This window comes from Sesamum indicum, linkage group LG10 (assembly GCF_000512975.1).
Source record: "Sesamum indicum cultivar Zhongzhi No. 13 linkage group LG10, S_indicum_v1.0, whole genome shotgun sequence".
Taxonomy (NCBI): domain Eukaryota; kingdom Viridiplantae; phylum Streptophyta; class Magnoliopsida; order Lamiales; family Pedaliaceae; genus Sesamum; species Sesamum indicum.
In genome coordinates this window covers 548371-614820 of record NC_026154.1, presented here as the reverse complement: position 1 = coordinate 614820, position 66450 = coordinate 548371, and the positions used below count along the sequence as shown (strand labels likewise).

The 66450-nt window shown below is 34.2% G+C and overlaps 8 protein-coding genes and 1 non-coding gene across 19 annotated transcripts; 6 read left to right on the top strand and 3 right to left on the bottom strand.

Annotated features, from left to right (window-relative positions):
* Positions 7453-17685, top strand: LOC105171369 (probable ATP-dependent DNA helicase CHR12). The gene is made up of 12 exons (XM_011092456.2): positions 7453-7868; positions 9086-9242; positions 10882-10946; positions 11480-11668; positions 11869-12018; positions 12512-12907; positions 13622-13881; positions 13964-14182; positions 14502-14709; positions 14800-14953; positions 15885-16487; positions 16816-17685. The coding sequence occupies exons 1-12, from the start codon at positions 7584-7586 to the stop codon at positions 17472-17474; spliced, it is 3345 nt and encodes a 1114-aa protein (XP_011090758.1). The 5' UTR covers positions 7453-7583; the 3' UTR covers positions 17475-17685.
* LOC105171368 (RAN GTPase-activating protein 2-like) lies at positions 18143-22047 on the bottom strand. 3 transcript variants are annotated; one of them, XM_011092452.2, is made up of 2 exons: positions 21909-22047; positions 18143-20223 (listed from the first exon to the last, which is right to left on the bottom strand). In XM_011092452.2, the coding sequence occupies exon 2, from the start codon at positions 20211-20213 to the stop codon at positions 18588-18590; it is 1626 nt and encodes a 541-aa protein (XP_011090754.1). In that variant the 5' UTR covers positions 20214-20223; positions 21909-22047; the 3' UTR covers positions 18143-18587. The 3 variants fall into 3 exon arrangements, with proteins under 3 accessions (XP_011090754.1, XP_011090757.1, XP_011090756.1); XM_011092455.2 differs by lacking the exon at positions 21909-22047 and adding an exon at positions 21775-21851; XM_011092454.2 differs by lacking the exon at positions 21909-22047 and adding an exon at positions 21325-21460.
* TRNAN-GUU lies at positions 22929-23002 on the top strand. The gene has a single exon. It is a non-coding gene; the product is annotated as a tRNA-Asn (tRNA).
* LOC105171367 lies at positions 24502-25572 on the bottom strand. The gene has a single exon (XM_011092450.2). It carries the CDS (start codon positions 25354-25356, stop codon positions 24625-24627), a length of 732 nt encoding a protein of 243 aa, XP_011090752.1. The 5' UTR covers positions 25357-25572; the 3' UTR covers positions 24502-24624.
* LOC105171366 (probable membrane-associated kinase regulator 1) lies at positions 33474-34743 on the bottom strand. Its single transcript, XM_011092449.2, has one exon. It carries the CDS (start codon positions 34637-34639, stop codon positions 33587-33589), a length of 1053 nt encoding a protein of 350 aa, XP_011090751.1. The 5' UTR covers positions 34640-34743; the 3' UTR covers positions 33474-33586.
* Positions 37912-45673, top strand: LOC105171365 (cyclin-T1-4). 6 transcript variants are annotated; one of them, XR_002287876.1, is made up of 8 exons: positions 37912-38107; positions 38975-39602; positions 39771-39852; positions 40034-40168; positions 40851-41026; positions 44267-44543; positions 44778-44923; positions 45345-45673. XR_002287876.1 is itself a non-coding variant. In XM_011092446.2 (7 exons), exons 2-7 carry the CDS (start codon positions 38983-38985, stop codon positions 45374-45376), a joined length of 1191 nt encoding a protein of 396 aa, XP_011090748.1. In that variant the 5' UTR covers positions 37915-38107; positions 38975-38982; the 3' UTR covers positions 45377-45673. The 6 variants fall into 6 exon arrangements, 3 of the variants coding, with proteins under 3 accessions (XP_020552808.1, XP_011090749.1, XP_011090748.1); XR_848575.2 differs by lacking the exons at positions 44267-44543; positions 44778-44923; positions 45345-45673 and adding exons at positions 41380-41826; positions 41917-44212; XR_848576.2 differs by lacking the exons at positions 44267-44543; positions 44778-44923; positions 45345-45673 and adding exons at positions 41184-41298; positions 41380-44212 and having other exon boundaries at positions 37913-38107.
* LOC105171364 (long chain acyl-CoA synthetase 6, peroxisomal) lies at positions 46763-54833 on the top strand. Of its 4 annotated transcripts, XM_011092444.2 has the most exons (24): positions 46763-46910; positions 47036-47168; positions 48020-48083; positions 48162-48239; positions 48351-48422; positions 48496-48577; positions 48767-48872; positions 48957-49033; positions 49433-49477; positions 49587-49673; positions 49844-49933; positions 50032-50111; positions 50237-50330; positions 51519-51607; positions 51685-51773; positions 52022-52151; positions 52294-52412; positions 52498-52621; positions 52719-52805; positions 53751-53854; positions 53980-54065; positions 54179-54265; positions 54354-54440; positions 54527-54833. In XM_011092444.2, the coding sequence occupies exons 2-24, from the start codon at positions 47051-47053 to the stop codon at positions 54623-54625; spliced, it is 2094 nt and encodes a 697-aa protein (XP_011090746.1). In that variant the 5' UTR covers positions 46763-46910; positions 47036-47050; the 3' UTR covers positions 54626-54833. The 4 variants fall into 4 exon arrangements, with proteins under 4 accessions (XP_011090746.1, XP_011090747.1, XP_011090745.1 ...); XM_011092445.2 differs by lacking the exon at positions 46763-46910 and having other exon boundaries at positions 46922-47168; positions 48023-48083; XM_011092443.2 differs by lacking the exon at positions 46763-46910 and having other exon boundaries at positions 46922-47168.
* LOC105171363 (sugar transport protein 8-like) lies at positions 56661-58610 on the top strand. Its single transcript, XM_011092442.2, has 4 exons — positions 56661-56850; positions 56941-57260; positions 57354-57977; positions 58060-58610. Exons 1-4 carry the CDS (start codon positions 56736-56738, stop codon positions 58492-58494), a joined length of 1494 nt encoding a protein of 497 aa, XP_011090744.1. The 5' UTR covers positions 56661-56735; the 3' UTR covers positions 58495-58610.
* Positions 62407-64576, top strand: LOC105171362 (sugar transport protein 8-like). The gene is made up of 4 exons (XM_011092441.2): positions 62407-62753; positions 62850-63169; positions 63268-63894; positions 63983-64576. Exons 1-4 carry the CDS (start codon positions 62639-62641, stop codon positions 64415-64417), a joined length of 1497 nt encoding a protein of 498 aa, XP_011090743.1. The 5' UTR covers positions 62407-62638; the 3' UTR covers positions 64418-64576.

Below are 66450 nucleotides of genomic sequence, written 5' to 3'. Positions count from 1 at the left end.
AATTTTGCAGATTTTTTTTTTTAAAAAAAAAAACAAGGAATTATGGAGGTGAACAACATGCAAAATTATCCGTTGCAGAATAAGTAATATTAAGTGCTTTGATAAAAGCATAAGTTTGGTGGTACTATGAGCAAGTTGAGGGGAAGGGAGGGGCGGCCCTTAGAGATAAGGCAACTCACTGTCACCTAAATCATCTCATCTCTCTCTCATACAGCTTTCAGCTTATGGATTATAAGACTGCTGCTGCTGCTATTTTTTTTTTTTTATAATTATTATTATGATTTGTTGATTCATAGAATATTAGATTTTATTTTAAAATAAATTATTGTTTTAGGTAAAAAAATTTTATGAAATGTATAATTTTTAAGTATTTCCATGCATATTTTCTTACTCCCTTTCAAATATCTTAGTTATACCCAAGACATTAGACTCTATTTAAAACAAAAATCCTGTCAATTGTTCGCAGGAAATTCTCTTTCTCGCACGTTAAGCTTAGTTATACCCAAGACATTAGACTCTATTTATTCGTGTAATCTTGAAATAAATAATTAGATAATTACAAGTAAAATATCGGCTTATTAAGTTTGATCGAATCAGTTACAAAAATAATTTTATTTTCAATTATGGCATAATAGCTCTACAAAACAAAAAAAAAAAAAAAGGAGAAAAAGTCAACGATCGAAAAATAGCAAGTGACAATTTTAATATTTTCACTAACTAGTAACAAGAATTTTATTTTGTCACAATAATTACTTTCGTATTTTTATTAGTAATTATTATTTCCATAAAAATGTTATTAGCGAGAATTAACAATAATTTTTTTCATAAAGTTGTTATTGAAAATAATTAGTGACAATAATTATCACTGTAGACATATCACTAATTATCTATAATAACACTTTATGCATAATTATTATCACTAATAATAATATAGCGACAAGATCAAAATTATCGTCACTTAATATTTATTTTTATTGATTACTTTGAAATTATGACTTAATATTAAATTATGTAGTAGCTTGGGGATGTAATGAAAAGGTGGATGGGAGAGTGAAAGTTGCATACCCAAAAAGCTTTGAAAAAGTATAGAGTACAGTACAAAAGATGAGAAGGACCAACACTCACAAATTTAAGCTTTCATTGCAGCCTCGTATTAGAATAGCAATATTGTGGTCCTAACAACATCCCATTAAGACTTAATTAAAATTAAACAATCGAGAATTAACCTTTGGTGACTCTAAACGAGCTTGCCTTTTAGTTCATTTATTATGCAAAGTACAAGGAAAGCTACTTCATTAGCAAGCCTAAGCATCAATTAGGTCAGCCCACTAATTTTAGAGCTAGAGGACAATTGTTTAGCATCAAATACCATCTGTCTTTTGCTTCAATTATATATATATATATATATGTTTGTTATAATTATAATTAGACCACTTAATTAAAGATGCTTACATCATGCAATTCTTGTTTTTTTATTTCTATTTTTTTTTTCTAAATTCATTTGTTTCTTGATTTGAATGAGATTCGAGATATATTTTGAGTAAGAAAAAAAAATAATTAATGAGAACTAATATTGATGTGCGTAATTTAATCTCAAATTGTTTTTACATTACTTTATGGAATATGATTCTCAAATGGTATGAATACGTTTAGATTACTCTCAACGGAAAATCTACACAGCAGAATACTATAAGAACCACACGGGCGGGGGAAGGGTCTAGTTATAATCCCCTGATGCTTAAGTTAGACATGTTGTAATGGGAAAATGCTTAAGGTTGAAAGAAATATTATGGTACCAAAAATTGACTTGAAACATGAAGGGCTCGTATTTATAGACTTTTTCTACTTGTACAATTTTACGTGAACCAAAACAACTTGAATAAAAAAAAATGTATCTTAACCTATTTCAATATATTTAATTTGAACCATAATTATTGAGGAGGAAAAGGTGATCGACACAGTACTTCAGACATACAAAATCAACCCTAATTATAGCACCCAAATTAAATCAAACCCCTTCACTTGGAAAGATTTAGAACAATTAACAACCTAATTAACAATATGAGATTAGGTAATTATGGGGTGTACATATATAAGAATTAAGAGGGTGTGGATGGACATGAATCCATCTCTCTCTATTCCTTTAATTAATTTGTAATTATTTAATTAGTTAAAGGCAGATGGAGCATGTAAGAATATTTAATTAGAGTACGTCATGTTTGAGAGAATTGAGATTTTTTGTGCCCTTAATTATATTTTATTAGGGTGATTAACAGAATCCAGTTGATGCATATGCATGGGCATGGGCATGGGCATGGGCTTAGCCTTTTTGACCACCATGTTACTACCACTGCCGCCTTTTGCTTTCTATTATTAGTAACTTATTCACATTATTTTATTCGAATTTCGGAAAGTCTACGGAACCCTACCCGATAAATATTTATTTGCAATTCCTATTCTTAGTATTATGATGCACTTTTTATTATTTTTTCCATAATTTTGTTGTTTAGTAACTAATTCTCCATTTAAATTTCAACGTCATTTGTATTTTTTATTCTAATTAATTTATATACATCCATGTATAAAATTTGTATTATTTATTTAATTTAAAATGTAAATTTAATTATACGTGCAACTTGTATATGATACATAAAATTAATTTTGTAATAAAATTTAAAATAAAAAATTCAATTCATGCTTTATATGGGTTTTCTATGAACTTGTGGTGCCTCTTAACTTACAAGTTACAACGTTTGATCAATATAGTTTGGGCTTAATGTGTAGTGCATTCGTGGGGTTAGGGTGATCAATTTGGATTATGTGTCGGCAAGCTTTAATGAAAAGAATGGATAACTAAATTTTGTTTTTCCTAAAATTTGATGTAACTATATGTAAAAAAATTTTAATTTGAAAAATTACATCTAGCCCCTTGAGATTTTTTTTTTTTGAACAAATAAGTTTCTTTGTTAGTCAAAATTTATCAAATTTATTGATATTAATACAAAAATCATAAAAAGTCTGTATTAACTCATAATTGACTTATTATTGATTTATTGTAGGTCGAATAAATCTTTTTATAATCAAATTACAAAAATCATATATATTCACAGTTATAAGGGTAGTTTAGTTCGAAAAAAATTATTTGGACCTGCAAAAAGTCGGTAATCAGTCAATCAAGTGTAAATATCAATTCTGATTCAATTTTTTGTTAATATCAACAAATTCAGTGAATTTTGACTAATTGAGGGATTTATTTGTTAGATTGAAACAAACATTTGGGGTGTTAAATATAATTTCTCAAACCACAGGACTGACAAATGATGGAATTCCGGGTAGTCGTAGATTCTGGATCATCTTTTAGCAGCTAACCAAAGCAAAGACAATCAATAAGAGAAATAGTATAAAGAGATTGGGGCCGAACAGGAAACTGTGTGTTCTAAATTGGTAAAGTGAATCCTGCAGTGGAGTAAACCTGATTCATTCAAATCAGATCTATTCGAGCTAAGTGACCTGTAGCCAGCCCACAAAAAAAAGTGTATAATTACACCAAACTTCAATAAATGAGAGTGTAATTATCCCTAAAAAGAATACTTTTTAAGGTTTTTCTTTTTTTTTTGCTGGAGGTTGAGATTCCATTAACAAATATGAAGCTGCAGATCCCAATGCAGCAAATGAGTGTATTGTTTTATTATTAGTTGTGATTTTAATATAATTGAAGAATATATGGTGATTGTTATCTTCACCAATTATAGTTATTGCTTCTAACCAAAAAAATTATTCTTAATTGAGGTGGACATAATTTCTAGGTATTGAGGGCTAGTATTTATATATTTATATAGTTGTGTGATTTCATATTAATCACATATCTAATATCAGATGGTTATCATGAATCTATACATACTCGATTGCATCATGTTCAGACGAGCAGAATAACCTAAATAAAAAGAGTGCGGATCTTGATCTATTTACGACCTTGCAGTAATATCGCTCGTCAATCTATGTACTTTTTAAATTATGATTCAGAAAAAAAATTTATTATTATTTTTAATTTAATTTGTCTGTTCCAACAGTGTTTTTTCTTTTGTCAAATCAGTTAATATTATGATATATAAATAAACAGAAAAGAATTGCAAAGTTTTTCTTCTTATTATTATTTATTTAATACGAACTAACTCTTGGGAATATTAGGTGATTAACAAGTTGTTCTCGATAAATGCAAAAAGATTGAGTTAATTAATAGTAATTAATAATATTTCTCGAGCCCATGAAAGCATTAATTAGAACAAGTTGATGTCCAAGTACTAGGTTATAGCTTTCCAGAAAGACACACAATGCATCATGTACACATTGTACAGCTACTTTGCATCGCATCTCAACACAGGGAAAGATTCTCAATCATCATTACAAATCCATCCATCGGACATAACATAACTCTGTCATTTTCATCCCACTAATTAATACCCTAATTAATACTTTCTTCCTTTCTCTTTCAGTACCTTCTTCACAACATAAATTTATCATAAATTTTACCGAAAGTGTACAGACAAACAGAATCTCAACACACAAATACACTTCAACATTTTTCCTAGTATAGCAAATCCGGAGTTTACTTTTTCTTCTCAAGTTTCCAAATCAAAACTATTCTAAATAAAAACTTATTCTCCTATGTTATTTAATTCGAAAGAACTTTAAATTATACGTCCATTTGCAGTCAGACGCCACTCTATTGTAGTCAAAACAGAGATTCGTATCCCTTTACAGCAACGCGCAAGGATAAAATATATTGATATTCGAGTCACATCTCACTCAAATATCCACAAAACTCAAATCGTTGAAAAAAATAGAGACTAATTTATATGAGTATGAATCGAAACATTCAAAAAAAATAAAATAAAAAATAAAAAAGAGTAAAATCCCATTATATTTTATTTGGGATAAAATTTATTGTGATTGGAAAGTGACAAAATCTTGAAACTTGGAACTCTGCAGGTTAAGTCCCACTAGTAATGTATGAGGTCTAATAATTCCTTAATTGGGTGCTTTCACCCCACCTTGTCTGCATACCCTTTGTGGTTAACAACACTTAACACCAAAAATGTACATGAAAATTTCATCTTTTCGGGGGGAAAATGTTAATTAATTTCAAATCATTGCACGAAAAAGAGTGGAATTGGGAGAATCACTTGCAGTCTAGCTAGGGAATATATTAGTACACATTTTCCATCATTGTGTAATATGCCAACATGTTAGATGGATCGATATGCAATCTTTTGAAAATTTTATTTTAATGAAATATGCGTTGATAAAAAATATTATTATTTTATAAATTTTGATTTTGAACTGTTTAAACTAAATTGATTAAACAAAAGTTATACGTAACTCTATCAATTTCTGCAGTTCATTAGTAAAATTGTAAATATTAAATTATTTTTTTCTACACGTTTTAACTTCAACTTTTTTCTTTTCACTTTAATTTTTATTTTCAAACCCTCAACTCGTACCACTAACTTACAACTTATTTCTGACACGAAAGCAAAAACTATTACCAACATTTCTAAAATCTTCCCATCGAATCCAAATTCAGTTGATTTTTTATTTTTCCTAATGCAATGCAACGGGGATGAAGTCGGACAAATCTGAATTGGAACATGTCCAACAGTTTCTCCCATACATTAAACAAAGAAATAGGAACAATGATTTGGGGATCGACCATACAGATGATATATATAGAGGGCAATATTGTTTGTTCATATCCAAATATATTTTCTGTAGTTCGTTAAATTTCAGATTGTGTTTGCAGATTGCAAATACCAATGAATTTGTATGGTTAGGATTATTTATATTTTGTTCCATCTTTCACCAGAAAACACTGAAGACAGTGTCCCGGACTTTGAGGTGCAGATTTCATATGTGCATCCAATTACAGTACATGTTTGGTAGCAATTTTGCGGCTAATGCACTATATATTTGATGTATCTATTTCCTACCCTGTTCAGCACACAAATGATGGCTTACTTATGTTAATAAATAAAAGAAAATTACAAAAATAAAATAATTTTAATTCTATTAATAATTTTAAAGCAAGTTGTGGATGTCATCCATGCATGACTTTTTTTTTTTTATTTTCAAATTATATATATTATAATTATAATCAATAATAAATTTGAAAATTTATTATTTTAAAAAAGTTATAGTGAACTATTACAAATATTATTTATTGCGTGCGATCATGCACTGGCACACATTAGGAAAAGAATGACTATTGGCTATACTTTTAATAGCTATGTACTAAAATCGTGGTAAATACTTTTTATTGACCAACATTAAAAAAATCGATGCAAAAACATAGATGTTTCACCAAGAAAAAATTATTTGTCATGGCTAAGAGTCATGGTAAAAAAAATTTAGCCATCATCGCAGATACCACTGTCAAAAATCGTTGCATGGCTGTGGTCAATGACTATTTGCTACGGTTATTTTGTTATTAATCACGGCTATTACCTATGGTTAAATGTTGCATTTTTTGTAGTGACATTAGGTTATCTTGAAGGATCTTCGCTTTGTTGGTATTGTTGTCTTTCACGCATTTTTTGTTGTCAATTCATCTCATTTTGAATTCGTGTTGTTTGGCTTTGACCAGGACTAATAGAGACACGAAAAATAGTATTATGAACCAACTCAAATTTCGAAACATCCCAATAATCATCCGTCATCAAAAGTTGGAAGACTTGGAATATTGTCTTTTTGTAAGCTGTTAAATCATAATAATCCTTAATTATTGATAATGCGATAATCATATATGTAGTGTATATCTTTTGAACGTGAAAACAAAAGATCTCAAATTGACTCTATTTATTATATGAACATTCTCGTGTGATAATTTTAATTTGGGTATTAAGTCTATGAAGTTCATAGTGATACAGGAATAAGTATTGCAAATTTTAAGTAAAAGTTTCGTACATTTTATTTTATTGGGTTGGACATCTAGCTTATTCCATCTCCGGGTGTTGAGAAAATTAGTAAGCCCAAGTCACTTCCTATACAAATAAAATAAAGATGGCCTAAGAGTATATAAAGTGGGTAAATGGATCATTGGACTATTTGGTTAGAGTGGTGAATAGAAGGAAAATGGTATGGGTCTTAGCAGTCCGGGTCGGACCAAGTTACTTGATATGGGCTATGAATTGGGTCCAACATTGTTATTAATTATTTCAGTTTTGGTCCTCACATTTTGTATTAATGACTTAAATGTGAACTGAGTGGTCAAAGTGAAATACCATTTGAGAACAGGTCCAACTCACATTAAAGTTAGGGGTATGTTGGTAATTGTACAACAACAACAGTATCGCTGAGCAGAGGACATTATCGTAATTGGGCTATAAGAACCCTTCCGATAAGTGAAAAACCTAACTCCCCCGAACCCAAAAAGAGAAAAATAAAACTAAAATTAAATCCTTTTCTTTTCCAATTTTTTCTTTTTCTTTTTCTTTTTTCCCCTTTCCGATTTACGGATTTTGGAGGAGGTGCAGTATCATTTTCAAAATACTCTCGCACGACGCCGTATTTTGCTCTCCCTTCCCGCCATGGTTGCACAGGTGGCGGAGCCACAGCCCTCTGCTTCCCAGCAGTTGGGCATCCCTCCGGTGGAACACGACCCCCAGTCCGAAAACCCGCTAGCCAGTGCCAAGACCTTAATTTGCGCCCTCAATTTCATCTCCCGCAATTTGCCCTTGCCCCAACATGTTTACGACGCCGTTTCCTCCATTTACCAGGACCCCTCTTCTGATACCGGTCATGAAGCCCCATCTGATGCTGATGAGGAGGTGGAGGGTGACGTCAGAGACGGGGAAACTCCGCCGTTGCGGACGGTTGGTGCTTTTGTTGTTTCTTTAATTTTATCTTTTTTTTTTCTTTCTGGAATTTAGAGGTGGTGCTTTTTCCGTGGCGGATTAATTTGGATGATTGAGTGGGATTTGAGCTTTTGGGTTTTCGTCTTTTCTTTTCTTGATTTTTTTTTGTTGGAGTCCTTGTATTAGTATAATTGTTGTAAGAGAAAGATCACGATTTTTAGGTTTTGTATAGTTCCTGTTGTGTTTTTTGTTTATTAGTTTTGAAGAATTAGTTCACTTTTGCTTACATTATTAAGTTTAACTTGCATTAGTTGTTACACTTCTCTGAATGTTTGTTTGATAGTGGTTATTAGGAGAAAAATTGCAATTTATGTTGTCTGGGCCTTTTTTATTTTAGTGTAATTGTTTCAAGTGAAAGATCACATTTTTTGTTTGAACGAGAAGAAGTTCTCGTTTTCTGTGGTTTAAATTTTTATTGAATTTGGTATTGATAGTGGGGTTGCTAATGGTTGAGGCTACTCAGATTGGTGTTAATTTGTTTTATTTTTTAGAATTCTAGCTGTCATTATTTTGATGAGAAAATATTATGGTTTAGTTTTCATTTTATTTCTCGTTTATTTTTTCAAGAATTTGTTGATTGGTTGGAAATTAGGGTATTTGATACTGGCAGTTTGTTTAATATCCGAGCATGCGCAGGTTTGAGCTTGCTAATTGTGAAATTCTTTGGGATTTTCATTTATTCTTGTTTTTTTCCCCCCAGAGAGAAAGACTGCAGCTTTCGGTTTGCAGTTGTTGCATTGTTGCTTTTTTCCCTTAATTTTGAGAATTTGGTGATTATTTGAATACTAATTTCTGGAAACAAAAATCTCTTTTCAAGACTAGTCTCTAAATAGTTGAAATATGATTCGGCTACCGCTCAACCATTACCTTTTTGCACAATGGTGCGTAGGTGCATGAGACTTACATTTTCGATCCTCATCTAAAACTCTGTTATAGGTCAAAAACTAGCCCCATTAATTTTTGAGACGGTGGGACTGTTCTTTTAAATTGACCACTGCCTTTGGCTTACATTGCTACTGTATCAGTAAATGGGATTTGATATTGATGAGAAATAATTTGGTTGTGCACTAGTTCTGCAACTCTGTGCAGCATTCTTTTCTGTTATAACCTCCTTAGATGTTTGCTTTGCTTCGCTTCTTGTAAGACATTAATGTTGATCTACTTTAATGATGCAGGATGGTCATGGTGTTTCAAGTTATGATGAGTTAATGTTGGACTTTGAGGACGCTGTTTTGAAGCAGAGATCACTATGTCTGCCTGGCTCTAGATTGTCAGACTTAAAGGAAAACAGGTCTCAGAGCCGTATCAAGCATCGGTTAGCTGAACTTGAGGGTAAGTATCTCCAAGTAAAATTATTTCGTTCACATGTCAATCATTTTGCAGAATTATTTATGGCTGATCTGATGTGGCTTCTGTTCAACATGTGGATGTTGTAGTCCTAATCCTCTCTTCTTCTCTATCTGCTACTGAAATTGTAAAAGATTTCCGGATAAAGCATTAACCATGATTTACCTTGTATTTGGTTTTGCTTTGATCTTTCTTGGGTGGTGTTTGGCTTTTTTTTTTGGCTTTTAATTGGTGTTGCCCTAGTTAACTCTCTTTAGCTTATTTTGTTTCCTTTGTTAAAGTTTATTTTGTTTTTATGGTACCTTACTCTGGTTTCTATATCTCATGTGGCCCTTCCAAGCTCATCCTTTCTGTTTATTTCCTTGCATGTAAAACATATTACTGTCGTCTTTTATATCCAAAATTCTAATTGGATTTTGTACCTATTATTATTTCCTGCTCCTAGTTTATATGCAAATAGTTTGTCTGATGTAGCATGGTGTTTGGAATGGCAAGACAGTTGGGATTTGGATATCAAGACTTTAAAAGATCCTAAATCTATTCCACTAATTGGGAAAATGATGTGAAAGATATGAAATTTATATTTACATATCCGTGCTCATAAGTTATGCTGTAAATAGAGATCATTCTATTAGCTAACTGAGGGGATTATCTAAGTTCCCACATAGTGAAACATTTTTATGTACGCGATCTCCTGAAGGAAATCAAGCAAAATCTTAATTACTATGTCCAATAGAACATGAGATCCTCAAATATTGGTCAGATAGTGCTAAGAAAATATCTGCTATACAGCCTTACAACAATGCACAAGCTCATTAAAGTTCGTTTGGGTCAAATATCAACTCCAGCCCAAGATTGTATCTAATTGAACTCTAATTGTGATTCATGACAATAAATACACGGGATGTATCTAATATTTCCACATAGTGTACAAAAACCTTATCGTAGGAGAAAGATGGGATATCTTTTAAAATAAAAATTTTGGAACCCACTGTAGTTGGTACCACAATTTGTTCTCTTCAAGAGTGTTAAGACATTTCCTGGATAACACCCCTAACTGCTACCTGATGTTTGTAAACTAAAAAAAGAGAAAGAGAGAGCACCAGAGGAAGCATGGGAAGTCTTCTGATTTGTGCTCCCTGACTATATGTTGGAAGAAGTTAGGCCCCTCAAGTTTCAACCATCAGCACATGTAATACTGAGACTTTAGGTTTGAAGAGCATTGTGATATAAGGAGCTGTATAGGGTTAAAATATGGAAACTGGTGTTCTATTAAATTCAAAATCTTTTTAATTGCAAATCCAGTGAGGACAAGCATTTTTTTAAAGGATTTGAGTAGCTTGTCTATAATTGTGTCAGAACCCTCCAAAGACCTACCTTATCTTATAACTTATTAATTGCAACCAACACAACATGGGATTTGCAAAACCAACTCTAACTAGATCCTCAGCGGCCAACAACCCTGTTAATGTATACATATATGTATGTATACGGACATCCATGTATATAGGATTTTGCTAAAAAAACTGCTTTTCCTTAATGAATCACTTTTACTTTGTCGTTCACAAAAATACAGTACATGCTTGCCAATGATGTTCTATGCTCTTTTTTCTTTGTTAAACAGAATTGCCCACAAGTAGAGGCGAGGACCTACAGTCAAGATGCTTGCTCGAACTCTATGGACTTAAGGTACAGTTGATTAAGGAATTGTCCAAGATATCTATTGAAATTAGGTTTAAAATCATGGCATTTTAAGTGGAGGTTTAAGGTGGTTGGTTTTCTGGATTAATTGCCATCTTAAGATGACGTGGAGTGGAGCTGTGTTTATTAATTCTTCTGCTGTTCGTAACAAATTCCCCTGCATAAGCATCTTCTGCTTGTAGAGTGGATTTCGACCTTTTTTTTCCTTGAACAAATTGTTTATGTGAAACTCTTGATGTGATTTGAATGGGAAACCAGGGCGAATAGTTCATTGATACTCCTGGTATTTGTCTTGCATATCATGGGGAATACACCTTAAATGAGTGAGAATGCGATTGGTGCAGGGATAAACTAGTTATATGCTCTGTCAATTTATCCAGTTATACTTTTGTTCCGAGAAGCGTATCGAAATTTTCTTTTTACGATGCATGGCTGCAAGCATCTTGTGTGTGTTCTGTGCCTAAATTTGAGATTATAATGATTTATGTCTTGTTTGTTAATGAATTTCATGTTCCTATCAGTTAGCCGAGCTCCAGAGTAAAGTGCGGTCTGAAGTGAGTTCGGAATATTGGCTTCGTCTACATTGTGCAAATCCTGACAAGCAGCTTTTTGATTGGGGCATGATGCGACTACGTCGTCCTTTATATGGAATTGGGGATGCTTTTGCTTTGGAAACTGATGATCCTCTTAAGAAGAAACGAGAGGCTGAGGTAAGGGCTATTATTGTTGACTTTTAAAATATTTTATGTTTCATGAGTGGTTCCTAACGGTTCATGTAAAATGCCACCTCAAAGTTTCATCTTATTGTCAATTCTTGCAGAGCATATTATATATATATGTATGTATCTTATTTGTCTGTTGGAAGGATTTTGATTGAATAAGAGAAATAAACTGACCGTCTTTGCTGCAGAGGTTGTCAAGATTTGAGGAAGAAGAAAGAAACCGCATAGAGACTAGGAAAAGGAAATTTTTCGCTGACTTACTTAATGGTGCACGTGAACTCCAATTGCAAGTACAGGCTGCCCAGAAACGGAGGAAGCAAAGAAATGATGGTGTTCAGGTACGACCTTCTTTCTACAATTTCCTTCCAATCTTTCTTTGCATTAGCAGTATGGCATGGGAACAAGCTCCTTTTATATGCAAGCAGATATGTCAAAAAGGAGGAAAACATTGAACTTAATACATGATGTCAGGCCCTTTTTCTGGTTGAATTATGGGATTTTTTTCTCTGGTTTCAAATTTTAGAAGGCAAGCTAATTGATATCTCATGATTTTTGGAAAACAAGTATTATGATAGCAAACAAATATCTTTTTCTTCAAATTGACACTGTTGAGAACAATTACTAGAAGAAATGGCAATGTACGTGTGATTTTTGAAAGTCCCCATTATGATTATGCTACTCTGTGAGTTGTATGCATGGGATCTACCAGATGCTTAATCCCCATATCCAATAAGACACAATTCTTTATTCTTTTGGCATACTATCCCCTTTGGATATCTTATTGATAATAGAAGCTGTATTGTATTCACTGAAGTATTTCCATTTGGGCAGGCTTGGCATGGTAGGCTGCGACAACGAGCGACACGAGCTGAAAAATTGAGGTTCCAAGCTTTGAAAGCGGATGATCAAGAAGCTTACATGAAAATGGTTGAGGAGAGCAAGAATGAAAGATTGACTATGCTCCTTGGAAAAACTAATGATCTCTTAGTTCGTCTGGGAGCTGCAGTTCAACGTGAAAAAGATGCTGCACATGACAGCATAGAGCCCCTGCAAGGTTCAGACACTGACTTGCCTGAGTTATCTGCCTCAAGGACTGATACACCAGCACAATCAGTTCCAGAAGAAGATGAAGAGGTTGATGATGAATCTGATGATAAAGTCAAGACAGGTGATTTACTAGAAGGGCAGCGAAAGTATAACTCTGTTGTACACTCAATCCAGGAGAAGGTATAATACGACTCTCTGACCTTCCCTTGTAACTTATACCTTCAAATTATCTTTTGGATCAAATTCATTTGGAAGGTTTCAGATATTTTCCTCCAGGAATTTGGGGTTTTCATTGATATCTAACAACTGAAATCCTTCTAAAAAGTTTGTTTAATTTCTAGGTATCTCATATATCTCTTCACCTTAGCTATTCTGCTTTATAGCACTTGGGGGAATGGGGTCTGAAAAGTGACAAGACATTGTTGGATGGAAGAGAAAACGAAAAAAAAAAAAAAAGTAGTTATTGTTATCTCTAATTTTGTCCTTGCTCTTGCCGGCGTTGAAGTAGGGATACTTCCTTGGGACAAAATTAGTCCCAGGTTATCGTGCAAGTCTTTCACCAAATTGAGTGAAATTTCAGGAAAGGTTTTTCTCTTATTGTCACTCTTTTTCTTTATGTCAATTTGTGTACATTCACACACATTAAAGAAATTATTATAGCCTTTCCTTCACTTACAATTCTGGGTAAATACATATTTCATTCCTTCGTAATAAACTCTTGAGGAGTGATGAGAGTTTTCCTTCTACAGTAGATGGATTGCGGACTAGATGTTTTCCCTTTTTTGTGTTTGCATGCTATAGTCTGAAAATTTCAGACCCTTGAATATTAATTTTGTAGTAACTAGCTCCTCAATTATTTGGAAATGTTGATCTAACATGAAAGAACTCTTGTAGGTGACTGAGCAACCAACTATGCTTCAGGGTGGAGAGTTAAGACCATACCAATTAGAGGGGCTTCAATGGATGCTCTCTCTATTCAATAACAATTTAAATGGGATTTTAGCTGATGAAATGGGGTTGGGAAAAACAATTCAGACCATCTCTTTGATTGCGTATCTCATGGAAAACAAAGGCGTGAGTGGGCCCCACTTGATTGTGGCCCCAAAAGCTGTCCTGCCAAATTGGATTAATGAATTTACAACTTGGGCTCCTGGGTATGCCTTGCTATCTCTTCTTTGCAAGTAGTTTGTGAATAAATAAATGCTTCAGCACTTATGGATGCTCTCTATGTTTCAGTATTTCAGCTGTTCTTTATGATGGTCGTCTAGATGAAAGAAAGGCCATGAGAGAAGAGTATTCAGGCGAAGGGAAATTCAATGTGTTGATTACCCATTATGATCTTATTATTAGAGACAAAGCATTTCTGAAGAAAATTCACTGGCACTACTTGATTGTTGATGAAGGACATCGACTTAAAAATTATGATTGTGTTCTTGCACGGACTCTGGTCTCAGGGTATTTCCTCTAATAACTTCTGGTTTTTTTTTTTTTTTTTGGCTTTTAGTTTGGAACTAACACTAACAAATTTTTAAGCGGATGCTTCAATTCTTATTTCTGCTTGTGTGTTCAACTCCACTTCTGCTTCTCATTCTTAATAGCCATTTGATATCTGAAAATTTTGCAAATTCTTTTATTATGCTGTATGACTATGAAGTCATTTCTTATCATGGGTTTGGCCCGGTCCATCTATTATTAGCATTTATTGCATAACAGCTTCTGTATCAAGATTATTTTCAGATGAAATGATTCACTAATTGATTACCAAACTTGACAGTTACCGAATTCGGCGGAGACTCCTTTTGACTGGTACCCCTATACAGAATAGCTTGCAGGAGCTATGGTCCCTGCTTAACTTTCTCCTTCCTAACATCTTTAATTCGGTTGAAAACTTCGAGGAGTGGTTTAATGCTCCCTTTGCCGACAAATGTGATGTCAGCTTAACAGATGAAGAACAGTTGTTAATCATTCGCCGGTTGCACCATGTATGTCTTTGTTCTTTATGTACCTTCCGTTATGAGTTAGCAATCCACCTTCTGAGTTCTTTTCATTTTGTGTTTGCAATATGTTCTCAGGTAATAAGGCCATTTATATTGAGGAGGAAGAAAGATGAGGTCGAGAAATTCCTGCCTGGTAAAACTCAGGTCATACTAAAATGTGACATGTCTGCATGGCAGAAAGTATATTACCAGCAAGTGACAGAAATAGGGAGGGTTGGACTGGGTCACGGTGAGTATTTTCTTATATTAGCATCTCACCTCTCTTTCTCTTTTCCAAGGATGTGGCTACTCTCAGTTAATTTTAGCATTTCTGACGTCTTGTTTCCCATGAAATCCCCTGTGTTCTCTGTTCTAAGTTAATTTTATGACGGGCTAAAAGGTTTGTCATCTGTTTAACTTTGTTAATTTTTTTTAAAGAAACAAACATATTAGAACCTGAAATATGATTCCAACAGCTGAAGTGAGAAGAATTTCCTTTTTGGCAACATCTTCTGCATCTTGATTAATATAGTGCAGTTGTCTGCCAGTGCCTGCAACTTGCATGAGGGGTCAGAGAGGTGTGTCCCTTATTGTGAATCATGCCATATCATATCTGTATGGCATGGAAGCTCAAATGCCAAAGTAAGAGAGGCAACCTGTCTCGTAGTCCTGGATATAATATGTTAGTTCTGATAGTCTACGCTTCAATAGTTCCATAATGAAAATGAGTGTTTTAACCAACACGACCATAGGACCAAGAATATGCTTAGCTGTCTATCTTTGTTTCAGTTTCTGCAAGAATCAAACAACTAAAATGTTCATTCTTGGTTGACATTTATCTTCTGTCAACATCCACTGATGTTTCAACATTTTACCATGTGAGCAACTTATTGAGACTTTTATATTCTGAGTCCGACTTTGCTTCATTCTGGTGTGTCTTTTCATACCCCACAAACATTGTCCCTCAGCAAACAGAAACACAAAAGAGTTCTTAGATGTGGGGTATTCTGCCACCAAATCAATGGCACCATAACAGGGATGGGTCTATAGCAACTTCCTGTCATGGCGCCATTAGATCTTCCTGTTAATCTGTCTTGGAGATGCCGACAGGGAATAGTCTCTCTTTCTTATGGTATGTATTTGCAGGCTTATCTTACAATATGACTATATGATGTTTGCAGGTAGTGGCAAACCCAAAAGTCTGCAGAACCTGACAATGCAGCTCCGGAAATGTTGTAACCACCCGTACCTGTTTCTAGGCGACTATTTTATGCAGCGAAGTGAGGAGATGATCAGGGCATCAGGAAAATTCGAGCTTCTTGATCGCTTACTTCCCAAACTTCATAGGGCTGGACACAGAGTCCTCCTTTTCTCCCAAATGACTAAGCTCATGACCATTCTTGGAGATTATTTGCTGTTAAAAGGTTATCAGTTTCTTAGACTTGATGGCAATACTAGCACTGACGACAGAGGCAAATTACTCAGACAGTTTAATGCCCCCGACTCTCCTTACTTCATATTTCTTCTAAGCACGCGTGCTGGTGGACTTGGTCTGAATTTACAGACTGCAGATACCGTGATTATATTTGACAGTGATTGGAACCCTCAAATGGACCAGCAGGCAGAAGATCGGGCGCATCGCATTGGGCAGAAGAAGGAGGTCAGGGTTTTTGTACTTGTCAGTGTTGGATCAATTGAAGAGGTTATTTTGGAAAGAGCTAAACAGAAAATGGGCATTGATGCAAAGGTCATCCAGGCAGGATTATTCAACACAACTTCAACAGGTCTGTCAATAAATAAAAATCTTGCACTGTTTTAGGCAATGCAAAATTTTAGGCGAGAACATAAATAAGGTTTGAAACTGTTTTTCTGGTTCGCCTGCAAATCAAGTATATGACTTTCTTAGGTAACTAACACTCCACTGGAGAGACGTTTTCTCTTAATCTTTTGCATCTACATCAAAACAACAATTAAAAGCGATTCTCGTGGACGTGCCTACTTGACTATCACGTATTGCATGAAAAACTTGCTTGAGCTCATATCTTAGTCAACAATCCTTCTTTCAGTTTTTTGGTTGGTTGGACGAAGAAATAATTGTTCATTTTATTACAGCTCAAGACAGGAGGGAGATGTTGGAGGAAATCATGCGTAAAGGTACAAGCTCACTTGGAACAGATGTGCCAAGTGAAAGAGAAATCAATCGTTTGGCAGCCCGGTCAGATGAGGAGTTTTGGTTGTTTGAGAAAATGGATGAAGAAAGAAGGCAGAGAGAAAACTACAGATCCCGGCTTATGGAAGAGCATGAGGTGCCAGATTGGGTTTATACTGTACCTGAAATAAAGGCGGGCAAGGGTAAAGGATCGATATTCGATGATGTCCCTGTCACTGGGAAGAGACGCAGAAAAGAGGTAGTTCGTGAGGATACAATTAGTGATTCACAGTGGATGAAGGCCGTGGAGAATGGAGACGATGTATCCAACTCCAAGCATCCCGCCAAAAGAAGAAGAGAGAATCCATCCATCGTAAATAATGAATTGCCTAAGAGTAATGTTACCAACAACATTTTAGGGGAGAAGAAAATCACGGACTTGAAGAGTGAAACGCTTTCAATGGTGAGTGAAACGAAGAGTGAAGACACCTTCGGCTGGACCTCCCAAAGGCCCAAGTCTGAAGCTGAAAGTTCACAAAGAAGCAGCTTAGATGGCCTGGAAGGTGGGCTGAATGGCTTAACATGGAGAGCACATAAGAAGAAGAGGTCAAGCTTGATGTGATTTAATTATATACAGACTATTTTCTGAAGCCTGAGGATTTAGAAATGAAGTAAAACTAGGTTACTTACATTGGTAAGCAGTAGTTATATGATAACCCATTGATGCGTTGTAGCAGATTTGTTTTGGACCTGAAGTTGTATTTTTTACTCTCTTTAGCAGCTCTCTGCAACATATTTATTTGCAATTGCAACTCAGATTAGTTACCTCTTTATTCATTCTCATGTCAATTGTCTAGACTTCTTCTCAAATCGATTTGTGGTTTCCTAATCCCTTTAACCAAAAGAACAAAATTCAAACTAAAATAATATTTGTTTCTGCATGGACCTTATTGTGACTGGAGTTGTTTACTTGAATGCGATTTAGGAACACTTGTAACTCCAACCAAAGTGGGGAAAATAAGATTGTTAAGCTTTTCTATTTGTCAGATTTGTCGGAGGTCATGCTGTTGTGCCTCATATTCTTTTTTCACGTTTCCCGAACATCTCCTTACCCACCTCGCCAAAAATATAAGATTTTTCATATAATGTCTTTTTAAAAATGAAAGCAATAAGCAAAGAACCTTTATAATTTTTTGAAGTATAATTGAATCAAATTTTGGTACGAGAATTAAGAGTAAGTAGGTAAAGTATGAGAATTTCATTTTGTAGGTAAAGGGTGGAGAATACAAAGAAAAAGAACAAAAGGCTAACATTATAACACAACGATCAGAGCATTTTCCAGCTAGTACTGGTGCAGCGTCCCAGATCAAACACCAAGACAGAAATAACTCAATTTTGCATAGCTGCAGGTGAACAGCATTAGTTTGGGAGGGCAAGTAGACATTTGTGAAAAAGCAGAAAAGAATCCTACTTTGGTCCCAAACATGGGGAACCAAAAATTACAAGTCTACATGCATAGCATCCGCCAAAAGTACTTTCCGATCAGCTGATACAAGATGCTAACAGACAAAGCAGATTAAGGGCAAAAATTCCCATAGAACAGAAACCTTTGATGACAAGCAGTTAGCTTCAGCTAGAGTTACAGCACCATCCCCTGCTCGAATCAACCAGACCCACAAAAGCTATCAACTAAAAGTAATGATTGCTACTCCCACTGAGGATGCCAAAACAATATTTATTCTTTTTGATTGACATCAAGACTTTTCAGTTTCGATTCCAACTCGTGCTGACTAGCGTCATCTTCATCCCCAGATTCCTTGTCATCAAAATCCTCTCCGTCAGGGTCATTCTCATCCAGGGGGGCAAGTTTATCAGGACACTCTTTAAAGATATCCTTCAACTCATCAATACCTTCCTCAGAAATGAAGTTTCCATTAACATTAAGGAACTTGAACCCAGGCAAATGCAACAAAGCCTGAGCCAAAGATCTAGCGGCAACCCTTCTTAGAGAGTTCTGGCTCATATCCACTTCCTTCAACTGGTCATGGCCTTCTCCCAGTGCTTGGCTTATCGTAATTGCACCATCATCCTTAAGATCATTCTCTGACAAGTTCAACTTGACAAGAGACTTCTTTGTAGCAATGCAAGCAGCTAAGCTGGGAGCTGCTTCAGCAGTGATATCATTTCCAGCCATCTCCAATACTGCAAGTGCTGGTGCTGACTCCTTGAGAGCATTGGCTATTGCAATTGCTCCATCATCTTCCAGATTTAGATAGCTCAAATAAATCTCTCTGAGACACTCATGTTTACGGAGAGCATCACTAAGCTTGACGCCAGCCTCTACACCAAACATGTTGTCCCGAAGATCAAGTTTCTTCAGATTCCTACACTGTGTAAGTGCCTCAGTCAATGCAATCCCCCCTTCAGAGCCAACTCGGGTAGATGAGCATCGAAAATCCTCCAATAACGGACAACGCTTCAGAATCTCAGAAATCGCAAGAGCCCCTTCATCTCCTGTCATATTGTTATGAAACTGGAGAACTCTAAGCTTCTCTGTGGAAGGAACCAACTCACAAACAGCTTCTGCAGCTTCCTTTGAAATCCCATCATTCATAAGATATAGTTCCTCCAAGCTAGTCTGAGACTGCAAAAGCTTCCCAAATGCTCTAACTCCTTTCTCACCTAAGGCATTGTCAGATATATTCAGACTCTTCAAATGAGAACCTTCCAGGGCTTCAGAGAAAATATTCATGACATCAAGAGCTTCCGCCTCCGGTCTTCCTGCAACAAAATCTGACAGATCCACTTCCTTGAGTTGGTTCTTAATGGATGCTAAGATGGGTCCAGCAACATGAGCTGCACCTAGACCAAAACTTCGATTGCTAAAACATATTTTAGTGCAAGAATTTCCAGGGGCCTTTAAGGGACTCAAAAGTGTTTGAGCCTCATCTTCTTCAATAAATGCCCGCTGACCTTTGGAAATATCGAAAAACATCTCACAGGAAGCAGAATCAACCTCAGATTGCAGTGCCTCCTTTTCCTCTATCCTGGAGCCTCCCTTGAGAACGTCTAATATTAGCTTACTGCATTCCCTGGCATACAACTGCACAGCAGAACTGCCATCTCCATCAGGTTCTTGTTCGTAATGTTGATTTGCACTAGCAAAAGCTAATTCCTCAATTTGTTTGGCATGTTTTGAAGCCTCAACATTGCCGAGACTGCCATACTTGCGGGTGAAAATTGTTGGAGTAGAGAGATTATTAGTCATTCGTTCAACCAGCATCTGGCGTGTGTTCTGGCTAGGGGGCCAGAGTTTAATGGTAATGTGCCGGCGTTCTCCATTTGTTGTTTTGGCATCCATCGGACAAAACCTAAATTCCAAAATGTTGCAAAATATTTGTCAATATAGCATGTTAATTATTAGGCGACGAATGGGAGAAATTAACAAATTGAACAGTAGAGTAGCAGCACCAGCAGCAAGATAACACCAAAAAGGTCCAACAATAATCAAGTTCAGATACCAAATCAATGTGGATCATCTAAGAAAACATTTATCTGAAATGGGGAATAGCCAAGAATATCAGCCATGCCAACTAAACACTAAGATAATTTTCCAACACACAACTGCAATGTTTCAAAATCCTGAGCCATACTTACATTTGGGATCAATAAGAGATACATCATTCACAAACATCACAAATGCAGAAAACTTGTGCTCAACCATTGATCGAAGTCTAACACTAGTTTATGCAAACTTGTGAACAGTTCTAAGCATTTGGTGGCCCAGGAGATGGAGTGTGATACACTACTAATATAATTAATCATGTTATGAAAGCATACAGAAGGTGAACTCTTTGGATCCTCATAACTAGGAGGTCCAAAAGATCCTTATTTCAGTAATGAATCACCATCCACCAGGCATAAGGTAGATTAGGTCATTCAGGCTAAATGGAGTTACAAATGGAGGGAAATGGTAAACTATTTATGAATATAAATGATGCATCCACGTTAATGATTACTCTACAATGTTTTTCATTTATTTTTACTTCACAAAGCCATTTACCATTTAACATTGATTTCTTGAACTGTTTTAAAATTTCACCTCTTCCCCGTGTAAGTGTATCCTGCAGCTCTCTACCTATTTATATTATGTTATTTTCAGATTTGAACATTGTTGCCTTATTTCTTCTAAATTCTTAAGGTCGCTTCCATATATGAGTTCCCTTTTCAAGATACTAGTGTTCACACACACAAACTGCAACATCATAATATAAGTATCTGTTCCTCCCCCCAACATTTTACGTAGGAACCTGAAAGAACAGAATAAACATTTAAAATAATATTCATATGAACAAATACAGTACACAAACATATGCCCATGCTCGAACTTGTTTTCTCTGAGATAAAGCTCAAGATCTGAAAGTAAGCACAAATAACAAATAGAAACATTGCAGAGAGAAATAACCCATCACCATCAACACGCAAAGCAAACTTGGATTAGGCCAACAAAACATAAAGGAAAACGTTTTCCTTAGTTGTTACGGAAGTAAAGGGACGAAGGCAAATGCTTGTAGAAATAAAGAGAAGACGACTAGCACTTAATGACCTAATACTTATTCATTTATTTCGTCACAGTACTTAACTACATTTCCAACAAAAAAAGAATCTAAAAATTACTTAGTTCCTCCGATAGGATACCGTAAAGAAATCCATTTTTCATTAATTTGACTTTCCCTTGCCACTTCCCTTGGCTGAATGCTACATCCAAACGAACCATTACCCCCAATTACGACAGATCCACGACAAAAATCAAACCTTTCAAATATGATAAAATACTGAAAACAACACCTCGACTGCTCAAAAAACTAAAAATAAAAGCAAACCCACGAATGCATTTGCTTGTTTAGGTGAGTTTTACTTACAGAAAGTGAAGCAAGAAACAGAAACCCTAAAAACCCTAAAATGGAAAAGAACATCGGAGGAAAACTTTTACCGAAAAAGAAAAAGAAATTGATAGATAAAAAGAAAAAGAAAAAACAGGAATAAATGGCAATACCTGTGTCGTCGAGGTTTGTGGATTTTCTGACAGTAGCGGGTGCGGCTTCTTGAATGTGTTCGCCTCTGTGTTACTATGTATGTATTGTATGGATAGATGAGGGGTAGAAATAAAAGGAACTCAAAACCAAAATGAAAAATGTTTTGGGGGGAACTGAAAATAAACAAACTTTATGGTAAATTTTTGGGTAAATTACAATGAGCTCCCACTAGGTTTGTTATAATTACGAAAACTCTTTATTATTTTTAAAAATTTATAAATGTCCCTCTTATATTTAATAAAATTATGTAATCATTTGATGGATGTACGAAATTGTCAATTTTACTTTTATTATATTTTTTATTTTTTAAAAAAAATTAAAAACTTATAGAAAAATGAATGGGATGGATGAAAATTTTTTAAATATTATAAAAAATTTATCTACTTAGTCCATAAAAAATAAACAAAATTAAAAATATATAAATTATAGTATTTAATCCACAATAGCTTTTTGGTAAGTTTAACATAAAAATAGAATGAAACCTAACGAATTGAATTAATAAACGACTATTAAAATTAAGAGGGTATTGATAATTTTTCAAATAATGATGAGATATTTGTAATTATGTCAAATCTAAAAAATTATGGTAATTTATCCTAAATCTTTTGATGTCCTACTTTCATGTCTTTCTTATATGAATATATATATATATATATATTGTGAATGTGTCTATTTCTTCTTTTAGTACCCTTACAAATACTTTCTCTTTTATAGTTACGTCTAGTTTATTTTGTGATAGAATTAAAAAATACCTTATATTATTTATATTAGTGGGTTGAATTATTTAATATAAATAATAATTAATAACAAACTTTTAAATTAGAAATGGGCTTCCATAATATAAAATAAACACCTTATTTTGATGTATATAACTACTTATACAGTTTAATAATAAAAAATAAAGAGCAATACTATATTATTTATTTTCTTTTTTTCTGTTTCATTTTAGAAATAAAAAAACATGCCAACAACAGCATAGTGCTGGAGTAGCTCAGTTGGTTAGAGCGTGTGGCTGTTAACCACAAGGTCGAAGGTTCAAGCCCTTCCTCTAGCGGCCCCAGCTGCCCCCCTTCTGGCTAGTTTCTCCTACTTTTTGAATTTAGTCGGAAATCTAGTTAAAAGTAAATAAAGCATAGCTCTCTTCTCTATATGGGTAAGGTTATCGATCATACGAGGGAGCATTGCTGGAAGCCTTAAATTATCTGTTGCTTCCTCTATAACTATTTGTGCTGCATATCTCTCTCACCACTTGATCAACTGCATCTGTTGCACATTTTTCGTCGTGTCCACAGAAACCTGAGGATCCATGCATGACTAGATATGCTTCTTTAAATGTGACTTAGTTTCCAAAGGAAATGGCTGACTTGTCATTATTTGCTCTACAGTACTTCCTATTGTCTCTATTTCTTCGTTGGGTATCAAGATATGGGATTTCTGTTGCACTTGTGAAATGACGACTGAATCAGCTGCGCGCATGACATTCTCTTCATGTGTTGATCAGCTTCCTGCAGACACCCCAAATTAAGGTACCTGCTCCACCCAACCTTCCTGGATTTGGAACGAAGTTAATGTTTTCTATATACTCATGATCTTAACTTTAAAGAAATATGTAATAATGAGCGTACAACATGATCAAAATAATTGCAATGTAATATTTTCATTTTTAACATATTATTCAAACTTCAAGGAGCTATAATTAGCGTACGTTTTTATATCCATTAAGTCTAATTACATGTAAATTATACACCTTATATATATATATATATAGCTCGAATCATGCAATATTTAAGTGTGTGTGTGTGTGTGTGTGTTGGCTTCATGTTCATCCATGTCCAGTGGGGGCTCATTGATGTGCTAGCTAGAGGCATGTTTCCTTAAATCCTGTTGAACAACACTTCTGGGAGGGGTCCAAAGACAGAGACCTTTAGTTTAATGTTACAAGCCCACATCTAGGCATATTTATATTTTAAGAAAATTTGGTATAATTACATAAAATTGATCAGATATAAATTATTGTATCTACTTTTCTTGCAATTGCTTGCCAGAAAATATGGCGATTTTGATGAAATGGCTCTTTTACCTTTCATAGAAAATTAGGAGACCCTTCCTAAAGTTTTACAAGAATTATATATATACAATATCCCTAATGCAGATATTAATATATGTAAAGGAGCTTTGTAGTTAGTGCTTTAATGCTGTACCACATTGGTAATAGCAATAAATGTAAAACAATATTCAAACCAAGAATTATATGCTCCGACACTCGTTAATTTACATAGTAATCTCAACAGATTCCCATGTTCTATTTTTATGTGTATGTTAATCTTACTTAACTCAAAAAAATTCATAGGGTTTCCACATTCTCTGGATCATGTTTCCCACTAGCTATTCTCTTCCTGGAAACTAATTAAACCACATAATGAAGATGATTTTTTTTAAAATAGGATATTATATAGTTTAATAATTAGTTTCTGATGATAACATTCAAGAAAAGAAGTCAGTCAGCATCTAAAATGTCAGTGCATGCAGCAGAATCGGCTGATATCACATCAATTAATCTACAGAAAATAGTAATACACCAAAAACATGCATGAAATTAATCATCAATACAACCATAAACAAATCAAAAAACAACATTTCTACATCAGTAAATATCGACATACATTCCTGCCTTCATCATCTCACCTCTCTCATCTTGCTATCCTTCCTAGACGAAAATAGCGGAGGCAATGCGCTGTTCTTGGCCTGCGTGCAAATAGGCACATTAACCATAGGCCTTATCCTTATACTGCCTGTTCTTGTTCTCTCCTCTCCCTTCTTGATCCTCTTCACAGCTTTCTCAGCTTTACTCCTCACCCCTTCTTTGGTCTCCTCCGGTGGCGGGATTTCAGCCAGTGAACTCCTAGAAGAGGAGGACGAAGAAGAAGACGACGACGCAGACGGAGATAAAGTCGACGAAGCACGCTGTTTTCTCAACCTCAGCAACTCCTTCCATAAAACTGTGCATTTGGGAGGCCTGGGGGAGGGATCATCGTCGAGAAACCAGCTTATTCTGCTCTCCTCCTTGATTTCCTCAGGCCCATCTTCAGCATTCTCCGTTTTCAAGCTGATCTTGTCAAGTTTCTCCGCCTGCGTTTGCCAGAAGGGAAGCAACTTGCCCTCAGAGAACACTTCATCAGCTGTAATCATGGTGTTTGTTAAATTTCCTAAGAGAAACTCGAACTCCGCGTTTCGTCCAGGTTTAGGTCTTTCCTCCTCATCGTCTCGCACTTGCTCTACTTGGGGGTTCGGACATATGGAAATGAAGTTGCTTTCGTCGAGAAACTCGGAGGAGAAGGATATCCGGCCGGGGCTGGAGCTCGGCTCGACGGTGTCGGGTGTGGGTTGAAAGGATTGGAGAGAGACCATTTGTGATGGAAAGGAGAGAAGAAGTTTGTGGGAGTAGTAGGTTAATTGGGTGGCGAGCAGTTTATGTGGTAGAAAGTAGAAGATGCGTGCATGAGTTTATAAAGAGCGGGAGGTAGTAAGCGCGTTTTTACTCATCCATATTCCATCATGCCTGCCTTAGTTTCTTTTCTACTTTTTTATCTAAGGATGGTTTGAAAAATACTCTTATGTCTACTATCACTTAAATCTATATATTTTACCAGGTAGACCATATGTGTATAATTTTGTAAATATAGTAAATGACCACCATTATTAGATTACTTGTCCAAGTATTTGTAAATTAATTTATACTTTACTCGTGATGTGTACAATTTAATTAAATCAGATCAGTTGAATACGTTCTCATATAATGTAGGTATGTACGCTTATATTTCTTCTGGTATATATATAAAACCTATAAGGTAGAAAATCATAAGAACCACATTAGGAAGATTCGAGTTATATAGCTCTCAATGTCTAGGTAGCGAAAGTTGCACTTGGGGCACGAAGAAATGATACTTATTTATAAATTTTTTTAGTCATAGATGTCACGTAAACCATATCTAAAAATGATCAAGAGTCACCATGAACCTATATATATTCAAGTTTTGATCGAGCCAGTTGGAATGACCCGAATAAAAATATGCAAATCTTGGTATGTTTCATAATTAAAGATAGAACTAGATGTATCTAATTTTTGTACGGCCTTTAAGAGATTGCGCTCATATCCTACCAGTAAAGTAGGATATATATACATTAATGAATCAAAAATCAAATTTCAATAATATAATTATAATATATATATATATATATAGTGCATGAAAAATCCTAGTGTACAAAGGAGGTACGTACGATTTATTCTATTTGATTGAATGTCGTAACATTGATTCTTGTTCTTATAATTTGGGCGGTGGTGAGAATATTAAGAGTAAGAAAGTGGTCCGGTGAAGCTGAAACAACGTTGTATATGGAGTTTGGGGACAGCACATGGATCGGACACACACCGTGGGTGGGAGGTGGGAGGTCATCAAGCACAAAAAGCTTCCAACCATGTATACATTATGGAGTTGTCGTACGTTGCCCAAAACTTGCAAGCCTATGAGTAATAAATAGACAATTGAGAAGCTTGCAAGACTCTCTGTGTCTCTCCACTCGAACACTACCTCATGATGAATATAGGAGACTCACATCCATGCATGCATCTCTTCAATTCAAATTCACTACCTCCACCCTCAGTTTTCTAGTTTGAATTTGAATTTGAATTTTAGCTCAGCTCATATGAAATGCAAACTCTACATAAATTAATATCAAATTTTATTGTGTAATAAGTTAATTCAAATCCCACATTCTATTTGATGATACTAGATAGCAAGACTATATTAGTATTTTAGAACGTGCTTATTAAGATAATTTGAAAAGTCGGAATTATAAGTTATACAACAATGAATTAAACAAACTCGACATAATTAAAAATGAAATGAAAATAAATTAATTGGTATCTAGTCTATATTTTCATCCAACATCTAAAAATTGGATTATTCAGTTATGAAGCCATTAGATGAACTATATTTTATAGAATATAATTTTTTTTATTTTTCTAGGTGGGCTTTCTTGAATTTTGGTCTCAAGATTATTTAAGAAAAGACAAAAAAGGGGATAATTAATATTTTAGTTGATGGGAGATGAATGATTAGACATGGATTAGTCAAAGAGAGAAAAGGGTGTAGTATTCTGACCTTTCATGTAACACACATAGATCATACTAACATGGGAGGAGTAGTCCTAGGCATGTGTCATCACATGATTCTAATTACATCCCATGTGAAACTGTGTATTTCCCCACTAAATCAAGAAAAAAATTATATGTTCTTTTACATCTCTACCCCTTCGAGCACTTCGTTTTCTTACCCTACTTTCCCATCGCGCGGGAGGGTATTTTTGTCTTTTGTCGTGTTCTCAAGTTGAAGATATGTTTGTTCAAGTCTTAATTATGATTTGAACACTCTAATTATATCTCCTCTAGACAGCTAATCAAACATTGGGTAAACCTTTTTTTGTATTTTTATGTTTTGGGGAAAATACACTTTGCTCCTTAAACTATTCGTCATGTAATATTTATTCCCTTAAGCTAACAAATATAACAGTACTTACTCCCATGGTTGAATAAAAATACCCCTCATATATTGAACAATTATATTATTTTTAATATATTTTAGTATTTAACGCATTAAATCTATTATTTTGTTTAGGAGAATAATTGTTACATGACGAATAGTTCAGGAGAACAAAATATATTTTATTCATTTTTTTTTAAGTATAAATATGTTGTAAAAATTAGTTTTCAATTACTTCATACAGCTAATCAGAATTATTGTATCGAAATTACTCTAGCGCAACTTAGGTTGGACTTCTAGAAGCCTGCAATGTATTCAATTTTTTACTTTTAAAAAAAAATAATTTTATATAGATAGTATCGATAATTTATTTATAATATTACTCGTTGATCCCAATTTATAGTATCTATTTCTGCCAGATATGATTTTAAATAAAAATTAAAAAAAAGTAAAATTTTTGTATGGATTTACCTATATTACTGCTAGTTCTTAAATGGTGATTGTGATTTAATAATAATCTCAAATGAAAGGATACATTCGAATGTTACGAGATTGAATTTTACTCGTGACGTTTTAATGAAAAAATTAATATTATTATTTATTTTTTTAAGAAAAAAAGACACAATATAAAGTATTTTGAAATAAATTCAAAAAAAAAAACAAAAGAGTCGGGAAGAGGCATTAAAGACAGAATTTATGATGAGAAGCTGCAAACCCGGGAAAAGGCCCCGAAAGCAAGCAATGTGGTTTGAATTGAGGGACCCCTTTGTGCGGGTAAATTAAATTATTGTTCGTCTTAAAAAATTAATAAGGGTAGTGGAGAGATTTTTATTGTTTGGACAGGTGGATGAGCCAATTTATTATTGTGAAATGATTACAATTATAAGGTGAATTTTAATCGTCAGCAATTAATATATATTAAGTATTCATATCAAGTTAATATGTTAATTACTGTCCATGTGGTACATCTCAATTGGCGAAGTTGAGGCCCATAATTTTAGAGATTATGGATTCGAATCCCGCCTTATGCGTAGGATGTTGTGTTGTTTCTATCGAATAGTAAATATTAATTAGATTGATTGTTGTAATTGATAATAATAATTCATCACTCATAACTTTAAAAAATAAATAACTATTATTAAACTTTGATGGGGTCCTCAGTTGTATTAATAGCTGCTTTTTTGCATGTCCGGAAATATTAGTCCTATTGCATTCTTTTATTTATTTATTTTTTCGATAGGCTAGTGCATTGAATTCCATGTTAAATAATTCATGAATCTATACCTATTTATGTCACTTTTTTATACTTTGAAAGATGTCCCAAATATCACGAGTTTTATACATGGAAAGTAAGTGTGTGTGTGTGTGTGTGTTCTTTTGGTGTTTAATTTGGTTGAGGTTGGATTATTTGCATGTGGATTTATGTAAAATACAATTTAAAATAGGTATTATAATAAATAGATGGTATTTGGCTGATTTTGAGTATATTTCGAGTTATGTTTTAAAAAATCACACAAGATTGACGTTAAATATACGATATAGTATGTCTCATGATGAGTTTGAAATCAAATTAAAACCTCGACATCAAGACTATCACAAAATTTGCTTTACTACTCTACTTATTTTATTTATATAATAAACACATAAAATATTCAGTATGAATCCGTGATTATTGATTCTTGATAGTTGAGACCCATCAAATAATTTCAAATTTGTGTAGGCCCCATTATAATAAATTAATGACAAATTCAAAATTGAAATCCCTGGACGCAACGTATAGTTGGCAGGCTGGGTTTCAGTAGAACGCCAGACTGACTTGTAATGACAAGTGTCATACGTACTTGATGCATTCAACCTGTAAATTAAATGCATTTTGAGAAATGAGAGCTTAGTCTGTATTGCAGTGCAATCGAGTTTGACTTGTCCTTTTTCATCTTTTCATTGCAACATAAGACGTCATGGCTTTTTCTCTTCTTTTACAGGTTGGTTTGGTTCATGTGCAATGTTGGTTTGGTGTAAATTGAAGTTATTGTATGATTATGAATTCTATTACCGTATATAGGTTCTAATTTGTTTTAGCAGTAATTATGGATGGATTATAATTTATTATTTTGGTTGTACGAAATATAATTCGTGTTCGTTGTATGAGGTGTTGTCAGTTCTAATTTTATTAACAATACAAATTTTCTCTTAAAACGACAAATTCTTATGGTGAAAGGATTTGAAATACATGACAGCAACAATTACAAGTAATTGAATCCTAAACAAAGAAAGTGCACTTTCGATGGTGCAAAATTTCTTAACATTGTCTTCATTCAGCTGCACTGTCCTTATGTATGGGCTCCGGGCCTTGAGTAAATCTTGATTGGACCGGACTCTTATTTCATTTTAAAATGCTGATTTCTAATCCAGGTAGGATAGAGACAATTCAATGGGCCGAAATTCAAACCTTTATAGTCCAATCGGGTCGTACCAAGTCTCGTTCGGGTTCGGGCCATACCTTATGGCCCATATAACATATATTAATTATAAAATAAAATCCTTTGATGGTACTGAAAGACTATAGCTTGCGTAATAAACCCCTTTAATTGTGCATGCGTCACTCCTTACCTATCTATGCTCGTCATGGGGATTTTTTTATTTTTTTATCAAGATAACTTTTGGGAAATCGAATTTTTTTTTCTTTCCATTTTTCAATTTTTTAAAATTTTATTTTCCCTTATCTTTAAGGAAGAAGGAAGAAAGAGTGAAAGGCTTAGAGGTGGTCCTATGCCTGAAGTTAGGTTGGTAGTTGGCATTGCACTTTTCAACTAATCGCAATTATGCGTTAGGCTTTTCCAATTCATGCCGGTTGCTTATCATCTACAAATTTTTTTTTTCAAATTAATAATTTTCATAGGGTATCTTTTTAATTTATCACAATTAAAAATAATAATTCATCGATCATTCATAAAATGTCATATTATTTATTATTTTAAACTCGTCTAAAACAAAAAGCCCACCATCTTTTTTCCTTATATCACCAAAAATAAAAAATCAAGAAAATTTTGCAATTGGATTTAAATTGAATGAATCTTTGTTAAGTGATTGTTGAAGTAGATCATGCAACTTTTCATCAATCGGTGCATGTGACTTTGCCTCCTTTCCCCCACACATGTGGAGCTAACTACTTTTCATAGACAAGTGCCCACAATCACTTTTATCACATAAATAATGAACCATATCTAAAAAAGAAAGTTTTTTCCTACATGCTTAAATTATTGTGGGCCTAGATTAAATCAAAAATAAAATAAAATTATACTACGTTATTATTTTTAGAAGAAAATTAAAAAAATTAATTTTTCTTTAAGTGGTAAGTATATAATTATACTACTATCTCAATATTCAACCAATACAACTGTAAATAATGAAATAAATTTATATAAAGTTAGACAAATACCCACACATATGGTAGTATTCGAACTTATGACATCAAATTTCATGATTAGATTTCAGTTTTATCCATTAAACTTAGACATCATTGCTATGAATATATTGCTTTTGAATATATTTAAATAGATTTATAGAGATTCTAGTTAAGTGGGAAAATTGGGATTTGTGACTAAAAGTTTGCGAGTTTCGGTTACGGCAAATTTTATAATAGTTGGTTATAATTTACTTAATAAAAAAATAAATAATGAATCTATGATGTACAATTTGAAAAATAATTAAAAAAAAAAGATATGGTTACTATAAATATAATAAATGCCAATAGTCCCAAACAGAAAAATCTTGGCCCCAAACACTCCCCAGAAAGTAGAAACAGAAATTCGATAAGCATAGTCATCATGTGTGGGGCTTCTATAAGCTGGGTCTGGTCCGTGTGGACCGACACCCACATTTGAAAGGCGTTTGCGTTGCAAGTACAAATCATGATTACGTATCTACCACAGAATTTAAGGCCCATTTGGGAAAATCTTATGGATTTTTGTGTAGTGGCTAACCCTGGATTCGTTGTGTAGGGCACCCCACCACCCTCCTTATTTAATTATTTGCATATTGACCCACAAAAAGTATAGGGTTAGATGTACTTTGCTCCTCTAAAATATACATAAATTATATTTACCTCTAGATTATAAAATATAACAAAATAGTCGTTCATGATATATATTAATTTTTTATAACGAAAATATCCTTGCTATTTACACCCTAAATATAACCTGAATTATTGAAAATTTTTTATTTAAAATAAACACTACCTAAAATTTATGATTTTTATATTGATTATAGAATCTGACTAAACTTCATAAATTTATAATTCTTATATTTTTTTACATAAATAGTAAAAAATTTACATAAAATTTGCTTGTATTATTATATATACTGATTGTTTTAAAATACATTATCAGTACAAATTTAAAATATTACATCGAACTTATATATGTATATATACTATAAAACATGCAAATATGTAATATAATTAATATAATATTCTACATTTTTTTTACGTAATGATATGATATGTCTTTATTATGTGGCCATGTAATTGATTCAGAATTTATAAGATATAAAATATATTTTTTCTATAATATTGTATGCATTATGCATTGATTCATATTTACATGTACTTTGTTTTTTTGAAATAAATTGGATCGAACGTATTGTTTTTTTTTTTTTAAATTATAATCTTCAATTACAAATTGAAATATAAAAAAAAATAAAAATTGCTGCAATCCATAGTACAGAACAAAAAATGCATTTTTCCTATTTGGTTTGACATCAATTAAAGGCAAAATCAAATTTTCAATACGTAAACGTACTTTAATTTTCATGGTTATGAATTTTTCTGATTTGGGAGTACTTGTAAGAAATTTAAAATTATATTTAAGTGGTAAGTAAAGAAAAATTCTAATCGAAATCAAACCAATTATAGAGTAAGTGTGATACACTTCCTATATGATTGATCACTTTTCCTTAATTGTACACCAATCAAATAACAAATAGCATTTATCATATGATTGATTCAAATTGATCGAATCAGGTCCATGATAGGATTTCCCGACCAGCTAAATGTTGTTTCAATAGGATTTAAATAGTCAAAGTTAAATTGTATATAATTGTAAGGATATGTGTATGTATATTTTTTTTTCACTTATATGAGTGTGTTTAAATGAATGTAATTTTCTTTATTGTTTATAATTATGAGTTGTTCATATAAATAACTCATTTTTTATTCTTTGTAAGCGTTAATTAGTTACCAATGAAGGTACATATAAGTTAATCATTCGATTGATATATTGAATTAGGGAAAAATGCAATTTAGTCTCATGTGATATTGCAAAATGTGCAAATTACCTCTGTATAAAAGAAAAAAAATTAGTAATTTATCCCCTTATATTTTTTAAAATGTAGTAATTTACCTCCTGTATTTTTTAAATTAAATATTTTACCTTATTAGACTGGGGTAATTTACCTCTGAATCATTAGTATATTAATCGAATTTCAAATGCGACTTTCTTCCACCAATTAGTATAATATTAACAAATTAAGAAGTGTAATAAGGGAAGTATTGGACACTCCAAATCAAGAAACTTCAAAGTTGCTTCATGCAATAAATGCGACACTCTTATACGCTGGAACTACAATTAATGCTATATCCAGGGCACATGCTAGATTCTTGTATCACCTACAAAAATAATTCAACCACTCTACTTTTATATATATATGTATGTTGGTGATCTCCATATTATCAGAAAACCAAAAACTTCAAATTAATTGCAGTAAATTTTATATGTTAAATGTTGATGACTTCCTCCAAATTCTTAGTTATATTAATTATTATGTATGTTATTTTTCATGGATCGAAAAATTTAAAATTTATGATATAAAAGTGAGGAAGAATGAAATTGGGATTCAGGATTCTAAAACAGGAAACTTGAAATAAATATAAGTTCTTAATAACATCGATGGTCAAATACAAATTAACCCAAATTAGCAACTCATCAATTACGTTAATCAATCAACAAGAGATGTTAATAAAATACTCTCAGTTAATTATTTTACAACCATCAAACGTACGTCAAGATTTTTTTTTTTTTTATTTATTTTGGGCTCATCTCTCAAATTTCATTACTGACCATATTCTTGTTCTTGAGCATGGAGTTCTTGCAATGAGCAATTGCACCCTGGATTGCACTCTGCAATTCCTCCATTGACGAAGCATCTGAATTGTACACTCCTGCTCCGGCCCGACCCATTTGTGCGAACCCGAACCCGCTTTTGCCATGGCTGGGGGATGACATCATCGACGATGGGCAGCTCGAGATGCAGCTTCTTCTTCTGGGGTACCTCAAATTCCCTGAAAAGGAATGTGAAATGCTTGTGTTGGTATTCTCCTTTGGATAATTTACGCCTGTCGTGAATTCTTCATCTTTATCTTTCGTCAGGCACAGAGTAGTGTTCGCCGATCTTGAGATTCTTGATGACGACTGCGGTGGACAAGACATTTTCTGTTGCTGCTGCTGTTTCTGGGAGAGCTTTTCGTACAAAGGCTTCACCTTTTTCAAGTACTTCCGTATGACTTCCTTCGCGCTTGAGCTCACGCGCTTCACTGCTGCGCCGCCGGCGGAGTAGGCTGAAGGGGGCGTCGCGTTTTTGTTTTCCTTACGGAAGACGGAGGATAATTTCGCGAGTGAGAAGTACTTTGCTGATTTTCTCGGGTGGTGGTAGTTGAGCGAAAGGATGTCGTTGTCGCTGGCGTTCGTGAGGCGTTTGAATTCGTCGTCGGTGACGGAGCTAGGGCGGGAGGAGTCGCAATCTAGGTGGTGGAGAAGGTCGGCGGCTGAGGAGGAGGAGGAGTCTGAGGAGGAGTGAGAGGCGGTGGAGTCGCGGGATGCGGTGGTGGTGGTGTCGGAGGAGGAGGAGGTGGAGGAGGAGGAGAGAAGGGTTCTGACCATGGAGAGACGGGAGGAGAGGTGGAGGGGAAGGAGCTGGCCCTTATAGAATAACTCGTCAGCTGGGCAGAGGGCGGCGGAGGATTTCCTGGGGGAGATGGAAATGGTGAATTCGAAGTCGGAGGAGGAAGAGGAGGAGAAGGAGTGGGTGGGGGAGGAGGGAAGGGTGTGAGACTTGGTGGTGGGGTAGTGGTGGTCTTTGCGTGTGCGCCGCCCCATGGTGGTGGTAGAGTGGTGGCTGGCTACATTATTGACTGGTGGTGGCAATGGCTACATAGAGTAAGAGAACATGGGGGAAATGAAATCAAAAGGTATCTTCTTATATAATATATATACGAGAGCAATGTAGGTAGGCTGCATGAATTAATGGGCATACCGTTGAAATTTTAATGAAATATTAAATTGTTAACTAACCCTATAGATTAGGGATAATTTATTTTTTCCAATCCCAACTTTTTTCCATCACATACTATCATATTTTAACTTATAACTAATTACATAAATAAAATTTATTTAAAAGAAAAGAAAATAGGATAGATGCATTCGAGAAAAGAGAAAAAAAAAACATAAATATCTTTTATGCATGTATAAATAATATTATAGTAAATAAAAAATAAAAATCGGAAAGAATTAATAAGATGTGAAATTTGGAAGGTCACATGCATGGCGCTGCGGAAACGTCCTGCTTTCATGTTTTTCCCTCTGCTACGTTTTCTGCCCCTCGTCGTATTATCACGTGCTCCGTTTCCCTGTCACGTGTCCCAATCGCAAACTGTGGAGCTGTACCATGCTTAATTATCATTAATTCCTCTTCTTTTTTTTTATTTTTTTTGACCATCTTTAATAAATTAAAATTATTAATCAAATTGTTTGCTTCCTAAAAGGGGTATAAGAATTTGCTTCTTTATAATTTATCAAGAATGTAATATTCTTATATAATAACAATATTGTTTAATAAACCTAGTTCAATTTAAAATAAAAATAATTGACTCGTGCACTAATTTAATTAAATTTAAATCTCACTTCAAACTCAATTCGACCAAGGCATTATGTATGTGTTTTTCTCAAGAAAAAATAATATTTTTCATCTCGTAATTTAAAACTTTTTTAATTTTGATCTTATTGCTTACAGAAATCTCATTTTTGATTTTATAATTTTTATAAAATAATATATATACAAGCATCTGGACTGTTCTATGTACAAATTATTGTAATTTTTTGCATAGTAGAATGCTATTGTTTATGATATAATTATGGTATCCGAGGGCGATTGATGATGAGACTCTTATATACCTTATTTTATTTATTAATTTATATTTCAATTTTCACAATCTTGATGATCACTGGGCGCCTCGATTTCATTTTCAGATGGCGACAAATGCATTGACAACACATGGGATTAAGTAAATTAATAGCGTAAATGAAGGGACATTAATTACGACCATGTCCTAAAATCTCAGTTAGTACAACCTCCTTGATCTTGATTCATGGGGAAAAAGTTGCTACTAGTTTCACGTGGAATGCAAGCATAAGATGGAGGTAATCTCATGTCCCCAAACACGCTTTTGCTTTTATTCGCATTGCATTGCGCGATCATCAAGTAAACCAGCTAATTTTTCAGGATAATTAATCAAAAGATTAATTAGATCTACTTGGGGGAATGAAGTGGGGGTCATTATTAATTATTCTAGTTACTTATTTGTCATTTAGGTTAATATATTATTTCTAAATATTAATTATACCGATCTACGTATTATTTGTAACCCTTTGTGTATTTAATAAAGTTCCTCATGGTCAAAACATTTTGATGCACATTTTGTTATGTGTGCGTAAAATTAGTAAAGTGTTATTGTTCTTTATGTATGATTTTGGTCAATCGTGGATAGTGTACCGAGTCTACTAGCAATTTGAGCTGGAAATAGGATCCACTCAAGGTCCTCAACATCAATATTACAAATTGATTTGAAACATAAGCTATGCTTGCTGAGGTGGTTCATAGTACCTTTTAATGCTATAATAGATAATGTTGAGTTGAATAGCCAAAATTCAAAGTAATAAACGCACATCTGTTTAATGTCCCACAAAAAAAAAAAAAAAAAAAGAAAGTTAAACGCACCGACACCTCACGAAAATCAGATCATAATTACAAATCTTGGATAATACTTGCAACACATAAATATATACAGCATGTTACATGTAAGAAATGTTAAAAATTAATCAACTTCAACGTAAACCTAATCAAGTGCAAGGAAGTACGGGCCTTGGCTATCTCATAGTACGGAGAAACCTTGGCCCTTGGAAACGCGTAATATCATAAGAAAGAAACGCTTCTGGTGCGAAGCTTCATGCGTTTCAGGACCACAACAAAACCCCTCTTCGTACAGTACTATAATGTAATGTTAAGTCTCTGTAATTAAAGCACTCAACCTCATCTGCTGAGGGACCACAACAGCTACGCACCAACTGGGAGAGTGACTCCCATGTGGGACATTGTTTGGGCAATGGGCCTGTTTGATTGCATGTGGGTGTAGCCCAAGTTGGCCAACCCAACCCCATATTCTCTTATTCAATAAGCTTGGAACACTTTTTACCTCGTATTTCTTTGGTACATGATATTGGCTAATATGTAATGTTCAGCCCAGACCCATTAGAGGGGAATGCATGTGATGTGGGCTGATTTGTAAGACTAGCACCAGATACGCTACAAGGAAATACATGCTAGGAAGAAGGCCCAATATAGAGATGAGAAGAAGAAGATTACCAAAAAGACCCATGTAGAAGCGCAGGTCGGGTTCCCCGCCTGGCCCGTCCGTAACCCGAACCCGGAGTCGTGACCATAGGTAAATATCCACCAACACTATTCAATAGGTATGTGTATTTATTATCTTGCTACAAATTCTATTGAGTGACCTGATGACTAACTTGATCATTACAATGGTGATGCCTCCCACCACTCTGATCGTGTTCTTGAGTTGGAAAATAATTGGATTATTGTGTGGAGGAATAAGAATCGGTGGCTAAATAAATATGTTATTATTGGAGTTGACCACAAAAAGAATTGATCAGTACAATTCATTTAAAATAACTATTTCTAAAGATATAAATTACATAAAAATTATCACTTTTTTCAATTATCGTATAAAATTTTATATTTCCTAACTGAATATTATAATTTGGAATGTAAGAAGTATCGTATGAGATATTTCTTTGTTTTTAAGTGCTCGTTGAAATAAAATTATTTTGAAAATTTAGAATATTTATTGATATTTTGGGTTGTAATGTTTATTAACTTGTCATGTTCAAATTTTGAGAAAATAAAATAAAGAAAAAAGTGGGACTAGGGTCCAAAATAGTAGCTGAAGACTTTTCTTTTCCGCGACTCAAAAAAGAAAACGTGGATAACGATGCTATTGCTCACTCCTTCCCTTCCCAAACCTCATACTTATTTCTTATATATATATATATATATATATGTATATATATTATTATATATCTATATGAATCAAATTTCAAGCTTATTTTTCCTTTCTTTCTTCGTGAAAAGAATTTCTCTCTTGATTCCCCTCTAATTTTCTTTTATTTTTTCCTATTTAACAAACCCTAATCGGGGAACGATTCGTATATTTCTGGTTCGAAATTCGTGAGGCGATCGTTTCCAGATCTTGGATCATACTCTCTGCTGTTCAGGTTGATTGATTTTTTTTTTTTTTTTTTTTTTGGGTTTTGGTTTTCAATGTGAAAAATATATTAGCTTCGCGAAAGGTTTTGTTTCCTGTTTGTTGCGGTTTTGAAGAGTTAATTTTGATGTGATTCTGGAAGATTGCGTAGCGGATTGGTTGGATTATGATTTGTGCTCTTTTCCTTTGGTGTTTGGGTTGTTTTTTTTTTTTTTTTTTTTTTTTTTGTGGGTTATTGGTTTTCAATGTGAAAAATATATTAGCTTCGCGAAAGGTTTTGTTTCCTGTTTGTTGCGGTTTTGAAGAGTTAATTTTGATGTGATTCTGGAAGATTGCGTAGCGGATTGGTTGGATTATGATTTGTGCGTTATTATCTTGCTTGATATTCAGTTTATTTGATTATCGTTTATGGATTATTTCAAAATCTCCTGTTTTACGAATTCTTAGGCGTTATTTAAGATTTATTTCAGGAGTGTATTTGTTTCAGCGGAGTAGCAACTGGATTGTGAAGTGTCTGATCTTTTTGATCGCTTGGGGTTCGACCTGTATTTTTCACGTGCTTTTGGAGTATCTAAATAATGGAGTATTGTATTTTATCGGTATGTTAAGAATTTAGGGACTGAATTTGAGATATAATGTAGAGATAAAGAATCTACTGAAGCGATTAGTCTTTGTCGTGATTTTGGGACTTGAATAACTCCTTTTGCGGTAATTGCATTGGCTTTTAGACTCCCTAAGCACATGAAGAATGTCGACAAGATAATGGTTTCATTTTATTTGGACACCTATGTAGTGCTTTGAATTAAGCGTTCTCATTGAATCCAGCTGATTTTCTGTATCACATTCTTAAGTTTTCTTACTTTGGTGAATTGAACAGGAAAAATTATGTCTCTTGTACGATCTTACCAGCCACGAGGTGGCCAGTTTCACAGGCACGGTAGACCATTCTATGGTAGAAACAAAAATACGAGCACGAGAGCAACTGCTGCTGACTACAACTGCAACTATGATAACTACGCCCACAATACGAAGCTTGATAAAGTTAATCATGACTCATACAATGACTTCTCTCAAAATTGTAGGCTGGACGGACCCAATTATGACCCTCTTCCTGACATAGTACCTTCCTCGAAAAGGAGAAAGATTTCAGCTTTGTCTTTTGAAGGAAATGAGAGACCTTATCAACACCAAAACACATACCAAAATGATGTTGTAAATCACGCTGACCAGTCTAAACCTTCCAATTGCTACAATGGTTACTCCATTGCCTATCTAGTCCCCAACAGTTCCACTGTTGCTAGGTGCGAAGATGTCAGTGCTTATGATTTGACTAACTCTAAGCGTGACCGGGCGTCATTTGAGGATGACGAAGTTGTTCTTATGTCAAGAGATGAGATAGAAAGATGCTCCCCTTCAAGGAAAGATGGCATTGATCCGCTGCAGGAGGCACATCTGCGATACTCATATTGTGTCTTCCTTCAGAATCTTGGCATTAGGCTTAATCTGTAAGATTTTATCTTGCGGAACATTTAAATTCTGTTACACTATATATGCACTAATGTAGAATTCTGCTGTTTGTTTTGCCACTATACTGTGTGAGTATGCAGTATTACTGTGTTATGTTTATCTCGTTATTCTTTTACTAAGATGCTATTTTTCTGACGCATGTGCAGACCACAAACCACTATTGGAACTGCCATGGTTCTGTGCCATCGTTTCTTCGTTCGACGGTCTCATGCCTCTCATGATAGATTTGTGAGTCCCCATCCCATGAAGCTTGCATTTTTAATTCTAATTTGGACTGTGAAATGCTTGCTAAGGATCCTGCTAATTTGTAGAAAGTCCTTTCGTGATTTGAAGAATCCTTAATTTTCCAACATTTGTTTAGATTACGTTGCACAGGGAAGCTGATTAGCTAATTTGTTTATTGCTGCAGTTGATCGCTACTGCAGTGCTTTTCCTCGCCTCAAAGTCTGAGGAGACACCACGAGCACTTAACGATGTGCTAAGAGCATCATGTGAAATTCTCCACAAGCAGGACTTCACACTTCTGTCATATATGTTGCCCATTGTTAGTATCGTCTCATCAATTTGCCCCTCCTTGTTGTCTGTCTACTTCTCTATGGGATTTTGGTAATGCATAAGAATCACCACTGCTGGAGTTGAATACAAGCTCACAGTTTAACTTTGCAACATAAATTCTGCCGTAATCAAGTTTTAAGGAATATATTATTATTTTCCTTAACCATCTTTTTGTATGGTGATTATTGATCTCACCCAATGTCTTCTATCATGTGTGATTTGCTCGTTCATGTGTATACCTTATATTTCTGACTTGCAGTTCTCTATATTTCTTTGGTGTTCTAGTTCCACCATAACACTGGGAAGAAAATGAAGCTGTCTTCAGGCAATTCAGAAATATGCTTATAGCCAACTGGGATAGAATAATTCATAATTGTCATTGTGATTCTCGGAAATGCTTAACAGATTTAGGAAGGCATGAACCATTATGTTTGATTACGAGCCAATTTCTTAACATGGTAAAGGATGAAAAATATTTAGGAGAATTTACAAGCTCAATTTGTTAGTGCTGTTTTGTTTTTGTTGGCCTTACTTTATAGAATTCGAAAGAATACTTATCTTCCTTGGGGTTTTGGGATTCTATTATTTTCATTCAGTTTGTGAAAATTGTCATTTTCGTTATAAAACTTTGACTAATGTTGATTTGCTTATGAATCATTTTCTTTGAACAGGATTGGCTTGAGCGATATCGTGAACGAATAACTGATGCTGAGCAATTGATCTTAACAACCTTAAATTTTGAGCTAAATGTGCAGCATCCCTATGAATCCCTGACATCCACTCTTCAAAAGTTAGGCTTTTCACAATCCCTCTTGGTGAATCTGGCACTGAACTTGGTCAGTGAAGGGTAAGTCTACCACTTCGAGTATTTGCTTGTCAGTTGCTAATTTGTACGAAAATCTGCTCTAAACAATCCGTAAGTGTTAGAAAGCATGCAGCGTCTAACACTCAATATAATTGGATTCAAATGTGTAATGATTGGCCGGAATGTACTTGAGCTTCAGATTCTGAGCTTTTGTATGTCCAAGCGACAATAGTCAACGCCTGCAATCATTGGAGAGGAGGATGAAATGAATGAGATTTTACTTCAACTATTGTTCCTTGATTTCATCTTATCCTGTTAGTGCCCACACTCTCTTGTTTGCTCTGCTTTCATTCTGGCATATGACATTGATGCTTTGGAATGCCATATAACTGCAGGGTCTATAGAGGATTAGCATGCTCACCTTATGATATTAATAGCTGGCGGTGATGTGCTGTTCGTCGAATGTTATGTTTTTCATCTGAGGTTGAACTAGAGATATCTTGTGGATGCCTTTCCATGCTGACACCTTAATGACTTGCTCAATGGCTATAGAAGATAGTTCATGGATGATTTAACTTATTATTCCGTTTGAACATTTGACCTATGTTCAAACCTGTCGCTCTGTTTACGGATAAGAAGCCTATTATTAGGCGGAATAACTTCAAAAGATTTGTCGAGTTATTTCTGTTGTCAGCTCTGGTACTGACTGTCCTTCAGCTGTACATGATGGCCAGACAGGATTTCACCAATTACTTCCACAAACCAATTGCCTTTTAACTGCTACTGGTTTAGTACCTCAGTTTTCACCCTCCTATTGCCATCACCCACCAAAGGACAACCTGGTAATCCTAATCATCTGTTGCCTTCCATTTCTTTCTTTGGCTACTTATTCTAGCGTCAAAAACTTTATTTTGAATTGACTTCTGGTTTAGATAATTCTAAACCGACTTTGGCAGAATACAAGTCCTATATATTTGTATGGTATATCACAGTGCCCATGTCATGTACTGAGGACACTCCTAAGAAGTGGCAATAGTTACTACACTAACAGAAAGGGAGATTGGGAGGAGGAAGATCCCCACTTTATTTTGAAAGTGAACCCGGCGCCTTATTATGTTCTTATACTTGAGCCAAGGTTATTGACCTTTTCAGAGTAGTCATCCAGGAGGATCATGATAAGGTCCAAGCTTTCTTTCTTTTTCATCGTGTTAAAATCAATGAGGGGCCAAGGAGGAATGATACTCATGTCTTCTGTAGTGCTGGAAACAAGCATCTGCTGATACTAATATGCCATCCTATATAGGCATTGTCTTCCCATATGTGGTTTGTATGGTAAATCACTTGCAGAGCCTGGTGTATATAAAGTAACAAATCTTAGCTGATAGAAATAGTTCTAGAGTCCTCTCTTCTCAATAGAAGAAATAAAAAATAAGAGGAGGAGGAAGAATGAAAACAGAGTAAAAAAGAGAACAAGCCATGTTTCAACATTTCTAGCCTTCTTTTTGGGTCTAGTACTTTTCAATTCTTCAATTTTATATTTAATCTTGTCATAGCATGCTGACAAGTTCTTAGTGTCTGTTTTATTAGTTCATCTTGAGTTCAGTTAGTTTTATAGGAAGAATGTGCTTTATTGTTTACCAATTCACTCCTATGGTACAATAATCTTCTGTTAGATTATCTTCTACTTACTGTACTGTAGTCACATTCTAGGTGGAAATAGTTTGATTAAAAATAGTTCCATGAAGTGCTTAGAGTTGGTTGCTGCACAGAAGTTGTTGATGGCAGAACTCATAAAGTTATTTAACAAGTAATGTTTGTCTATCAATGGGTTGCCTGTATGCTTGAAATTTGTTACTTATAATATGTAATACGTTTAGACTTTATCATCACGTTTATTGGGTGTTGGTCAAATCTCCTCCAAGCTATGGCTACTTTTTTCATGTGGAAGTAGGGGTAATAGAAGTGTTTTTCTTTCTATAAAGAAAACTAATTTTAATGCTTAATAGTTGAGTATTATTTGGTATTATGATATATGATTTATAAAGATGTATGTGGGGTATTCAGAAATCTCCTTATTTAACAATTGTTATTTTTTTTTATTTTGTCAAAAAAAAATCTTTTGAGCATTACTAAACACATTTAGTAGATCATGGCCTGTTGATTCTTACGCTTATTGGATTTATTGGTATTCAAGATGTTGTTATTGAATTAGCGTTATTTCTTTAAAATGGTTTCTTGCGAACCATTTTTATCCATTGACCCATTTTTTTTGGATAAATAATATTTTATTTGGTTAGCTATGTTTTTTCGTATACTGGAGGAGCCATCTTGTAATAAACCATACTTGCTTTTATATCTAGAATGTGCCAATGTGGAATGTTAGCCTATAGCCTAAGGTGGATTCAAGAGAATTGCAACACGATTTTTGCATTTTTCCCCTAGTTAGCAGTTATTTACCTCATTACATAATATTTAGAAGAAATGAGCTATTAAATATGCATTTTGTCATGATAATTAATGTTAAAAAGCTACTTGATATTGATTCATGGTCGTTCTGATGTATAGAAGTTTGTGCTTGCAAGTGTAATTAGTTGGAGACTATTTTTACTTATATGCTTCTGGTTCTGGGAACCTGAATCGAGCTTTATACATTTATTGCGTCAGATGCATACATCAATCGTTGAGCAGATGAATTTGCGAATTTTGGGAAAAGAGGAACTATGACCTATCATATTCATAGCAGAGTTTTGTTTGTGCATGTTTTCTACTTGGTTTTAGATTTCAGATGGCACTCTGGGACTTGGTTCTTTTAGCTCAAGTCAAGTCCTCAAGTTCTTTTGTTCACGGGCAATAAATTGTCCATGTTATTAGTTGTTTTCTAAGAAAGGAAGAACTATTTGGGGGAAAAAAAAGTTAACTAAATATTTTTGTTTTTCTAATACAGGATGTAGAATACTATTTTGGTATTATTTCATTTTCTTTTCTACTTAAGGAATCATTCATTTTTTATGGGGTGTCTTTGACCTCCAATGATTTCGTCTCTTTCTTTTCACTGTACGAGGGTGTTATATACACAATTATGCTGAATATTATGTCACTTCAACACCTTAGCCTTGGAATAAAGGTATGAGTTTGTGGTGGATTCAACAAGAGCAGAGAATATGTTACTGTAATTCATCGTAAGATGTTGTTCACCACTGAAACTAATTCGAAGTTGTATACTTTGTGCAACTGCCTGAAAAATATGCTGGCATTCTTTAGAATTAAATCTGTTTGAATTAGCCTAAGGGCATGTAGGCATGCGTGTTGCTAGCCTTCACATTACAAATTTGAGGAGATTTGGACCATGCTTCGGGAGATTTAGCTTGCCTGCAACATGTGTTACTTCTCTTGTATGTCCATTTAAATCAACATGTCGTGGGGATACTGTGGCAGCAGAGTTTGGGCATGAAGTAGATATTTCTGTAGATGCTGTGACATGGTTTATATTGGGGTATCAGTCGAACATTCTGCAGAAGAATCTTGGATTTTTCCAACTTGGTTGCTGCTTTTCTAGTTGGTAAGGGAAAATTGCTTTGGTTCACTTATCGGCTTTCTCTTGTTCGTATTTCAATTTAAATCTATATTATCTTCTGTGCATAACTGTTTTGTGATTGTGGAGAATGCATTGACTCAGCATTAGACGATGTCAGTTCAGTCGTTGGTGTTGCTGCGATTGGTTTGCTTTAGTTATCCATTTCTGTCTAGATGTATCTATAATGGTGCTTATGTTGACGTTGAGTTTTCTTTGCAGGCTTAGAAGCTCTCTGTGGCTTCAGTTCAAACCTCACCAGATAGCTGCTGGTGCTGCATACCTTGCTGCCAAGTTCTTAAATATGAATCTTGCTTCTTGCCATAATGTTTGGCATGAGTTCCATACACCACCATCCGTACTTAAAGGTATACAAATGCTACACAACTATATTAATTTTAGATTGTGTCTACGATGTAATTGGTACTATGGGACGTCAAATAATGTTTCCGTTGGAGTTTAAGTTTATTTAGTCATCAGATATTGATTGGAATTGCTTGTTTAGGTAAGTCATTGCTTAGAACATTTGAACCCTAAATAACCAATGACTTGTTAACGGTCCTCAATAGTCTTATCATAGCACATGGTATGCCACCATGCTTTTGGTCGCTGTCCTTGGTAAGGCATGGTACTAATGAGGTACTCCATAGTTAAGGTTTTGTTATTGTCCTTTGTAAGGCATGGTACTAATGAGGACACACATACCCTAAAGTCATGCTTATTGCTGCTTCTTACACCGACTGTTTTTAAGTGTGACATTAATCTTTGTAATGATCATTTTTGATGCAGATGTTGCCCATCAGCTGATGGAACTCTTTTAGAAGATCTCAGATGAACTCCAAGCGGTCGATCTAGTTAACATTTACCTGTTGGTTCTGCATCTATTTTAGTTCATTGTACGTTTATAGTACCAAATAACCATTTTTGATGACCGAAGTTAAAAAGCGTTGTGTAGATTGTAGAGCAAGAAGTACGGACACTAATTTAGGTGTAAATCATACACGACTCACGTTGTGTTGGGTGAAATACGGTATCTTGACAATAGTATGCTAAGGTTTTCTTTCCTTGTAAGAGTGCTTGCCAGTAATGGTCATTTTCTGTGCTGACTTTGCCTGCAATGGTTATTTCTCTGTACTAATTCTTACAATATGGTCCACCGTAAAATTTAAATAGTACTACCACCTAAAGATGAAACCATCTTTGGGGATCAAAACTTTAAAGAAGTCAGCTCAGCGTTCGTATACCTGTTTGCTCTCAATTTGTTGGTAGCCGACGTTAAACGCATTGTATGCTTGATTGCAACATTACACCCACCTCAACTTTATTATATATCTAGAGTATGGTTGGATGTGTATGGTTCATGTGCTTCTATGACACTTAGTTCCTCTAATATCTTGTGGTTTCCAAATAAAATAGTCTTACTTTCGTGGGACCACAATTACTTTTTAAAATTCATATATTATTAAACTACTCTTAAAACCGCTGATGAAGTAGTTCAACAATTACTAACTTAATAATGAGATAATGTTAATACAAACATTTATATCACAATATTTTCACCAAATGGTACCACATCATAGTTATTTTTAGATTTCAATCATCAAAATTTAATCCACTGGATTTGCACCATTAGTACCAATCTTTTTAGCTTAAAATGGGTGCATTTGTAACCGTATTAATCAAACTACATAAGACCTTCATTTTCTCACTGAAACTTTCATAGAAATTACTAATGTAATGATGCGAATTTTGTGATTATGGTCATTGTAATTTTGAGATAAAAGATAAAAACTGTATAAAAGTACATTCATTAATCAAAATAATATATAAGCACGATCATACCCCAAAATCATAAAAGACCTGGTATTCTTCAATTTTCTTACATATTTAGTACACGAAATGATCCATAAATGTCCACCCGTGGTGGACTTTAAATGAGTCCATAAAGCGGGGCCAAATTATGTTCTCCACATACTTATGAGTTATTATATTACGTTATATTTATATGTATATAATTAATCAATTGATAAGAATGTATATATAATTAGAAAATAGAATATGTGACAAATATGAATGAAAATAAATAATAGATCAACGGTAAAAAGATGACATGTATCATTTAAAAGAATAAATAATTATATATTATTATAAAACTTTCATAACATAATTGATATTTCAAAATTTTTGATATCACGATCTCAAATTAGTAAGACATACCTCACGCTAAAAATCACCAAATATGTATCAGTTCCACACAGATTAACGCTAAAGCCAGTGCATAGTATAAAAACGTTCTTATCTATGGTAGTAGGATGGTGACAAGAATAAGAAGCCACAACATCCATTTGAATATACGTATGTATCTAATCTATTCATGCACCATTATGATTTATGGGACTCCGTGCCGGCCTCTTCCTCTTTTCTGTTTGTTCTGTGTTTCTTGAGTTGCTTGGAAACTAAACAACATTGCACTACCACAGTGTCTGGACAAAACCATGGATTCAAGAGCTGAGCGGCGCCTCCAAGCAGTTAGGAACCATCTAGTTGGTTCTACCACCTGGGAGCAATCGCCGGTTCTCAGGCCACAACCCACCGTCGGAGATTTCTTTTCTGGTAGCTTTCATTTACTTGTAATGTCTTTGAGCTGAGTTGGATTTTCTTTATCTTTATCCTTTCTTCTTTGTTGGGCTTGGTCGGTGGGCGGCGGGGGAGAGAGGTGGAAACTTTGGGGCTGAATGTTTGTGTTTCATCTTTGCAGAACGATTTGGCAGAAAATATTTTCTTTTTCTTCTTCAAGTGTTCTTGGCTTTTCTAGTGAGAACTGAGAATCGGATTGTTGTATAAGATGAGCATTATTCATTTCCAAAGGATCAGCAAGAAATGACTCTATCCATAGTATTTAAAAGTTGTGATGTTTAAGTATTCTTGTTTTGTTCTCCTCTTGGATTTTTGTTCGTTTGTGTATTATTTTCTGAGGCTTGTTGGTTCTGCAGTTGTCCATTTATTGTTATGGTTTGGTTCGGGAAGGTGCTTTTGTTATGAACTCCTCTACTGGTGATTCATTTGAATTCCATGATTGTTACCGGCTGGAAATAAAAAAGAAAAAAAGAGAAAAGGATAAAAAAGTCAAAACTTGATTTTGGACTACTCTCACGGAGAAAGACAACAGAGACAAGTAGCCCAAGCCTGTAGCAAAGTAGTTCCCTTGAGGACATTGCAAGATTGCTACCCGTCCATCATTTCAGGAACAAATATTACTAGAATGTCTTGAGTGCTAAAACTGTGATCTATCCCAGTATATGTTTTGTCGGTTGAGCATCCTGTTTGTCGTAATTTTCTCATTTTGAGACAAAGAAAAGTCCATCTTTTTTGGGTTGTTATTTTTGTTTTAAAGTGTGGTAATTTTGGTTTTGAATAGGGCTTTCTTCCTTCCCTAATTTTTTGACATTAATGTTGTTTTTTAGTAGAGCAAGGGTACAGTATAGTGCTTCCTGAAAAATTGCAGACTGGGAAATGGAATGTATACAGGTTAGAGTTGTCTATATTACAATTCTTTCTAAATGCTTTCTTAGAGTAGTAAAGTAACATACTGTTATTTTCTTTCAGAAATCGACGCTCTCCTTTGAAACTTGTGAGTAGATTTGTTGATCATCCTGAGATTGCTACTTTGCATGATAATTTTATGTAAGCAACTTTAGATATAACTTGTAAATCATATTGCTCACTTCCTTGCCTTTATTCTATTTCTGTGAAGGACAACTCATCCATTTATTTTTTCTAACTTCGTGAGCATAGGCATGCAGAGAAGACATTCCGAGACTACAAATACTTGGGAACACGAGTTCGTGAAGATGGAACAGTGGGAGAGTAATTTTCCTGCTGGATTCATGCTTCAGTTATTGAGAAGATCTCTTATTTATGTAATTTAATAATGCTACAGGTACAAGTGGATTACCTATGGAGAAGCCGGTGCCTCACGAGCAGCTATCGGTTCAGGGCTAATCAGATACGGGATACAGAAGGCAAGCTTGAGTTGAAATTTTCTCTACTGTTATGATCTTCTTATGTATTGGAATGTAGCACATTGTTCCTCTTCAAACTTCATGTTTTGCTTTCAGCCACATCTCTTATTTCCCTAAACAACCTTTGGTTTTTCCTTGTTGAAACTCCTTTTATCTGATTATATTTCTGTTTTCATTTATATACTACAGGGATCCTGCATTGGGCTGTATTTCGTTAACAGGCCCGAGTGGCTTGTTGTTGATCATGCCTGCTCGGCGTATTCCTTCATTTCAGTACCTTTATATGATACCCTAGGTCAGTGATCAGAGAATATTATTTTATTATCTTCCCAAGATGGGGAGCTATTAAATGCAAAGTGTTCAACTTTTCACACTTCAGGTCCGGATGCGGTTAAATACATTGTGAATCATGCAGCTGTTCAAGCAATATTTTGTGCCCCTGAGACGTTGAAAATTGTGAGATTCAATTAAGCGCTCTTAATTATTTAGGAAGATTAAGTCAGGCATGAGTTGCAGCTTCGTTATGTTTCGAACTTACAATGCAATCTTTTATGATAGATATGATTTAAGGTTGGTTAATAGTTAGGTGATGAACCTTTTTATGGAGATTGTCTGGTGGTGTTTGGTCTAAGTGGAAATAATGTGACTCGAAATCTAGTAAAGATTGATTATCATGAAAGCTAGAATTTCGTATGGATTCAGATTCACTTCAAGAAATGAAATGAATTCTGAAGGTAGTTTATACCATTTTTAAAGTACAACCAAATCATCATTGAAAATCCAGTCTTATTTTGTTTCTTCTGTTTCTATTTATTTTCCAAATAATGTGCCTAATTTCTTATACTTGGAATGCAGCTGCTGAGGTTTTTATCTGAGATTCCATCAGTACATCTGATTGTGGTATGAATATTATCTGTACCAAACTTAATTCATGATTTTGGCACTGTAAAGGAAACCTTTTCAGTTTTTTCTCAACCTCAACTGCTTCATTGGCTTTAGCATTTTGTAGGTTGTTGGAGGAGTTGAAGAGCAACTCCCATCACTTCCATCAACAACAGGGGTTGAGTTTATTTCGTATTCGAAACTACATACTGAAGTGAGTCTCTCCATGTTTTTGTATTTCTTAAGAATTTTATTTACATTGGATTCACCTAGTTCTTTGAGGTACCGTGACTCTTTAGTTTGTATCAACAGTTTAAGTTCACTTGGCTACAATCCAGTTTTCCACAATCAATTTCGTTTTAAGAATAAACGATATCCCTTTAGGGCCTCGGCAGCCTTCAACCGTTTTGCTCACCAACAGCTGATGATGTTGCCACAATATGCTATACAAGTGGTACAACTGGAACTCCAAAGGTATCGTTTGAGTTCTCAATTCCCACAGAGGCTATAATATGTTGTACCTCCAAATATAATTCAACCTAGTTTGTTCTTCTCTGTGTTGTTATGGTTAGGGAGTTGTACTGACCCATGGAAATTTGATTGCCAATGTTGCTGGTGCAAGCTTGGGAGTCAAATTATATCCGTCGGACCTGTGAGTTTAAAAAGATTATATCTCGGTTTTTTCTGTGATTTGCTTCATCTTTTCCAGGACTTGATATTCGAGTTTCGTAATCTCCTTCTTCTTCTTCCTCTTTTTTCTTTTCCCCCACTGGCCAGTTATATATCATATCTTCCGCTGGCACACATATATGAGCGAGCTAATCAGATTTTGGTGGTGTATTTTGGAGGAGCATCTGGATTTTATCAAGGAGTATGACACTGAATTTTCTTATATATCCTCTTCGTGCTACTTTTTGGAATTCTCTGGGAGGATTATTGATTTCTCGTTTGTCACTATTTCCGCATAAGAGTCTGTTATGAATAGAGTGTCTTGTAAATAGAAAATGTAGAGCATCAGAGTTTTAGCATGCATGATAATATCAATGTGGAAAGTAACGGATGTAAGTAAAATACATGTAGTGCAGGAAACAAAGCATACACATGAACTGCTCAAATTGGCTCAAGTTAGACGTTTTTGAGTGCAGTAGCAGCAGACAGGGATTAGTACGGAGAGTCTGAGTCCTATTTTATATGGTGATCCTGCATAAACTATTTAGGAACTTAGCTCTTAGACTTGTTCTTGTTATGCATACACCCAAAATGTTATCCTTTTATGCTTATATTCACGTGGAAACTATAGCCTTATTTTCCAAAATGAAATGATGATATATAAATTTAATTGGCAGCATATTGCATAAATTATAGGTTAATTATACTTAGACCCCTGAAAAAATGTAAAATTACATTCCTTCGAAAATTCACTGTTTACACTTGACTTTTTTTTGTTAGAGTCTGGAAGAATAATGCTAATATTAGCAAAAAGATTATACAAATTTTTAGTTTTACCCCTCATTTAACATTTTCATATAATAATTTTGTACTTATAAGGGGAGAATTGCATGATGTTAATCTTACTCCATATATATATATATATATTAAATTTGTCCCCTTATAAGTACATAAATATATATGACAATATTAAATGGTGGACAAAATTTAAAATTTATTTAGGTTTTTTTTGCTAACGTTGTCATTTTTAATTCAAATTCTAACAAAAAAGGGTCTGAAGAATTTCTGGAGGGGTATAAGTGTATTTCCAAACTTCTTAGGGGGTAAGCGAAATTTCGCATTTTTAGAGGGAGTCTAATTATAATTAATCTTAATTTATATGAATTTGGTTGTCTTCTTCAGAGCACTGACTTGCTGAATAAAGTTATATATATCCCTTTGGCTTTTTTGGTCTTACCAAAAAAAATTAACATCAATTTATTGTCACTGATCAGCCTTTACAGGAAATGTAGGCTCCATCAAATTTACCATAACTTTCAGTACTGTCGTCGGAAACATAGAGAGATTTTTACCTTTGAGTATAAATGCTGATAGTTATTTTCCTTTGTAGGATAATATGAAATTACTGGAGGATATGGCCGTTCTGAAGCCCACTGTATTTTGCAGTGTTCCACGGCTGTACAATCGGATATATGCAGGGTAAAAGTGGGACTCTTTGCTCCAAGATGTATAATTACTGCTTTCCAAAAACTCATTTACAACTTTTCTTCATGCAGAGTAATGAATGCTGTAAAGACATCTGGTGTTCTTAGGGAGAGGCTGTTCAACGCTGCTTATAAAGCTAAGAAGCAATCAATATTTAGCGGTAACTTTGATGAATTGTACTTTTTCTTGCATCTAGCATATGGAAAGACATAAAGAAATAGGGTAGCTTCTTCACTGAACAGAAGAATGCCGTATCTGATAATAGCAATAAGTAACTTTTGAGATTTAACTGAACTCCAAGATCACTGGAGGGGCAGTGCTTCTCGAATTGATGAATTAATTTGTTCATATTAATAAAACTATTCTCATAATTGTTGGTGGATAAAGAGAAATTTATGTTTGTTTCAGGAAAGAAATCATCGCCAATGTGGGATAAATTGGTTTTCAACAAGATAAAGGAAAAGCTGGGCGGTAGAGTCCGGTACATGGTCTCTGGTGCCTCACCTTTGTCTCCTGAAGTCATGGACTTTTTACGAGTGTAAGTTGGTGTTTCGTATTCAATGTCATCTAATTCTTCTCATAATGACTTGGTATTCAAGGTCATGTAATTCTTCTCATAATGAATGATTCTACTTCACATACTCATTAACTTTGCCCAAGTGATGAATTCACATCCTCAGATGCTTCGGTTGCATAGTTGTAGAAGGATATGGAATGACAGAGTCTTCTTGTGTTATAAGCAATATGGACGAAACCGATGTTCTATCTGGTCATGTGGGTGCCCCTAATGCTGCTTGTGGTCAGTAGTCAAGATTCAAGCACACAAGATGTGTGTTCCCTTTACATAATGTGACAGTTTTATTTAACTGCTCGTTTTCTGTCAGAAATAAAGCTTGTCGATGTTCCAGAAATGAACTATACATCAGAGGATCAACCCCATCCACGCGGTGAGATCTGCGTAAGGGGCCCAATAGTGTTCCAAGGCTACTATAAAGATGAAGTGCAAACGTATATACTTATCATTAGTTATTTTTTAATCTTTTGACTTGTAGAAATTGAATGGACTTTTGAAGTAAAACATATGATAGTTTTGTAATTTATTCAGGAGAGAAGTAATCGACGATGATGGATGGCTTCACACCGGAGATATAGGTTTGTGGTTGCCTGGAGGTCGATTGAAGATAATTGATAGGTAAGAACAGAAATTTCAGCAAATATTATATACTTGTCTATCAATCTATACTATATAAAAAAATGTGAACGTCTCTTAAAATTTCTTTTTCTTTTATTTAACTTGACTATATTCTAGGTATTTTAATGGATAAATTATATCTTTGCAGTCACTTGAAAAAGTGCTGATAAATGTTTAAAATTTTCATTTGCAATTTAAGAGAAGAACTCTCTTTATATTGTTAAAGCCATAAGGAATTAGTTGCATATAAAGTCTTTATATTTTGAATAATTGAATATGATAATCATGTTTATATTATCTACTTGTTATCTAGAATAGAACAAGTAAAAGTATTAACAATCAAGAATTTCAATTCTAGACATGAGTAGATAAAATAGAAGAAAAAGATTAGTTCAGTGACTATGTAATCATAAGTGTTGATAATTAATTATTATTTAGTATTATGGATTCAGAATTCTTAAATTAATTATGTGAATACAACTTGACTTAGCTATATCTTTAATTCTTTTACAGGATAAATTTATCAGATAAATTACAAGCATAGCAATAATATATATTAACATAAAATTTTATTTTTATCTATTATCCGTGGAAATATTTAGTGCTTACATATATGTGCCATATTTTAGATATGTGCCATATTTTTGTATCCATATTGTAGCATATTCGTGTCCATGCAGCATAAAATCTCGTTCTATGTCTAGCTCTCGCGGTGTTTCTATCTGACTGTATGTCTATATGACCAGATAAGACTTTGTTGATTGTAACTACTTTGCTTAGCCTGAACAGGGTATTATGTTTTCGTCGTATCTTATAAGTGCAAACTTTCGAGCCACTCTTGCTGTCTGTTCTTGAATCCTGATGGATTTTGGGTGAAGCAGTAAACCAAAGATATAGTGTAGTTGGTACGTTGCAAAAGTTTGATCCTTTTTTCTCCATTGGCAGGAAAAAGAACATCTTCAAGTTAGCACAGGGAGAGTACATAGCTCCTGAGAAAATAGAAAATGTTTATGCTAAATGCAAGTTTGTAGCACAGTGTTTTATACATGGTAAGAATATGATATCCTGATATCGCTCTTCTTTGCATGTGCTTGTGTGTTTGTGAGCAATGTCAGATTAATGCTTGTTGCTGCATTAAGAGACTGATCGGTTCTATATATCGGTTTGCTGATAGGTGACAGCCTCAACTCTTTTCTAGTAGCCGTTGTTGCTGTGGACCACGATATGTTAAAAGCATGGGCTGCCGCTGAAGGCATCAAGGTAACATATGACACAGTTTCTTCACAATCTATCCGCATCACTAAGTCATGAGAATGTCTGTTTTCCATTTTCTACCATCAACGCCCTACACGGTTTCTTCGATCTGAGTGCAGTATCAAGATTTGAAGCAATTGTGTGCTGATCCACGGGCGAGGGGAGCTGTTCTAGCTGACATGGATGCTGTTGCCAGGGAAGCTCAAGTAATAAGCATAAACTAATTAGTCCGACACATGCATTTCTTTATTACTGCATTTTTCTAACGGCAAGCTCTGGTTTTATTTTTTCCAGCTCAGAGGTTTTGAATTCGCAAAGGCAGTTACTCTTGTAGTCGAACCATTTACCGTGGAGAATGGATTGCTGACTCCAACATTCAAGGCAAGTGTGTATTTCTGTTAGTTGAGAAGAAAATTGAGCCTAAAAGGTACTGATTGTTACAGAAATGGTTTGCTCTTTGTTCTCAGATTAAAAGGCCACAAGCAAAAGCCTACTTTGCTAACGCTATATCCGACATGTACAACCAGCTCTCAGCATCTCATGCCTCTGCCCAGAAATTGGTTTGAATTGTGGAAAAGATGCATAAAGTGATGAGACCAGTACATCTTATGACAACATACTCTGGCAAGAATTTGTCCATATGATTGTGAAGAGGAAACAGCAGCCTATCTATAGTTGAACAATTATTGGAATAATAATCAGGACTGCGTACCATCTCAATGGATTTTCTGTTCTTGGTATCTTACACTAGTTTATTCGAGAACTTTAAAGTAACTTACTGTCTCTTTTATTTAACAGTTAAAATTTGATCCAAATCCTGACTTAACACAGATTCATGTCATGGAGGATGATCTTTTCTTTAAAAAAATCTTATGAGACTGTAATGCAATTTGATGGAATGGAGTAATATCAGTTTTACACTTGCAAATTTGATACTATGACGAAGATAAATACTAGAATTTGAAAGTTAAATATGAGTGGTTTAGATGATTAAATGTATATTTTTAGAGACGGAAAACACTAAAACACTACTAATGGAATTAAAGACGGGAAGTCTATGAAAATTATAGATTAATTATTTTTGAACTTAGTTGTTATTTTCAACAAAATTAGAGACATTAGCTTTGCCCAAATGAGAGACAGTTTGTCACTAAAATTTACCATAGGGACCTTAAGCTACATGTGAATGGTGGGTTTGTTCCGTTGCTATTTATTTAGAGACGAAATTTTGATTTTTAGAGGCAAAATATTGAAACTCTGTTTTCTTGCGGTAATTTTAGCATATATATTTGCATTTATGTTTATATACATACTATACTACAAAAAGTTGAAATAGTTTTATACAATAAATTACTAAAGAAACTTAATATTATCTACTATAATCGAACAAAACTGATACGTAACTTTTTACCGCAGTTAATCCATATTTGTTATAGTTTTAGTACCTGTAATCACCCAAATGTTTGCCATATTTTCAATTGCTAATATTTCGACATTACGTGCAAAATCAACTGCTAATAGTCATTGCCTAATTGTGGTAAATTAATATATATTTTACTTTTAACTATTATAATTAATTATATTAAAAAATCACATTTATTCTAGTACTAACAATCATATATAGAACAAGATGAGACGTACATAAAGATAAGTTTATATTTGTATGTGAAAATTATTTTTATATTAAAATATTTGTATATTTTTTAATGTCAACTTTGGATTATTCATTTGATTTAAATCGAATAATATATGAACTCTTGATTTATATTAATCAAGTTATGAACCGATAAAAATATTAATAAACCACCTATTCTTTTTTTTTCATTACAATCCCTCATGATAGGTAGACATTTAAGCCTAACAGGCATTTCATCAGTATAGATTCAACGCTCATCATTCACAGTGTTATAGTCTGGACGATACGCCAAAGCTGAGATTATTTTGAATTTACATTTAGACTGTTTTACTTATCAATTATCACTTCACTGGAAAAAGAAAAAAGAAAAAATCACTTATTTTATCTGATGATTAGCTCTTCTTGTTGTGATGTCGGTCTTCCATCAAAACATTCTCATTCACAAAAATGGTCCAAAAAAGTTGCGATTTGCACAGCAAAGACAGAGATGATTATGACATTTTAGTGAAACAAATGGAACAGAACTCCTTAATTTTAGTAAGAATACGAGGTCTGTATTCTTTTGCCTAGTCAGATTCGGCTTCAGGTCCACTAATACTTCTCTTTATAGAGAAAGAACCGCTAGATTTATAGAATGCTACAATGTTCAGCATTTACGAAAATTAAAGATTTCTCAACCACAAACTGTCCGTACTTTTATCCGAGTTTGGAGTAGCTAAATTGAGTAAGAGGTTGGACTATAAAAAGGGCTCTCAGTAAACAATTCTAACACAAAATAAAAGTTCACATCCTCTAAAGAATAAAATAGAGCTGGAGAGTGTGGGATAAAGAAAATCTATCAGATTTATCTATAGCTCTTTATCTCACTAACTCTAGCCTGTGCATATGTAGTTAGCTGCGGACTCACTCATCTCCCAGCCTGTGCATATGTAGTTAGGCTCGAAAACAGAAAAACTGTATATATTGTCCTGTCTTGTTTGGGATATTCTGAGTTTCAAATATTTTCTCAAGTTTCTGGAAATCTTGCAGAAAAAGGAAAAATGTCTACCGCCGACAAGAGTCAATACAACTCGAGGATAACACCCTATGTGTTTTCCTGCTGGATTCTTGCTGCCTTTGGAGGGCTGATGTTCGGTTACGACATCGGCATTTCAGGTACATCAACTATAAAAATAGATGTGTTTTATTTATTCGAATATGATTAATGATGCAGTAAGGTTGTAACAACGAATTCTTGTCGATCAGGCGGAGTAACTGGAATGGATGAATTCCTGATGACGTTTTTCCCCAAAGTCCACGAGAGAAAGTTGCACGCACATGAAAACAACTACTGTAAATATGATGATGAAATGCTACAACTCTTCACATCTTCTCTATACATAGCAGCACTTATAGCCAGTTTCTTTGCCTCTAAGGCCTGCTCCCTTTGGGGACGCCGGCCCACTATTCTTATGGCATCACTGTTATTTATTGCTGCTTCCATCATCTGTGGCGCTGCTAATACAAAGTGGATGTTAATTTTTGGTAGAGTTCTTTTTGGAATTGGAGTAGGCTTTGGAAATGAAGTACGTATTTTCTACTATCTCGCAACAGGCATAGAAACATATATACATTGGAAATACATATATTGACACTGGGATTGCTGACAAACTTTGCAGGCTGTTCCCTTGTTTTTATCAGAAATTGCACCCATACACCATAGGGGAGCGGTGAATATCCTCTTCCAACTCTTGGTGACAGTTGGGATCCTCATTGCCAACCTTATCAACTATGGAACATCAATGATGAAGCATGGTTGGAGGGTGTCATTGGGGCTTGCAGCAGTTCCAGGATTTATCCTCTTCATAGGGTCTTTGGTCATCACTGAAACTCCTCCCAGCCTTGTTGAAATGGGCAAAGAAATGGAAGCAAGAGCAGCCCTCCAGAAAATCAGAGGTGTGGACAATGTTGATGCTGAGTTTCAGCAGATTGTTACAGGCTGTGAACAAGCCAAACAAGTTAAACGACCTTTCAAGAAATTGTTCAAGAAATCCGGATTCCCTGCTTTGTTCATCTCCACTATCATTCAGGTTTTCCAGCAGTTTACTGGGATCAACGCCATCATGTTTTACGCTCCGGTTTTGTTCCAGACATTGGGATTCAAGTCTGATGCCTCATTGTTGTCGGCTGTCATTACTGGTTTGGTTAATGTAGGTGCCACTTTCGTGTCCATCTATGCAGTTGACAAGGTAGGAAGGAGGAAGTTGCTTCTCCAAGCTTCCATCCAGATGTTTATTTCCCAGGTACTGTTGTTCTTTCCCTGTTGAATTTCTCAAAATGTATGTGTTGTGTTTGTTAATGAGATGAATTTGAACGTTGGTGTAGGTTGCAATAGGAGCAATCTTGGTAACCCACCTGAAGGCGACAGGGTCATTGGACAAGGTGTTGGCAGCTGTGGTGGTGGTTCTAGTTTGCACATTCGTGATGTCATTTGCATGGTCGTGGGGGCCAATGGGATGGCTGATTCCCAGTGAAATCTTCCCAATAGAGACAAGAACAGCAGGTTTTGCATTTGCAGTGAGTACAAATATGATCTGCACTTTCATAATTGCTCAGGCATTCCTCTCCATGCTGTGCCATATGAGAGCCTACATTTTCTTCTTCTTTTCTGCTTGGATTCTGGTAATGGGACTCTTTGTGGTGTTCTTCTTGCCGGAGACCAAAGGAGTACCCATCGAATTGGTTGAGGAAAGGGTCTGGAAGCAGCATCCAGTCTGGAAGAAGTTCTTCAAGGATGATGCAAAGGAGACCACCGACTGATCTACCAATACAACATATTATTATTGTGGATTTCCAATTAGTTTTGTTTTTACTCTTTCTATCATGTATTTAAACATTATTATCAATTTATCATAAATTCTTTTTCCAATTTCTTTTCTTTGGCACTTCTTGTTATTTCTTTAGTCATCATGGGAGTTGTCGTACAGATATTAGTACAGGTGACACATTTATATTTGTGTGTATAATTAATTTAAAATTTTTAAAAAATAATTATTGTTTAAAATATATTAATTACATAAATAAAATATTAAAATTATAAAAAAAAAATGAGAGAAGAAAAAGGATGGTGGAAGTTGAGGAGATAGAACAGAAATAAAAAAATATTCGATTAAAAAAAAAAATTGATAGACCATAAAAATTAAAGACACCAAAAATGATGCATTCCAATTATTAAAAAGTATAGATATAAATGTATAGAAGAGTTGTTTTTATTTTTCTTTAAATTGCTGATAAAAAATAAAAAAGAATTTTATTGGTGTAGTAAAGATGTGTGCTATATATGAACTAAATTACACTTACTATCGGTTATGTTGGGAGGGTGACAATTTAAGGACTCTAGCTATATGGTTGACAAATTATAATTCATTTATACTAATATAAAAAGAAAAGTCTCTCTACATTTACAAACGGTGGCAGCTTAATGACATTGCCACACCAATTATTTACGAAGTAAAAAATGCCCTTCATGCATGATAAAATAACTAACTTATTCAACTTTTCAAAAATTTATATTAATTGATAAATTATTATTATTTTTTCTTTTTGTTAATGTAATGTACTAATTTATAGATTTTACTTTTATTTATACTATATTTTAAAACATGAAAGATTATTTATTATATGTACGTAGGAAAGACATGTCACAACGGTTAATAATTTAATATTTTTAGCAATTATAAGACTCTGGTCACCAAAGTTTTATAGTTCGTAAAATTGTCAACATGGACGAAATTAGGATTTTTAAATTTGAGATTTTTTCTAATGAAGCATCCAATCAATTTTCTAGCCACCTAAGCGATAGCTAAATTACATTGTCTTGTATGTTAGAGGAGGTGGCATTTTAAGGATTATAGTTACAAAGGGTTGGATTGATTTGTAACTGTATAAGCTAACAACACTATATGAAAACTAAGAAATAAGTGTTAAGATATATTAAGGGAAAAATGCAATTTTAGTCATATAGAGTTGACATTTTGATTAAGCACGAATTGATTTTTATAATTTAGTCATATAATTTTAAAATTTGACAATTTTCATCATTTTTCAGCCAATTTAGCTGAAAAATTACATGTGATTTGCACATATCCCAGTTAAATTGTATTTTTAGTCCTGTAACTTAGAGAGCATTAGCATTTTTTGTCCCATAACTTATGGGAGTTGGTATTTTTGGTCCTACATGAATTTATCTGTAGGACTAAAATTACAAATAAATTAAAATTTTCGGCCAACTTGCCAAAATTATAAAGTTACAGAATTAAATTGCAAAAATCAATTTGTACAGGACTAAGAAATGCCACCCCTCTTAAATTATAGGACTAAAATTGCAATTTTCCTCATATGTTAATATGCCAATCTGAGAAAAGTATTTGGACCAAAGATGATATATATATAATAATGTAAAGTTCTTCACAATTTGAATTTACAAAAAGGAGACAAAATATTGTTTACAAATTGGACAACAAGTTCACAAAAACTGGCATAATTTTGAACTACCCAAATAAAAAAAGACACCAATCCTATGTTGTCTTGCTACTCACAATAACTTTTGCAATCTGCAATTTTTTTTATTTCTTTTGCAGTTCAAATTGCCAGTTTGTGAACAATATCATAGTCTCTTTTCTGTATAGTCAGTGAACAACTTTCCATTATTCTGTATATCATATTTATTTCAAACATTGTTACCTTATTACCATATATTCATCTATTCCGATACTTATTTTCTATTTTTTATACAGTATTATTAACTTATACTATTATAAATCAGTCAAATTGGCATTATATTTACAAGCCATTTACCAAGTGAAAATAATGTACTAATATACAAAAGCTGATGACATGGAAAAATCAATCATCAGTCTTCTGTAACTGCAGTCCTTAAAATACCAACACCAACATATAGGGCATAAAATGCACTTTAGTCATCGCTTACATAGTTAAGGGGATCAATTTTTATTTAGTAGTTTTTGTTAATATCAACAAATTCATAAATTTTGAGCAATGTAGGGACTTATTTGTTAAATAGAAGTGAATCTCAACAGTGCTAGGTGTAGTCCAAACCACAAGATATCTACATGTAATTACATCAAACCTCAAGAGAATGATGTATAATTATCCCAACAATAAATTATAAAAATTAACCATGATTCCCTCCTAATGGAAACAATTATGATTAATATTTTTTGAAAATATAATTAATGTATACTAATGATTCAGTGATCGAAACATAAATAAGCTTATGAACTTAATATTTTTTTATCTTTAATAAATAACATAAATTTACCTCTAAATATATATTTTTGTACACGCATCCAACACGATACTTTCTAGTACATTAAAAAACACACAAGAACACCATAAAGGATGACAAACGGAACCAAACCCTTAATTGTAGGGGTAATGCATGGCTCCTGTTTTCTGCCTTGTCGAATTCAACTCCGATTCCATTAAATCAATTCTACATATGGAGAAAATATTAACCCTGGATTCATCTTAAAAGGTGCAAAGTGATCTGCCTTGTTCGCTGTTGTTTTCATTTTTAATTTTTATTGAAAAATGTCTGTTGTAATGTTGTACAAGTTTTTTGTGTAGAAACGATATATAATACTTCTGGGTTAGTTGACGGATTGAATATTATATTATCAGTGGCTTCAAATCAAATTATACACTTAGTATATTATTAGTTTATAAATTAATGATTGAAGATATTTTATATGTATGTAAACATATGTATATATATATAAGTAATGAATGAAATAGGAGTGATAGTAAAATATTTTCAATTATATGGGCAAAATTGCGATATTAATCCCATAAGATTGGGATCATTTCAACTTTGATCCTGCATTTTTATGGAATTTTATTTTTGACCTTGTTAAAATTTGCACAGTTATAATAAGTCCAAAGGTATAATAAATTTAGTACTTTTTTCCTCCATTATTAGAGACTAACAACACAAGTACCCCATGTGATATTCACTTGGCCTGGTAATTTTTTTTAAATCAATAGATGACCTTCATGTGCATGCAGTAAACAGTAAAATCAATATTAATGACGTCAACAAAAAGAAATCGTAACCCCTAAATCATATACTAATTGTTTTTTTAAAAATAATCTCTCCAAATCTACTCAATTTTTTGTGCATGAAACACTTGAAAGACAAAAATTTGGATAGAATTTTGAGAGAATAAGCAAATGATTCAGGCTTAAGAATTTTTTTTACTGTTGCGGAGGTTAGTTTGGCTTTATACAACATGCATGTAAAGGTTGCGGTGATTATCCCTCTTAAAAATCACCGGCTAACGGCTACATGAAGATCACATGGGTTGTGCTGTTGGAGTGAGAAAATGACTACTTTACTATATATTTGGTACTAACTATGGAAATTTCAACGAAACATTGACCACAAACAAAACTTCGAAAAGTGTGGGACCAATATAACAAAATTTTAGAAGATCAATATTACAATTTTCCCTTATAATACATATAAACATGACATATTTATACTTTTAACATAATTTCATAAACTAAAATATGAAACCAAACAAGGCAAAACTAAGTTTCGCGTTGATCAAATATCCGTAGTTTTTTCCGATTCTGAATGAGCTAAACTTAGTAAGAGGTTGGACTATAAAAAGGGTTCTCAATGAACAGTTCTTACACAAATAACTTATTCATATCATACACTGAGAAAAATAAAGCTGGAGGGTTTGGGATAAAGATTCTGGCATACTCTTCTATAGCTCTTAATTTATCTCGTCCTCTCCCGCCCTATGTATATGTAGATAGCCCTAGAAAAATCAGAAAACTGTATATATTAGATATTCCTGTGAGAGATACTCTGAGTTTTAACACGGTCTGAATATCCTCTCAAATTCTTGGGGAGGGAAGAAAGAAGACAGTAAAAATGTCTACCGTTGACAAGAATAATTACAACTCGAGGGTGACACCCTATGTGTTTGCCTGTTGGATTCTTGCGGCCTTTGGAGGGTTGATGTTTGGTTATGACATCGGCATTTCAGGTACATCAACTACATAAATATATAAATGTGTTTTATTTGATAGGAATATGGTTAATGATGCATTGAGGTTGTTAACAATGAATTCTTGCTGATCAGGTGGAGTAACTGGAATGGATGACTTCCTGATAAAGTTTTTCCCCAAGGTCCACGAAAGAAAGATGCACGTAGCAGAAAACAACTACTGTAAATATGATGATGAGATGCTTCAACTCTTCACATCTTCTCTGTACATTGCAGCACTTGTAGCCAGCTTCTTTGCGTCCAAGGCGTGCTCCCTTTTAGGACGTCGGCCCACTATTCTTATGGCATCCACATTTTTTATCGCTGGTGCCATTTTCTGCGGTGTTGCTAATGCCAAGTGGATGCTAATTTTTGGTAGAATTCTTTTCGGAATTGGAGTAGGCTTTGGGAATGAAGTACGTATTTTCTTCTATCTTGCAACAGGACATATATAGAAAGAGATATACATAGGCAATACATATGTTGACACTGAGATTGTTGAAAAACTTTGCAGGCTGTTCCCTTATTTTTATCAGAAATTGCACCCATAAATCACAGGGGAGCGGTCAACATCCTCTTCCAGCTCTTGGTGACAATTGGGATTCTCGTTGCCAACCTTATAAACTATGGAACATCAATGATGAAGGAAAATGGTTGGAGGGTGTCATTGGGGCTTGCAGCGGTTCCAGGAGTCATCCTTTTCATAGGGTCGTTGATCATCACAGAAACTCCTCCCAGCCTTGTTGAAAGGGGCAAAGAAATGGAAGGAAGAGCAGCCCTCCAGAAAATCAGAGGTGTTGACAATGTTGATGCTGAATTTCAACAGATTGTTACAGGTTGTGAGCAAGCCAAACAAGTTAAACAACCTTTCAAGAAATTGTTCAAAAAATCCGGATTCCCTGCTTTGTTCATCTCCACTATCATTCAGGTTTTCCAACAGTTTACCGGGATCAACGCTATCATGTTTTACGCTCCGGTCTTGTTCCAAACATTGGGATTCAAGTCTGATGCCTCATTGTTGTCGGCTGTCATTACTGGTTTGGTTAATGTAGGTGCCACTTTCGTGTCCATCTATGCAGTTGACAAGGTAGGAAGGAGGAAGTTGCTTCTCCAAGCTTCTGTCCAGATGTTTATTTCCCAGGTACTGTTGTTCTTTTCCTTTTAATTTCTAAAAATTAAGTGTTATGTTTGTTAATGAGATCAATTGAAGAATTTGAATGTTGGTGTAGGTCGCAATTGGAGCGATCTTGGTAACCCACCTGAAGGCGACAGGGTCATTGGACAAGGTCTTGGCGGCTGTGGTGGTGGTTCTAGTTTGCACATTCGTGATGTCGTTTGCATGGTCGTGGGGGCCAATGGGATGGCTGATTCCCAGTGAAATCTTCCCAATAGAGACAAGAACAGCAGGTTTTGCATTTGCAGTGAGTACAAATATGATCTGCACTTTCATAATTGCTCAGGCATTCCTCTCCATGCTGTGCCATATGAGGGCCTACATTTTCTTCTTCTTTTCTGCTTGGATTCTGGTAATGGGACTCTTTGTGCTGTTCCTCTTGCCGGAGACAAAAGGAATACCCATCGAGTTGGTCGAGGAAAGGGTCTGGAAGCAACATCCAGTGTGGAAGAAGTTCTTCAAGGATGATGCAAAGGAGACAGCCGACTAAATTAATCAAACAAAATGAATAGATTAGGGGGACTATATTTTTGTAATCATATATTCTTAATGGTATATATGTACGTAAATATATTCTTACTATCTAAAATTTTTAGTTTAGTAATATTTTAGGATAATAATTTGTATTATTTGATATGTCGTACTTATATAGTCTTCTTTTTTGTGTATAAAATTTTATGAGCTCATTCATTTTCTAGATATATCTCTTTGGTGCACATATTTATAATTAAGCATATATATTTTGATAAATATATGTACCTAATTCATATATACAATCTATACTGAATTTGCTGAAGTAATTTTATATACATATATATTATGTATACACACTTGAAATATTTTATGTTCCCTACCTCCTGCGAAGATAAACATATGTAAATATTAGCTGAAGATGACTTCAATGTAATTCAAAATAAATTAAACTTAATCGAATTATAAATATTTTTAAATGAATATCATTTTAAATTTTGTAAGGAAGAGTTATTAAATTATATATTTTAATTCAAATGAAATTCACTTAAATAAGTGAATAATATGATTGACTTTATCTCTTTCTTGTTTGCTTTTCTAAAGATGACTTCAGTGTAATTCAAAATAAATTAAACTTATAGTTTGAACTATAATTGCAGTTTTGAATATTCTTTTTAATATTTTTAAATTTATATTATTTCAAAAATGAAACTCACTTGAAACAGGTGAATAGTTATGACTGACTTTATCTCGTTCTTGTTTGTTTTTTCTTCTTCCCCTGTTGATCATGCACAAGAAATAATATACAGTAAAGCTCTTTCAGATACTTCATAAAAGTTTAATGAAAACTTAAGTTAGACATATAAACTTACTTAATGGACTCCTATTGTGCTATCAATATTCTTTCCTTTCATTGTTTTATGCATTATTACTTATGTCACTTAATAATAATTCAAAATTCATAAAATAATGAAAGATGTTAAAGTTAATCTCAAATACAAATAATTATAGTTTAAAAATTATTTTTTCTCTAATGACCAAGATATTAATTTTGGTACAGAAATTAAAAAATCTACCAGAAAAACAAAAAAAAATTAGAGACAAAAATTTGGCAAGTTTAGAGACTGAATCAGAGATGGTAATTTGCAAGGATTTACAAACGGATTAGAGACGAAAATTTATAAGGATTTACAAACGGATTAGAGACGAAAATTTGTAAGGATCTACAGACAAAATAGAGACAAAACATTTTGTACATTTCAGAGACAAAATTAAAAAAACAAAAACTTTTACCTTCAGAGATGGGTTAGAGACAGAAATTACTGTTTTTATCGACCAGAATCAGAGACGGACTGCCTACAAAAATTAAAGACGGATTACTCTAAAACTTTATTCTCGTTTGTCGACAGAATTAACTGTGGAAATGTTCGGTCTCAGAATTAGAGACGGAATATTTCCGTCACTAATATTTAGCCACTGAGCTTTCAGCCACAGAGTGCAGAGACGGATTTTTTTGTCATTGCCATTTTAGAGACGGAAATCATGGTTTTAGAGATGAAAATTTCCGTCTCTGATATCCTATTTTCTTGTAGTACCTATACCTCGAATTCTCTTCTCGATTCGCCCCGTCCGACCTTCCCACTATTCGAGACCACCACCAATCAACTTCCCAATCCTCTAGGGAGTTGATTGCACCCAGGCCCATCTATCTTTGTCAACTATCCAGTTGGTTCTCTTCGTTTTTATTTTCACACTTTTTCGTCTCGCCCACTATTGATTTTTTCGTTATATCTTCATCACCAGCTATCATCTCACCAACGGACCAACACCCTTGTGTTAGCTCCCCATGGCGCACTCATCCCTCCGATCAGTTTTCGTCAATGGTACATCCGCGTCTTGGCCTCATCATCGGTTGACTTCTCCTATATGTTTTATTTTAGTGGCAATTTTAGTCATATATGTTTTAATTTAGTGGCAATTTTGGTCATTTTGGCAAAAATTACCCAAAAATTAGTCGGACAAATTAGAGCTTAGGGTTTCGATTGCCAACTG

Bases quoted from the DNA above. Each gene is read 5' to 3' on its own strand.
- LOC105171367 (XM_011092450.2), bottom strand. From the start codon at position 25,356: ATGGTCTCTCTCCAATCCTTTCAACCCACACCCGACACCGTCGAGCCG.
- LOC105171364 (XM_011092444.2), top strand. From the start codon at position 47,051: ATGGATTCAAGAGCTGAGCGGCGCCTCCAAGCAGTTAGGAACCATCTA. The intron at 50,112-50,236 runs GTGAGTTTAAAA...CCCACTGGCCAG, and splicing joins AAATTATATCCGTCGGACCT to TTATATATCATATCTTCCGC. The intron at 51,774-52,021 runs GTAACTTTGATG...TGTTTGTTTCAG, and splicing joins GAAGCAATCAATATTTAGCG to GAAAGAAATCATCGCCAATG.
- LOC105171365 (XM_011092446.2), top strand. From the start codon at position 38,983: ATGTCTCTTGTACGATCTTACCAGCCACGAGGTGGCCAGTTTCACAGG. The intron at 39,603-39,770 runs GTAAGATTTTAT...ACGCATGTGCAG, and splicing joins CTTGGCATTAGGCTTAATCT to ACCACAAACCACTATTGGAA. The intron at 44,924-45,344 runs GTATACAAATGC...TTTTTGATGCAG, and splicing joins ACCACCATCCGTACTTAAAG to ATGTTGCCCATCAGCTGATG.
- LOC105171369 (XM_011092456.2), top strand. From the start codon at position 7,584: ATGGTTGCACAGGTGGCGGAGCCACAGCCCTCTGCTTCCCAGCAGTTG. The intron at 7,869-9,085 runs GTTGGTGCTTTT...TTAATGATGCAG, and splicing joins AAACTCCGCCGTTGCGGACG to GATGGTCATGGTGTTTCAAG. The intron at 9,243-10,881 runs GTAAGTATCTCC...TTTGTTAAACAG, and splicing joins TCGGTTAGCTGAACTTGAGG to AATTGCCCACAAGTAGAGGC.
- LOC105171363 (XM_011092442.2), top strand. From the start codon at position 56,736: ATGTCTACCGCCGACAAGAGTCAATACAACTCGAGGATAACACCCTAT. The intron at 56,851-56,940 runs GTACATCAACTA...CTTGTCGATCAG, and splicing joins TTACGACATCGGCATTTCAG to GCGGAGTAACTGGAATGGAT. The intron at 57,978-58,059 runs GTACTGTTGTTC...ACGTTGGTGTAG, and splicing joins TCCAGATGTTTATTTCCCAG to GTTGCAATAGGAGCAATCTT.
- LOC105171366 (XM_011092449.2), bottom strand. From the start codon at position 34,639: ATGGGGCGGCGCACACGCAAAGACCACCACTACCCCACCACCAAGTCT.
- LOC105171362 (XM_011092441.2), top strand. From the start codon at position 62,639: ATGTCTACCGTTGACAAGAATAATTACAACTCGAGGGTGACACCCTAT. The intron at 62,754-62,849 runs GTACATCAACTA...CTTGCTGATCAG, and splicing joins TTATGACATCGGCATTTCAG to GTGGAGTAACTGGAATGGAT. The intron at 63,895-63,982 runs GTACTGTTGTTC...ATGTTGGTGTAG, and splicing joins TCCAGATGTTTATTTCCCAG to GTCGCAATTGGAGCGATCTT.
- LOC105171368 (XM_011092452.2), bottom strand. From the start codon at position 20,213: ATGGATGCCAAAACAACAAATGGAGAACGCCGGCACATTACCATTAAA.